This window comes from Aotus nancymaae, unplaced genomic scaffold (genome assembly GCF_030222135.1).
Source record: "Aotus nancymaae isolate 86718 unplaced genomic scaffold, 86718_ANA_hifiasm-v0.15.2.pri h1tg000016l, whole genome shotgun sequence".
Classification (NCBI taxonomy): domain Eukaryota; kingdom Metazoa; phylum Chordata; class Mammalia; order Primates; family Aotidae; genus Aotus; species Aotus nancymaae.
Window position 1 is genome coordinate 51,547,766 of NW_026988428.1, and position 72,089 is coordinate 51,619,854.

The following is a 72,089-nucleotide window of genomic DNA, read 5'->3' on the forward strand; positions in this document are numbered from 1 at the left end:
TTCCTAGGGTGTATCTCAGTGCCTTGCACTCAATATTGTTTACTGAGTAAAGGAATCAATGAGTGAAAACATGTTCTTATGACAACAATCACCTTTAAAGCCACACAAATCTCTAATCCACATTTGGTTTTCACTTCTCCATTGCAATTAAAAGCCTACCTTTATTTCCACACATATCAATCAATATCCCCTCAACAAAAAAAGAAAGTTGCATAAAAAAAAAAAAAAATAGGAAGCCTGTGACTTTCCACCATGTCCCAGAGTTTCCAAATAATACTACCATTTGGAAGCCCGTTCATAGCCCCCAGTGTACCGAAAGGCCTCGCGAAATGCTCATAGGTGAAACAGCAGGAAGCATCTAGAGCCATCTCAGAGGGAGCCTCCTGCTTCCAGGAATAAAGGCACACATTCACAGGTGCTTCCTGTTTTTTCAAACACCTTGCCCACCTTCTGCACACCAAGCGTGGATTCTGCAAAACGTAAGCCCAACAGGAAGCTGCCTGCAATTTCAGGTAGCTTTTCAGACTCTTGAAAAGATCTTGAGTATACTTTCAAAGAAATGCCAGCAAAAACTGTAGTCATTTGGGAAGGAACAATTCTGGAAGAAAGATACAGCGAACTAGCACAAAGAGGGTGAGAACATGTTTCATGAAAATGCTGTCTGTAAAGTACATTTTTAAACAAATTAATGTGTTTTCTTTAGGTTTTTAGCTCCTGTGGGTGGAATTAGGAGAACCCACTGTAAGTGGGTGGTGTTCGTCATAGCTGTGCTGTGAGGGAGGAAGAGGAAGGAGGAAGGCTGGGGTGGAGAGGAGGAAGGAGGCCCGTATGGCTGGAATGTCTCCACTGAGCTCAGGGGTATGAATTCCTCCGAGACTTTTTCTATTTCAGGAAGCTCACAAACCCTTTCTGAGATCTCAGAATAATCTGAAATGAGCATGTAGAACATTGATTAAGTCGTGAGAGTGTTCACAGTAAGTTTTGATTGAACTGTTCTAGGAAAGTTCTTCTTAACATGATCACAGGTGGACAAGTTGGGAAGAAAATGCCAGGGGTTCTGTACTCAGTTTTAAAATGAATTCAGAGAAGTTGTTCAAAGTAATGAGTGCCATGTCATATATCATAGGTCTTGGATAATTTGGGGTGATTTTTAAATGTAATTAAAACTGGTAATTGCATCATTCCTGCTGACAGTACTGGTTCTGTTCCAAATATGTACTCTTACATTTGCTTTTGTTTTGTTCTATTTTTTCCCATCCATATTGCCAAATTAAGTTAAATCGTCTAAATGATTTTGCTTATTAAGTGGACTTCTTAATGCTCTTTTTCCTGAAATGAAATTAAAAACAATATCTACAAAGTTAAGCTTCTTCAACTTAACTGTTGAAAGGGCTACACGGGAGAATGTTTCTCTGCTGAAATTCAAAGAAATGTCTTTAACCTACAATAGTCAGAACTGGTCCATATAAATCCTCCCTGAGCTCGCCCTTAGCAGTGAATTAAGGGAACAAAGTTAAGAGCGATTAACTTTGTTTTCCTTGTGGTAACAAAGATAGAAACACCTGAACATCTCATATGACCAATAGAAGCTTTCTAATCCTTTTTTAAAGGAAACTTTATATACCTAAGGGTTTGAAATACATTAACAAGTTTTTTTTAACTTTAAACTCTGTTCTACGCAAGAAATTATTTCTCTTTCACCTGCCTTGTGTAACCATGTCACCGTGTGCATATGGCTATTAAAGATACAGATTCAAACAAGTCGCTGTCCAGAAACAACCTGGTACCCTCTCAGGACGCACACATATCACAGTGAAATGATACCAGATAATGGCAAAGGTGGGGTGGAGTCTAGACTTGGTTCTATTATTTACCAGGTATCTCTAGGTTTCCATTTTCTCATCAGCAAAAGGAGGAAATTGGACTATGTGTTCCGTAAAACCTCTTCTAGCTTTAAAGTGTATTGATTCTTAGGTTTTAAGAAGACCTAAAATAAAAGACAGCACATGCTAAGTGGCAGATGAGCTGCTATAATGGTTCTGAAAAGGAAGCAACTGCATAGGCTTGGAGCATCTGGGACAGTCTCCGTGGGGCTGTGAGATGTGGCTGACTCTAAAAAATGGGCAGAACCTGAGAAGGTAGAGGTGAGGGGCAGCAGTTCACAGGGTACACTCAGGAGACCAGGGGATGCTCCACTGTGGCTAGATCCAGACAGACCCCCGGTGCACATGTGAGTGCCAGAGAAAATCTTGTTCCTTGTCACCTTAATGAATGAGGATAATAAGATCACTTGTGGGAAAGTTTTAGTAGCTGAGACTGCTGAGCCAATGAGCACAGCATCTTCAAAGAAAGGCCAGCAAGATGGACTGTGTTAAACCCAGAACTTTTGCCAAGGCTCTTTGGCTTCTCCACACCGGGAGGTCTCAGTCAGTACTCTGTACTGCAACTACGCCCTCACATGACTCCTCTCTTTTAAATAGCTGGGAGTCCCTTAAAGAGGTTCAAAAAATAAGGCTTCCTAAAAGAAAACGATACAAATTCTGCCACTCTTAGCTCTGTGACTTTGAAAACTTCGTTTTAAATGAAATAGCTCAAGGATAGAGAAAATTCTCTAGAATGAAATAGTAAGTGCCCATGTGCTTGTCATCCAGCTTTGTTATGTTATTCCTCATGTTATTTTCTCGTAGTGATTTCAGATTTTTCACAAGGAATGAAAGGTTAAAGATAAAGTTGAAGCTAATTATGTACTACCTTTCAAGCCAGTTCTCTTCCTCTCTCTCTTTTTGTCTCTCTCTTTCTCTCTCTCTCTCTCCAGGAGTAAACACATTTTGAATTTGATGCTTATCTTCCCATGATGTTTCTGTATTTACACTCCATAGACATCTACAAATAATACTGAGTAGTGTTTTGTGTCCCTAGATGTTATATGGTAACATACTTTGCATATCTTTTCACATCTTGCTTTGGTAATTCACCATTAAATTTTTGAGGTTTGTCCATGTTCATACACATAACTTTATTTTCACTGCTACATAGTATTCCACTGAATCATTATTCCAAAATGTATCAATCTATTTTCTTGTTAGTAGAATCTTGGCTTGTTTAAAAGATCTATCTTGAACAATGCTGCAACATTGCCCTTGCACGTGTTTCCTGTACACTCAGGTCAAAGCTTCCCTAGAAGCCACTGGAGGACACACAGACTGTTAGATTTAGAAGATATTATATAACTGCTCTGTGCTTTCCTAACACTGAGAGCATCCAATTCTCTACATCCTTGCCCACGTGCAATATTTTAATCCTTTCAATTTGATAGGTGTACTATTTTAATGCACATTTGCATGCTATAAAAGCCTTTTATGCTCCATTGTACAGAATATTAAAGTGAAATCTTTATTTCTCTTGCTACATACCCCAGTCTAGTTTCTTTTAGGACTAATCTAATTCCTTTCGGTTTATGGTATTTTGGCCACCAAATTAGTCACTGTTTTTCTTTGAGTAACTATATCTCAAAGCAGGTGTTGACTTTGCACAGTAACAAAGAGAGGTAAATTATTTGCCAAAGTAGAGATAATATCACTGTGCCAATTTTAAGGTTCAGAAAACATCCCTTGATTTCTTATCCAATTTTCTTTCCCTTTAGTCCTCCCACCAGTTGCTAATCACCGTGAACACTCAAAATACTGCATGCAAAATTATATTTGTGATGTTTGCAGCTTGGCTTAAGACAATGAAGTAGCTGAAAATCTGACAAATATGTTCTTTTGTCACTGTCCTGTCCTTGTGCAGTGGAGAGGGATTTCAGACACAAACTGGTCCCCATTAGGTTCGAATCGCCTTGATAAGCTCTGATAAGCATCAAGGTTCTGGGGCTTTTTACAGAAAAGAATTTCTCTTTCTTTATTTTTTAATTTCTGAATTGTATTGGACAGATCACAGTTACTCCGTTTCTTTAGAAAATCACCCTCTGTTTTTTAATGCAGTTTATGATGTACTCTTTTCTCTCACTCAGAAAGGATTTAGAAGAGCAATCTTGCATTCATCTCAGTGAAAGCATCAAAATATCTAACACTGTCAGATCATTAAATAGAACCCTATATAGTTATAAAGTACACATCCTAAACCATTTCTAAAAGGTCTTTGAGGAATCTTAAGTGATCTGAAAAATGTTCACGAGATAAGGCTCAGTCAGTGGAAATAAACTATATGTATACGTGCATATCAATAACAGTTCCATCTCTATCTTTCAATCTATTTATCATCAATCTATTTAGATAAAGGAAATATACCAAAATATTAACAGGGAGAATTTTCCAGTGAAGAGACTATGAATTATTAAACACTTAAAAATATGTTTCTGATTTTCCAATAACTCTACCATGAACGTATATTATTTTTATAACCCAAAATGATTAGCACAAAAGGTACTTCTTAATAAAAAAAGATAATGTGGCAAAACTTCTAAGAAGACATAGTCTTACAGTATGGAGACTTGATAAAGAAATTTAATGTACTCAATTATTTTTCTTTAGACTTTTCTTTTCTTTTTCTTTTTGCAAACTCTTCCTGAGTTTGACATAGGTTTGGGAAAATAATAGAACTGTAACTTTCAACATATATTTGGAAACATACATTCAGTAAATTTAAACATGTACAAGCATGTCTAAATGGTAACCTGCTGGGGTTTATTTGCATAAAGGGCAGAGGGTCTCAGTAATAACAAGTTATTATTTTCTTAAGGTTGATGGTTAGTACCACCATGTTCCCCCAAAACCCCACTCATTGTGGCATGGGGGAATACATTAACCTTCCAACCACTGGGAGGCATTTCAGTAGGGGAAAGCATTCATCATCCCAGGAGAGCTGTTGTACACAAGCTGAATTGGGGTTGTCCTAGGGCTAAAGAAGAACTCAGTTCCACCTTCATACAGTGACAACAAGCTTCCTACCCCTCCTTCAGAGAAGAGCCATGGCCCTCAGCAGAGGAAGTTATAACAGAGAATGAGTTAAGTGAATGCTTTATTAACCAGTGTTGGTGCAAATCAATTAAGTCACAGAGCACCCAGTTTCACTTGTATCCATCAGTGCATCGTGATATCTACCTGGAAGCACAGCGAGGAAGGACAGGAGGTGGATGATGTTGTGGGGATCTTCTACCCCGCTGAGTTCCAATTATATCTATTATAATCACAATCATACATTTATTTCTGGAGTAAACAAATTTGGAGATTTTTAAAATATGCTGCTTTATCTTAACTTGCTAAAACACCTATATACAATTACCTAAAACAAGGAGGAGAATTTAAACAGTTTCCTTTTTGTCTTTTCTTTTTTTTTTTTAGACAGTCTCATACTGTTGCCCGGGCTGGAGTGCAATGGCACGATCTCGGCTCACTGCAACTTCTGCCTTCTGGGTTCATGCAATTTTCGTGCCTTAGACTCTCAAGTAGCTGGGATTACAGGCACACACCACCACACACAGCTAATTTTTTGTATTTTTAGTAGAGACAGGTTTTTACTATGTTGGCCAGACTGGTCTCAAACTCCTGACCTCGTGATCCACCCACCTCGGCCTCCCAAAGTGCTGGAATTACAGGTGTGAGCTACCGCGACCAGCCTAAATACAGTTTTCAAAGCAATTAAGCAAGTATATATGAAATGGCCACACAATATGTCTGGCACTGTTTTAAACACTGTAAGGCTGAAGAAATAAGACACTCCTCCAAAAGAAGCTCTTAGGATCTTTTCTGGAAGATGAAATAGATGTACATGAAGCACACAAACAACATTACATGTTCTAGAAGGTACATTAACATGAAGCATCATGAGTGATGAAAGTGATCTACTGCAGTAGATAAAGTATGGACTCTTGAATTGGCTCCCTGAATTCTAATCTCAGTTCATTTTATTATTGGCTGTGTTTAAGGAATCTTGGGCATTACCTAACCTCTTTATGCCTCAGTTTCCCCATCCATAGAGTGGTGAAACTAGTATCTGTTTAATAAAGTAAATTATATATAATATGCTTACAAGAGTGTCTAATACACAGATGAAGCTCAAGAAACAATTACTTTTATTACTGTCAAATGTCAAGAAAACTAGTTTAGAGATTACATGTGATACTTATAAAATACTTATTGCTGGGGTTGGACCAGACTTTTGAGAGAAAGTGCCTTTTAGAAATGGCAGGGTGAGATATTCAAATAAAACTTTAAGATTGCATTTTATAAAAGACTGATGATTATTTATCCCAACAACTGCAAAATCATTCCCATAAAGACTAGAAAATATAAGTGGTAGGAAAAAATATATCAGTTGATTATTTTCTTTGAAACAAGAATCTCAGATCACGCATTTGATGTTTCTCTTCAAAGTTTGAAAGGTTTGTGACAGCTCACAGCTCATGATGGTGCCTATCTTGAGGATAGAGAAAACTCATTCCTCATGCAGGGAAGAAGAAAATATTCTAAAGAAGTGGTAAGCATATTTCATGAAATCAAGAAAGGTAGGAAACCAATATTTATTCCTTCATTCTTTCGCTCATTCAGTAAACATATATTAGTGCCTACTATGTGTTAGGCATGGTACCAGAAACTGGAATCCAAAATTAAATGAGTCCCTCCGTCCTCAAGAGTTTACAAGACAGGGTAGTAAATAAGTGATCAAAATACTGCATGATAGCAATCAGTACAAGGCATGGAACTGAGCCTGGATAGTAAAGTAGAGACTGTGTAAATGAGTTTTGTCTTTATTCACAAATGTGAATCTACTGAAAGATTTAAACAAGGAGAATGACATCATTTTCATTCTTAAAAGATAATACTGGTTGCATAATGGGTACAAATTGAATGTTCGGTGATGAGATTTTGTTATTTTTATAACTACATCTTGTATAGTTTTCTATGTCTATAAAGTACAATGAAGATCATACCCTCTTAAATCTATGTAGCTATGGGTCCACTTCAATGCTATTATTCATCCAGCAGTCTCCCTTCTGCTCCCTCCTGCTCCCTTTTCCTAAAGAAAAACTAGAAGAACTAGCCCTATCACACACTTCCCTGCAATGAGTAACAGAACTGCAAGTAGACAGAGAAAGATGGACTTAGTTTCTCTCTTTCAAATGGAAGTTAGCAGAGAAGCTCAGGAACTCACACTTTGAGGAAAGATTAATATGCAGTTGTTAATAACATAGGATATTGATTTAAAAACCAGTGTTGTCCATTGCTTATTCTGTGACCTTGGGCAAACTTGTCAATATTTCTGGTCTTGGCTGGGTGTGGTATCTCACGCCTATAATCCCAGAACTTTGGGAGGCTGAGGCAGGTGGATCATGAGGTTAAGAGATCAAGACCATCCCACCCAACATGGTGAAACCCCGTCTCTACTAAAAATACAAAAATTAGCTGGGCGTAGTGCTGCACACCTGTAGTCCCAGCTACTCGGGAGGCTGAGGAGAAGAATTGCTTGAACCCAGGAGGTGGAGGTTGCAGTGAGCCAAGATCGTGCCACTGCACTCCAGCCTGGCAACAGAGTAAGACTCCATCTCAAAAAAAAAAAAATCTGGTCTTAATATCTTTACTTTAAGATGGTAATAAAATTATGCCTATCTTTTATTTATCAGACTCAGCTAACTACTATAACAAATAAATCAAATCTCAAAGGCTTAACACAATAGAAATATATTTCTGGTTAAAGTTAAGAAAGGGTATTAACTAAAACAATAAAACAAGTTATTACAATATAAAATAGCAGGATAAAAACATTACATAGAGAACTTATTATTTTACATATATAAATAATGATTATTTAGGAGATGTAATAACAGAAAAACTCTCATTTATAGTAACAACAAAGAACATGAAATACTTTTGAATAAACTTAAAAAGAAATGTGCAAAACCTGTATGAGGAAAGCATTTCTGAAGGATATAAAAACACTGAAGAAGAGCCAAGAAAACACTTAAAAGAAAAACTAGGACAAGAGCTAGCCCTATCACACATTAAAGCATACTATAAAGTCTTCATAATTAAAAGAGTGTGGTATGTAGGTTCATGAATAGGCAAACAGACTGAGAGAATAAATTAGAAAGCCCAGAAATTGACTCAGGTACATATGGAAATTTAGTATATGATAAGTGACATCACAAAATTATTAGAGCAAGCAAATTTTAATAGCTGGTTCTGGGGCAACTGGATAGCTATTTGGAATGAAATAAGTTTAGATTCATATTTCACACCATACGTAAGCATAAATACCAATAAAAAAAGTAATATAAATGTAAAACAAAAAATAAAAAATATATACGAGAAGAAAACATGGGTAAATTTCTCTTTAACCTTCATATAGGGAAAGATTTAAAAATAAAATTTTTAGGCATGACAAAAACACCATAAACAAAATCAGACAATGAACAAACTTTGAAAAAATGCTTACACCATTGATCTTTCTATAAAGTACACATATTGCTAATATATTAAAAACTCCTAAAATTGAAAGAAAGGGGATTTTTTAAAACATTGAAATAGGTAAATAAACAAGAGTAGGAAATTTACAAAAAGGTACATAAAAAATCTTATAAGATAGCAAAAAATGTTTAATATTTATAACTAGTGAAATGCAAATTAAAACTTTATAGGTATATGATTTTTCACCTATCAGATTGGCAAAACATTTAAAATACAGCAATCAGATAAAGAGATACCCTCACACATTGCTGGTGAGAATGTCAACTGGTACAAGCTTTTTAGAGAGAAATTTGGCAGTGCTAGAGAAACTACATATACACTTATTTTCTAATTCAGCAATTGCACTTCTAGGAATTTACCCAGAAGATACACCTCCAATAAGGCAAAACTACATTTGCACAGGGTTATTAATTGTGACATTGTTTTTGCAAAATATTGGAAACAATGTGAATATCCAAACATAAGAGAGAAGTTAAACAAATTGTGTACCTCTACAGACTCTAAGAGAAAATGAAATAGAGGATTTCTGTGAACCAATTTGGATTGTTTTTCAGAACACATTAAGTAAAAAAGAAAAAAAAAGTGCAAAAGAGTATCTATTATGTGTCAACTTTTACGAAAGAGAAACCGAAAACACACACACACACACACACACACACGCAAAAGTTACCCCAGAAACTAAGATTGCTTATATATAGGGATAAGAGGAAGGAGTAGGGGTGCAGGGGATGATGGGGGTGGGAGAGAAACACTTCTCTGAGTGTAACTCTTTGTACAGTTCTGACTTTTAGAAACCATGATAATGTTTCATATACAGAAAATATAAATAAAGGACTAAAATCAAGCAGGATGAAGGGAGAACCTAAAATTCAAAACAAACAATAACAAATGAGACTAACTCAATTACAAACCACACTGAAGGGGATGAGGAAGAAAAGAATGAACTGAAGGTAACTTTGAAACCCAATGTATTATTATATACATGTATTATTAATATAATGTATGTATTATATACTGTAAGACCAAAGACAAACAGGAATGTACACAAACATTGTACACTAGTTTGCAAGTTCCCTAGCCCCAAAGAGGCATGGGTTAGTTCATGTGTATTTTAGGATTGTTCAATAAGTAAATAATCTTTGGATAACAAGAGGGAGATTTCTTACTTTTAGAGAAATGAGTAAGGAAAGGAGAAAGGCTCGAATTAACCCTGTATTATTGAACTGAAATTAAACGTATTGGTATGAGCTGTTGGTGATAGATAGAAGATAGATAGATAGATGGATGGATGGATAGATAGATAGATAGATAGATAGATAGATAGATAGATAGATAGATAGATATAAACAGGAATCAAATGTATGGACTCATGTTAACAGATAAATGATAGATAGATGGATAGATGATACAGAGATAGAGACTTAGATCACATGTATGTACACGTGTTTATTACAAACACAGATTTTCATCTACCTTTGTCTGATGAGAGGCCCAGTAGCAATGAACGCAGGATCTTGGTTTCTCAATGACATTATTTAATAAAAGAAACCAAGGATCCTTGAGAAACGACTGATCTCACGGCTGGGGCTGGGAAAGTACTGTGTAAGATTATCCTGGAAGATCTTGTGCCAGAAAGAAAAGAAGTAGTAAGAACAAAATTGTGGACACATGTTGAAAGGACACTGAAGCCAACTTGAAGGGGCCCCCAATGGTCAATTCTGAGCCAATTTGAAGAACTAAGTAAATTATGATAATAATGGATTATAGCCTATAGAATAAAATAAGTATTCATGATTGCATACTGATATACATCAGTAATGACATAACTAGCAAATGGGAGAGAAGGGAAAGCTCTTTACTGTAGAATTACAATTAATAAATGTCAAATAAATTATTAAAGTAAAAAAATCACGAGTTGGAGATGAGTGGGACAATATATAAGAACCAGGATATTTACCTAGTCCTGAAGTCTCTCTCTACAAAGCACTTATTAAATACAAAGATAAAAACAGTTTGTTTACAGTGGATCAGTCTGGCAGACACCACCTTAACCAAGTATTCAAGGCTAACATCACCAATAATAAGAAATATTCAACAAAATGGACCCTGATATATGTACTGAGAAGCCCATAATACCACTTCTATGATAGTCTTACCAAATATGTATAAGCTGAATTTAATTATCATTAACTTAATCATAACCTGGATCCTTGCTATAAAATAAGTATTAACATGATAATTGGAAAATGTTAAATAAGGTCTGGGGTTAATGGTATATTAATATTATATTAATATTAATATTAATCTCAATATTAGTTTCTTGATTTTGAAAATTATACTGTGGTTAAATAAAATATTAACACTTGAAGTAGTTCAATAAAAGGTATATGGGAATTCTGTGTACTACTGGCAATTTCAAAATAAAAAGGTAATAAAAATATTAAATTATTTCAAAATAAATAGGTAATAAAATTACCTATTTCAAAATAAAAAGGTAATATTATTATTTCAAAATAAAAAGGTAATAAAAATATTAAAAAGAAAGAAAAGGTATTTAAAAACCTTTCTACCTATGATTACAAAACTTCATTTTAGAAGAGACAACTTAACACCCTCTCAAAATATATTTTCTTCTCAAAATTAAAATGTCAGCTGTGTGCAGTGGCTCATGCCTGTAATCTCAGCATTTTGGGAGGCTAAGGTCAGAGGATGGAGAATGGCTTGAGGCCAGGAGTATCGAGACCAGCCCGGACAACATAGTGAGACCCTATCTCTACAGAAATAAAAATGTAAAACTAACCAGGCATAGTGGTGCACACCTGTACGTCCCAGCTGTTCAGAAGGCTGAGATGGGAGGATCACTTGAGCCCAGGAGTTTCAGATTGCAGTGAGCTATGATTGCACTACTGCCCTCCAGACTAGGCCACAAAAGTAGACCTTGTCTCTTAAAATGAATAAAAAGTTATATACATTCTTAAAATATACATATGGAAAAACACATTTATTCCATAAATTGTCCCCCAGATCAATATGTTCCTTCCCTCTAACTCATTGTTTTAATTTGTCTGCTATTGTTCCTATTTTCAGAGGATATGACCTGGGTGATGAAGTAATTTTTTGTAAATTAATCCTAGTTATAATTTTACTTCAGAGAATTTAAGCATCTTACTCTCTAATTTTATATACAGATATATGATTTTCTAGGCAACAGATTTAGGGAGCTTCATTTCTATTCCAAAAGCCTGGGTATAAAGTCCTGGTATCCTTACTCTATAAAGGATAGGCCCATTTTATAGACCACAGGACTCGTCACTACTCAATAGTTACCTCACATTCCTAGAGTTAAATAAACCAGAGCACATGCACACATACATAACACACATATATACTCACACATAGGTATACACACACATATATAATGTGTATATGTGTGTGTGTGTGTGTGTGTGTGTGTGTATATACACACACACATTTTCAATAACTTGCTGATCAGGATGAATACTGTCTTAACTTTTTTTTCAAACAAAAGTTCTCACATATTTATTATGGAACCAACCTAGTGCAGAGCACAGAAACAAAGATAAATATCATTTTTCAATAAAACATGTCCGACAGTACAGATAGTGGCAACATTTTCAAGTTGATATTGCAAGATGCCAGTGACCCCGACACAGCATGAATCTGAGTGCCATCTCATGTGCAAGTCCTTATTGACCCAGCTGCGTTCTTCTCCAATGTCTCCTCTTGGCATTGTACGTGTTCTTATTACGGTTTTCATCTGATTCCACTAGGGAATGGGATGATTTTGCTTTTATTTCTTGGCCAGAAATCACTTGATACTAAAAAACTTGCGAGAAGACACAGTGAGGAATGGAGTCAACTGCATACACCACAATGGCAGAGAAAGGGAGAGAGCTGACTTATTTTAATGAAATATCGTGCTCTGGAGAATTCAAAGAAAAATATAGGAGGTCACCTGATTTTACCACCAGAGGGCATAAGACATTAAGAAATAGGGCAAACAATGCCCACTTGCTTGTGAGATTTTCTGATTTCATGGTTTGAAATCTCTAGGTGGCTACTTCAAAAATGAACTCAAATCCTAACCCAAATTGGAACACACACCTAAAAACAAAGGTTCCATATACTGCTACTGAATCAGACCAGGAGGGAAAGGAGTCCGCAGCATCACTGAGGGCCAAAGAAAATGTTACCTACAAACAAGGATAGGAAAGGGGTAGGGAGGAAAAACTATCTTTTTAAAAATCCTCAACCATGTTCTCAAAAATGTAACTTACTTACATTTGTTAATTACATTTTTAATTTAGGTTAGACACTGAAATAGGTTGGCAGTGTTAAATTTGATGTTTCCTCTCCTGGTGATGTTTGAGAAAAATATTGCCTGGTTAATGCAACCTTATCTAGCAAAACAGAGATGAGCTGGTCCAGAATCAATGAGAGCAAGGTCTTGAGTCCAAGTTGTGTGTGAGTCAGTGAACTTCTCTCTAAAAAGGGGCCAAGTCTTTCTCCTAAACCAGAAAATGCACATGGTGGGTCACAGAGGGAGTAGTGAGAGAGCACACATATGCATAGCACAGATCCAGCACTGCCCTGAAGAATCGAGAATCAAACTGCACATTCTGCTGATGTGTCAATGGACTCTCCCCATAAATAGTATTTTGACCTCAGAGTCAGATAATTTAAATTTCTCCTATTTCTCTCACCACCCTCCCCTCAACTCCCACCTTTTTCATTTCTATTTTCTTCCTCACCTAAGTAAGACCTCACCCTTTTAAAAATACTTGATAGGGTGCATACCTGGAAAAGGGGATGAATTATTTATTTTAATGATTTAAAAGTTATTTCAATTCTGCCAATAGTTTACCAAAGTAGAAACAACTTGGACGGGCAGGAGATATTCATCTTAGACATAGATCTAACTTGTCTATCTCTGTTCTCTGCGTGCGATGGCCCCTTACCCATTACAAGGATATCATTTCCCGCCTACCCGACTTGCTTAAAAATCTCTGGAGCTTATTTCATAGATGAAGACTTTTGAGGGAAACCGCATCTTATTTGGAATTAACATGATATTACTATATCCAAAGGAGCCCTCCTGGGTTTGAGGATAATCATGACCGATGCTGCATTTGTGCAGAAGAAAGTATCAGTGAGACACATGTTTTCATGTTCTGCATTCAAGTCTCTGTAAGTAGGTAAAAGTAAACTGGAGAACTGAAATAATCATCTTGACAATTTAGTCAAAATACTCTATATTTATTCTAGATTTAAGGACTAAGGGGGGAAAGGTGGGTATGTGTTTTTAGTATGCTACTTTACATTCTTCTAAAATACTTGAGATACTTGCAATGTTTCTTTTTCACTGTTTTATAATAGTACTTGACATAATTGCATTATATAAATACTCTGTTATCTTAAAATTATCAGAGTCCATTTCTTACTAAAATATCTCATTATTTCATTTCCACTTCCTCGCCTCCAGCTTTTTAATCAGGCTTTTATTGTCAGATGTCATTTTCCTCTTCAGAAATGGGTGGCATGGGGAATCTGATCAGGAAGGGAAGGTGACGGGGTACACTTAGGGGGCACACAGGAGATGAGAAGGTCACCTCTCGGTGTCACTTCTAGTGTGGACTCACAGGGGTTAATCAGGTGCTTAATGCAAAAATAAGAAAGAAAGAAGTAGGATCAGCTTCTACGAACTCACACAGAGCAGGTCGTGGGTGGCTTTTCCTCTGGGACAAAGGAAAAGCAGCAGAAAGTATCAGTGAGACAACGTGTTTTCATGTTCTGCATTCAGGTCTCTCTAAGTAGGTAAAAGTAAACTGGAGAAATGAAATAATCATCTTGACAATTTAGTCAAAATACTCTATCTTTATTCTAGACATAAGGACTAAGGGTGGGAAAGGTGGGTATATGTTTTTAGTGTGTGGGTGGGCTTTTCCTCTGGGACAAAGTCCCCCGCTGTGTTTAACGGGCATATGAAAACCATGTTTCGAATCTTTCAATCCAGACTGTTCTTATTGCTGTGATATCTTTGGGAACACAAATGGAGTTGAGTGGGTCCCAGAGGAAAAGCCCACCCACAGCCTGCTCTGTGTGAGTTCATAGAAGCTGATCCTCTTTCTTTTTTTCTTTTTGCATTGAGCACCTGATTAACCTCCGTGAGTCCACACTAGAAGTGACACCGAGAAAGAGTTCACCTTCTCATCTCCCATGTGCCCCTCAAGTGTCCCCCATCACCTTCCTTTCCTGAACTCAAGTCAGACAGATTTCCTCCATTCCCCAACTTGAATGCCTCCCTTGCTCTAATTCTTACAGAATCCATATTAATTTGGGCAATATCCGAGGCTATCTTGGTTTATATGTGGGAACAGTTTGTAAGCTTTGCTGACATTCAAAAACAGGAGGCTTAGGTATACGGGAAAAAGCCCTGCCCTAGGGATCTGGATTGAGATTGAAGTCACACCCCCTCACACCTGGGCGGGCTAGGTATGCTCTCAGGTAGTAGGGATAAAAACTTCAAATACTACTTCAAATATTAGAAGCAAATGCAGCTTCTTTGTTTTCTATATTAGATCTACTCTTCCTCAGTAACATCTACCTCACTGGATACCAGTGCATGGACAGCACTCTTATACTTGTCAATATTCAGTATTAAAGCCTCTTTTCTTTTAAATGGGCTCCCTCCCCCATGATGCATTTATTTTTGTGTCTTTTCAGCTTTCTCTCTCTCCCCAAAGGATATTCCCAGCTTCTTCTGGATCTTCCCAGATTCCACTCTTCCCCGATGCTGGATCTTCCCAGCTTCCCCTCTCTCCCCAGAGGCTGAGGCTGATGTAATCAGGTGGCAGCAAGGGAAAGGCATGCCAGAGCCCTCTGGATCCTCTGTGCATGGCTTGGTCCTCCTCCCAGCTGAGGTGTCACTTGGTCCATGTGGGTCTTTGGAGCATTTTTCTGGCACACCCTCTGGTCCTGACCATTTGCCCCTGTTTGTGCCTTTCGTCTCTCTACAGCCTCTGTGCATCTTCAGACCTTTACCAATTCCCTGGTCTTCTTAGCACCAATACATCTGCTTGTTGAGTCTCAAGGAAGTTTTCAGAACCCATAGGATCAGAACCCATAGGACCGTCACTACTGTCTCACCTCACATACTTACAATATGGTCTTTTTCCCCCCAGTGCTCCAAACAGTGATAGGGAAAAATTGGACTCTTCTTTGGACTTTTCTTAGCAGGATGCATATATTAAAAACCTGCCTCTCCAATTCTCTTTTCTGTCTCCTTTTTTTTTGCAGTCCACTGGTGTGGAAGGATAAACATCCCACTTCTTTCTCACACCTGTAAAGGACTTCTTTTTATATCCTATTTACACATTCTCTTTTCATATCCTTTCTGAGGTGGTATTTGTAGTCTCCTAAAGCCATCATGGTGGACAAGCTGCAGAGACAGAAATCTAGTTCACTCACAAAGATGCATCTGGAGGAATTCCAAAAATATTATCCCTCTCGCACCTAATTTTTCTCTCAGTTTCCTCAGAAAACTTAAAACGGGGGAGGCAGTAATAATGCCCAAGCCTACTCTCCAGAGGGAAGATCTCTGCATCCCTCTTGAAATCAATCTGGGTTAAAACTGCAGGAAGTGGAATTTCTCCAGATGCATTTATTCCTTAGAGGGTTTACATCCTCAGAGGGCCTACACTGACAGACAATCCTGCCTGCTGACTTAGCCATGACACAGCATGCAAAAACATGCATACACATGCATGTACACAGGTGCACACACACACACAGAGCCATTCTCCCCTTGTACCCTCCTCTTTGGAAATGTCCTCCATTCTGTGTTAGGCTCAAAGAGTAAATAATAATAATAATAATTACAAGTCCAATTGCTAAGTTTTCTTAAATGAGCCAAAAATCCTATGAACAGACCCCAATAAATTGTCCTGGATGCTTGAATACCTCAGTAATCAAAATAGATCCTTATACTTGACAGGATGGAAAAGAGTGGGAAGAAAGGAGGCAGATAATAATCAATACACTAAATAAATAAGTAAATAATATTGTACCTTAGAAGCAGAGAAATGGAATAATGGAAAAACAGAATACACAGGATGAAAACACTTATTTTTATACCTTTGCTTTTCCTATTTAAAGTAATTTACTTACTCATATTTCTCTAATTAGTTTATATCTTCCCAGGGTTAAAATAACCTTTAACTTCTAAGGAAAGGAATATTATCTCAGACCAGCTAAGACTGCAGATTATGATTTACTAATCAATGAATTCCTAGGGCCTGGGGCCTGCTTGAAACTTCTGGAGAGATTCAAACTTAATCCAGTAACCATTTCTCTGCCTTCTTTTCCTCCTTCGCTTCTTCCTATCCACTTTTTAGAGCAAAATGCTGGAGGAGAAGTCAGTGGCAAGCAGCTAAGACAACATGATACGTTTGGTTAGTGCATAAGGGATTTGGTTTGTCACACACTAAGGAATTTGATTTTTACCCAACAGGTGATCAAAGGACAAAAGTGACAAGGTGGTTTTAAGAACTGTCTCAGGAAACTAATCAGCAGAGTAAATTTACAAGATAATTTTCAAAAAATTTCCTAATTTATTTATGCCACAAACCTTGTATAAAGAGGTCTAGAAAAAAAGTTAAAGAAGGAAATTTTTATGTATAAAACGTTGAAAAACAAATCCCAGACAGTTTTTATAAGCTGAGATTAATGAGTCAGATTCTAATGAAACCATCAGTATTTAGCCATCTCCCTCACTCATAGAAGAAGGGATCAGACATACTCACCCTGCTATTGTCTGGGAAGAATTGTAAGGTAGCCCAATGATCTCTGCCCAGGTGTTCCATCCATAATTTGATTACATTATAGGTGAAAGTGAAGGGATTTGGAAAATATAATTAAGATTCCAAATCGGTTGAAAGGTTCATCAAAAAGGAAGATTATACTTGGTGGACCTGACTTAATTAGTTGGAAGCCTTTTTAAAGAGGGTTTGGACTTCGCTGAGTCAGAAAGATTCTCCTGCTGGCATTGAAGGAACAAGCTGCCATTGGTTCTGCAGCTGCAATGAAATGAGTTTTGCCATTAAGCATATGTGCTTGGAAGAAGACTTTGAAACTCAGATGAGACACTAGTCCCAGCTGATCCCTTGACTTCAGCTTTGTGAGACCCTGAACTGAGGACCCAGTTAGGCCAAGCCTGGACTCCTGATCCATGGAAACTGTAAAATAATAACAGCATGTTGTTTCAAGATTCTAAAATAGTGATAATTTGTTACAAACCAATAGAAAACAAATATACCCTTTTAAAAATCACATGGAACAGTGCTTATCTATAAAAACAGTCAGTGAGCATAACAGTTAAAGGCACAGAGCCTAAAGCCAGGCTACATGGGTTCATGTCCCAACACCACTCCTACTTGTGTGACTTTGGGCATGTTCCCGTGTGCTTCTGTGCCTCAAATTCCACATTGTGAAATGAAAATAAACACAGGACTTCACTCATAGGATTATTTTGAGAAATAAAGGACTTAAGTTATGCAAAGTCCCTAGAAGGGCAGCTGGCACACAGTAAGCACTCTGTAAATCATTAACTATCCTTATATGATGCTGCTCTACTAATTATCAGTGGATCTAGACATATCAGAGACTTTCTTTATATACCCCTTGACAAATAAGAATGTCATCCTATTACAAACACTCAAGGCATTTGAGGAGATCAAATTTATCACTTCGCTGAGTTTCGATAATCTATTTTAGTCAGAAAAAATAAATAATGGATGAAATGATGCAAGAAATACAATCTCAATTTTAAACTGAGAAAAATAGCAGGTGGAGACCTAACCACACCTGAGAATCTCTTAATGTCCTCTCTCTCCTAAGATTTATATATCAGTCACAGTTTCAAAGTAATCACTATAATACATGAACAGCTGATGAAACTCATGTTGTAATTGCCACATGTTATCTCCAAGGAATTGCACAATGCAAAAGGTATATATTTATAGAATAAAATAGAAGGAACATACTTTGGAGAAGGCTACATAGCCATGATAGATAAAAAAGACAGAAGAATAGGCAGGCAGAGATAGAGAAAGAGAGAGGGGGAAGAGATGGAAGAAAGAAGGAAATAGATGACTTGGTGCCCTCATGATGAGATGACACATCTTGAATCCCCTGGGTCAAATGAATTGAATCTTTTTTTCTGAGGCTGAATTTCACTCTCGTTGCACAGGCTGGAATGCAATGGCACAATCTTGGCTCGCTGTAACCTCCATCTCCCAGGTTCAAGTGATTCTCCTGCCTCAGCCTCCTGAGTAGCTGGGATTACACGCCTGGCAATTTTTTTGTATTTTTAGTAGAGACGGGGTTTCTCCATGTTGGTCAGGCTGGCCTCAAATTCCTAACCTTAGGTGATCTGGGCACCTTGGACTCCCATAGTGCTGTGATTACAGGCGTGAGCCACCACGCTGGCCCTGGATTGTCTTTAAAAACAATAACTGAAGCTTCTTCTAAAGCAATAGAAATTGTTAAGCTACAGCATTTTTTTAAAAATCAGGCAAACTAAAAATGGAAAAACATTTTCTTAAGATATCTAACTAGAAGAATTTATCTAGGAAAAGGAAAAAGTCAGTTGTGAAATGAAGTGCAGCATTGCTAAAGACTAGCTATCTCTGAATTGCATGGGTGAGCTTTTAAAAATTAGAGATACATCGTCTTTATCCCAGAGATTCTGACCTAGGAGGTCTGGAGTGCAGACCAGGAAATATATTTTTAAAAAGCTTTTTATTTATTAGTTAAGGTAAAATAAGTTAGAGAAACAATCAGATTCCAAAGTGTCAGTAGATTAGCACAATAGAAATTAATGTCTTGCTCATAGCATGGTTCAGGGTGACGTTGGTAGGAACCTTCTCCACAAGCAGTCATTGAGTGACCCAGACCTTTTCCATCAGTGGCTTTCTGATATCCTAGGTTTGATGGTCATCTGCCTCCACCAGGTAGAAGGGGAAATAGCATTCAGGAGCACTATGGGAAGTTGTAATGAACGAAACTGATGAATTTTCCTTTTTCCTCTCATTCTGTTAAGGAGATCTCAGTCACAGGGTGACAGCTCCCTATAAGGGAGGAAGGGAAATACCAGCCAGCCGGTGTTCCAATAACAAGAGGCAGTAGATTTCAGTGAACAGGAAGCAGTCTCTGTTACAAGCACTCAACGTGATTTTATGTACAACTGGTGCATGATTGAAAGTTCACCACTGAAAATACAACTTTTGAGTCCAAATAATCTAAATTCCAAACTTGGCCATTTGACAGCTATGTGATCTTAGGCAAAATAGCTCCCTTTCTTGTGCCTTGGTTTCTTCAGTTATTCATCTTTCAAGTAAAGATTAAAACCATCCTACATCTTAAGGATCTTGTGAGGCTGAAATAAGACAATATGTTTAAAATAACTAGAACCATAACTGGCACTTAATAGTAACACATATTTTATTTTAACTGTGCTGTTTAGGAATCAAGGTGTTCTGCTATTTGAGATAAGAACTCAGATGTATCAGTATCAGAATATATATTTTGTTCCAGCTGAATTATTAGATTGGAATGGTTTTTAAAGGTAGAATTTTAAAACACTAGAAGTTGGTTTCTTGCACTTATAAAAGTTCATGGGCAAGTGGGCAGCTCTCCTCCATGCAGTCATTCAGTGATCTTGTCTTTTCCCGTCTAGTGGCTCCCCCATCACTAGGCTTTATCATCATCTCATCCAGTGTGTAGAGATACACCAGGGAAGCAGTATTCGCTGTGGTCAGAGCTAGGAATCTGGTGCTGCAGTATTAAAATATTTGCCCACTGAAAGCAAAATTGCAGTGATTTAAAAATAAAATAGGCCAGGCACAGTGGCTCACGCCTGTAATCCCAGCACTTTGAAAGGCTGAGGTAGGAGGATCACCTGAGGTTAGGAGCTTGAGATCAGCCTGGCCAACATGTTGAAATTCTTTCTCTACTAAAAATACAAAAATTAGCCAGGCGTGATGGTGGGCGCCTGTAATCCTAGTTACTCAGGAGGCTGAGGCAGGAGAATCGCTTGAACTCGGGAAGCAGAGGCTGCAGTGAGCTGAGATTGCTGCCGCTGTACTCCAGCCTGGGCAACAAGAGTAAAGCTCCATCTCAATCAATCAATAAAGCAACTTCCAAAATTAAGAAATTGAAAGCATTGATAGTTGATATCTCAAGGTGATAGTTGCAATAATCTGATAATTTTAATTCAGAGTATATCATATATTTTTAGATTTAACTTTTCCTACATATGAATGTTTACCACTACACCCAAGGGGCTCCATGAACACTTCTGGAAAAGACCTAAGGTATATGGTGCTAATCATTTGAAGCAAGTAAAACCATCACTGATGAGCTAGAAGCTATATCCTTGATAGGATTAATTTACAGAGTAGTTCTGAAGTCTAGACCACTGTGAAGGCACTGGCCAATCAGTGAAGTTACCTATTTGAAGTAGAGATGACCTTTGTTCAGCATTTTTCAAAGCTGAATATTGTATAAGTCTCTTTAAAGAAAAATAGTTTTTACTAAGCCACATGAATATATCCATGGTTTTCTGGTCTTCAGACCCCAATTTGAGGAATACATCCTTAGTCAAAATAATTCACAGCAAAATAACTCTCTGCATGACTCATCTTCTTGCTTTCTCCATCATTTTCCCAATTTCAATCCTTACTTCCCCCACCCCTTGCCATACTCACACACTTTTTACGCTGTCCTCCCCAGTAAGCATCTCAGAACACGATGCCTTCTCTATGACTTTCCTGATTCCATTCAAATTTACCTGTTAGGTCTTATTCTTGTTTAATGCTGACCATAAAGCTGGTCAGAGCCTGGCTCTCCATGGCCTCAATTTACAATACGGTAGTCAATGCTCTGAACACAAGAACACAACCTCCTTCTATGTTCTTGCCTTGGGCTGAACCACATACTAGGGAAGTGAGAAGAAATAAATGTTTGGGATGCCCTTCATGTGCCAGACCTCATAGAATCATTTCATTTTTTTACCCTCATGCCCTTGGGAAATCACTCAAGCATTTCGGCTTCCTTTTACTCCTATGCAAAAGGAGCATGGTGGCAATTTCCTAGGTTCAAATAATAGTTACTCTTTAGTTCATTACTGTGTTCCTGGTTCTCTGTCAGGGGTTAGATGTATTACCTCACTGAACCTTCAGGCATTGCTATGAGGTAGGTTTCTAGATGAGAAAACTGAGGCCAGAAAATGTTTTGTAAATATTTGGGCACAGTCCTCGGAGTTTTGGAGTTTTTAGGTGATACTGGCTCAGCCGATACACTTGCTTCCTAAGGCACAGTAACAACAGGAAACTGTCAGGAGTAGAGGCATATATAAAATAAATAACTGTCTCATCACGCTCTCAGTTTAGCAGCACTTGTTTGGTGGTTCTTTGCCACATCAGCCCAGTTTACAAGTAGTCAACTAATGTAAACTTAAATTTGACCTAGTTTAATCAAACTGTGGGTTGTGGTTCAATTATTCAACAATTGATTACTAAGAATTTAAACAGTTTTAACAACCACTATAAGTGCAGTTTTTCTTTTGTGGTCTCTCTCAGAAGCTAATGTGGCTATTTCTGACCACCAGTATATACTGTAACTCCTCCAAAATAACCTGAAAATGTGAAAGGAACTACATTTTCACAGACACTATATTTCAAAGAGCATGAATTGAAAGAAACACCATGGACCTGATCTTGAGATGACGTTCCAGCTAAGTCAAGCTCCAAATATCACCCTTGATTTTGCTCAATAATAACCTATATTGTTTACTTCCCACTTAATGAGCAAACTCAAGTGGAGACTGAACTTGGAAGTAGTGATGTCGAGAGAACCATCAGACCACAGCATGCTAGACCAATTGGGGTCCACTATTAATACCATGGAGCCAAAGTGAGAGGATCAGCAAGGGCCAAAATCAATAGCGTTGAGGCCTCACTGAGGCAGCCAAACCTTATGAGAGCCAAAAGTCACCCTGCTCAGCCTACAAGGCAGCAGGCACGTCTAATAGAGAAAGATCAGAGAGAACTGAGAAGCTTCTCTAGCAGATTCCAATGCTGTTTCCTTCCAGTTTCCTGTTTGGGTTTCCCAGGCCTCCTTCAGTTACCCTGGAATGTCAGAACAAGCAATCTGCTTTGGGTTTGGAAAGGTTTAATGTTCCTTTATGAGGGGGTGTTAAGTTCATCATAAAGAGAAAAAACAGCCTGCCTCCTGCGCTCTGTAGTGTGGCGTGGAAATGTAGCACATCCTACTCTGATGTTTCTTTTCTGCCTCCCTTAGCCCTAGTTGTTAGATTGCGGTTTATAGGTTGTTTTGTTTTTTCTTTCCTTTTAATTGGTTTTACTCTTCATGCCAAGTTGCTTTAATTAAGAATCTAATTTTTTTTTTAAGTAATAGGGAAAGCTTTTATCTGCCACCTGCCAGGACTGGAGAGATGAGTTTGCAAATGTTCCACCTTTATGTTTTGCCCCACGTAAGACTCTCTTCTATCCCACTTGCATTCAGGGGGCTTACTCTGACTTTGGTCCATGACAGCCACTGGCTAGGAAAGGAAACAGGGACATGCAGATATGCTAGCCTCAACACAGAAATTGTTGTTGAAGGCAGGAATAGACTATGCTCGACCAGAGGAATGCTGCCTTCACTTCTTCTCCCTAAAATAAGGAGAGGGAAGGAATGAGAGGAGAATGTGCAACCAGCTTCCTTCTCCCAAGCACTTTTCACAAGAAGTCACGTCAAAGCCACAGACATAACCTGGGCCAGTGGTTTGAGGGGGTGGAGAATCTGGATTCCCCCAGTTGATTTAACCTCTATGAACTCAATTCAATTCAACAGGCTTAAGTTTATAGATCACTAATAATGCCTATTATCATCACTTTACAGGCATACCATAGTTCCAGCCTGTGGGCACTTTAATTAAGGAAAGACGACTAGCGATGCATAGAGTACAGGATGAGAAGGCCTTTGCATCAAGTGCAGAGAGAGAACGGCATCCATTCTACAAAAACAATAACAACGTTGCTCTTTCTGTGGTATACCTCCTTATGGTTTTGTTTAGAGATCCCTTGGGGATATAGAGGAAGCATGAAGTGGCAAAAGAGAGAGGTTAAATGGCATGGGGCAGAGAAATGAAGACAAAAGGGGAAGGAGCCATCAAGGGAGCAGATAGAGCTGGAAAGACCAAGCATCGTCCAGGGCGTCTCAGATCACTACAATACAGAAGTTTAACCATTTTGCCTGGGATTTATTTAAAAGCCTGTGAACCACTGAATATAAAATCATTATCCTATCTTATTGAATTAATTCACAGCACATATTTTTGGCACTTAGAAAAACATCTCTGCGCAATTTAGATCTGAAAGTCAGGGTTTAGGATTGGGGATTTATAGGAGAACAACCCTAGCCCCACATCCTCTCAATGCATTGGTGGAGGTTGGGGCTGCAAGGTGAAGGACCACATAATACAAGTTGCCCTGCCTTCCTCTGGCAGCAGTTACACAGAGCCAAGCAGTTTTCTTGACCTCAGGAATTCTCAGTCTTTGACAGATGAATGTGCAATATGGCACTTCAAGAAGGAGGTATAGTAGGTTGCATGTCACAAATATATTTAACCTTTGAATTCCTCCCCTTTAATTTCACCTACCAACCTATTAATACCATCTACAGAGTCCAATTTGAAAACACTAAATGGGATGGTTAATTTTATGTGTCTCCCTTGGCTGGACCGTAATGGCAGATATTTGGTCAAACATTATTCTGGATGTTTCTGTAAAGGAGTTTTTGAATAAGATTTGCAATTAAATCGGTGGACTTTGAGTAAAGTAGACTGCCCTCTATTTCATAGGTGGGCCTCATTCAATTGGTTGAAGCCTTAATTAGAACCAAAGGCTCATTGTCCCCAAGTAAAAAGGAATTCTGCTATCAGATAGCTTTTTCCCCCATAGGTTATTGGGGTACAGGTGGTGTTTGGTCACATAAGTTAGTTCTTTAGTGGTGATTTGTGAGATTTTGGTGCACCCATCACCCGAGCAGTATATACTGCACCATATTTGTAGTCTTTTACCCCTCGTCCCCTCCCACTCTTCCTCCCAAGTCCCCAGAGTCCATTGTATCATTCTTATGCCTTTGCACCCTCATAGCTTAGCCCCCATGTAGCAGTGAGAACATATGATGTCTGGTTTTCCATTTCTCAGTTACTTCACTTAGAATAATAGTCTCCAATCCCATGCAGGTCACTGTGAATGTTATTAATTTATTCCTTTTAATGGCTGAGTAGCATTCCATCATGTATACACACCATGGTTTCTTTATCCACTTGTTGATTGATGGGCATTTGGGTGGGTTCCATGATTTTGCAATTACGAATTGTGCTGCTATAACCATGCGTGTGCAAGTATCTTTTTCATATAATGACTTCTCTTCCTCTGGATAAACTCCTACTAGTGGGATTGCTAGATCAAATGGTAGTTTTACTTTTAGTTCTTAAGGAGTCTCCACACTGTTTACCATAGTGACTGTACTAGTTTACATTCCCACCAGCAGTGTAGAAGTGTTCCCTGATCACTACATTTATGCTAACATCTACTGGTTTTTAATATTTTTTTAAATTATGGCCATTCTTGCAGGGATAAGGTGTATAATATCGTGGTTTTGATATTGCATTTCCCTGATCATTAATGATGTTGAGAATTTTTTCATATGTTTTTTGGCCATTTGTATATCTTCTTTTGAGAATTGAGCAGATGGCTTTTGAACTTCATTTACAACATCAGCTCTTCCTGGTTTGTCAGCAGAATGCCTTTGGACTTGAACTGCAACTCTTTCCTGAGTCTTAAGTCTGCCAATCTTCTCCATTAGAGTTTGAATTTGCCAAGCCTTCACAATCACATACACCAGTTCCTTGAAATAAATGTCTTACACACACACACACACACACACACACACACACCCATTGGTTCTATTTCTTTGGCGAACCCTAATACATTAAGTTAATGTAAATTGGGAAAATAGAATGGAGTCTATTTTCAGATGGTCAGATTAATTGTAATTCTTGGTGAAAAGAGCAATGCACATTTCTAATGTACTATACAAACAGATTTTGAGATAAAGAGCAATTAAAAACCTAGGCGCCAAGATCAAATATACAACGTGTCAGAACAAACACAATTTTTGAGAAAAGCAAAAGCACCTGCAGAATAAGGAAGGGCTCAAAACATCAATCAAAAACACAGTAAGACTTCGTACTGAGGTCTTATCTAAGGCAAGCCAGATGGACACACAACTTTTAGCTGACAATGCAGGCAGGGGCTTGAACTCAGGGCTGGATTATGGGTTTCATATTCCAAAAGTAAGGCCACAGAAATAGGGATGTGGGGTCATGTGCTTCTCCATGATAAAGGCACAGCCATAGGAAAGCTGCAAACAAGCCACCCCTAAAGGAGAGAGTCCTTGTAAGGTTTGGAAGGGAAGGGCCGAGACAAGATCCCAGGACACTTTCTGATCTTTTCACCCAGGGTAAGATAAGGTGTCAGGAGCAAGCAGTCCCACCCCTCTGGCAGAGGCTTCACCTTCTCATCTCCTCACATGTGCTACTTTGAAGCCTCCAAAGTCCTTGCAGCTTCTACTAGAGATTTCCAGTTTCCAAGTATCCTAACCATTGCAATTTTCCTTAACTGTGCTTATGATCTACCCACTACCTCATATATTGACTACATTTATTTGATTTTAATACTACATAGTCTCCTAAAAATACTTGATGGTTATAGTAAAAATATAACCAAATATATTATAGAAAAGTCAAGACCAAAATCAACAAATAAAGGGGAAAGGAAAGGTTTTAAGAACAAAGAAAGAAAGATCAGCTGAGTTTGAAATTCAACAAATGTTGACTGCAAATGTCTTTCCAAATCTAACTTGCCCACCAACATAGCATAGAGGTTAAGAGGGCTTCCACTTACTAGCTATGACCTGAGGCCAAGTTACTTCATTGCTTAGTGCCTCCACTTTCCTATGTGAAAACTAGAGATAGGAAAAAAAAAAACCCTTCCCAGAAACTGACACCACTTCAAATTATCTCTCTCTCTCATTTCTAACCTAGTAAAAGTTCTTGAAAGAGAAGTCCAGGAGAGGGGAAAGAAACCAATCTATATTGTGTACCTGCTGTATATTAACTCTATAAATTACGTCATTTAGTCATCATAAACTTGTGAGAAAACATTTTTATCAATTATATAGACAAAATGGAGTCTTGGAGGCTCCAAGGCTTAGTTCAGAAGCTGAAAGTGACCTAAGATCTCCTCTCTCATGATGCATACCATGGAGTGACGCTCCACAAAGTGGGACCCCTGGGCTCCCTACCTCAAAATCACTCAAAACCAATCACTTGTTAAAACCAGTGATTCCTAGGCCCTCACCCAGGCCTATTTAATTACAATTGCTTGAGGGTAGTGGTTTTAATAAGCCACCCACCACCATGATTCCCCTGCACACTCAAGAGTAGTTGGCTCAGTGGTTAGGAGCTTGGACTCTGAAGGTGGGCCTGGGCCTGGTGTCACTTTGTTTGAGGTATGTGACATTGGGCACATCAGTCAACCTCTCTAAGACTCTTTACTTCATTCCAAACATGGAGATTGAAGAACATCCTGCTTATGGTTGCTGCAGTGATGAAATAATGAATGTCAGGTGCCAAGTTCAGAGTCTGGCATGTAGTAACTATGATCATTTGCTTCACATAAGAATAACTTAATTTCCTCTTTGCTTTAACTTCACAGTTCACTGTGTTTGCATTTTTCTCCACCATTTCAGTGAAATCAGCTGAGCAAATATGACCTCCTTGCCAAATCAATCACCTCTTTTCTGATCTTACGTAGTTTTGTATCTACTCTGTCCATTACTTATTCATTAGAAACATATTGTGCCTCTGCTCTGGGCCATGCCCTGGGCTAGGGATAAGGAATGCCATGGTAAATGCAGCAGGCATAATCCCTATCCTTATGGAACTTTCAAGCTTGTGTTGGGGACATGGATCTCAATAAGTAACCACATATAAGCATAACAAGTTTTGCTATGGAAGAAAAGAACAGAGTGCCCCACAAGCGAATGACAGAAAGGACCTTTTGTCAGAGGATCAGGGAGGGTCTGAGACCTGAGAAAGAGCCAAGTATGAAACAGGTCATTCACACAGAAGGAACAGCAGCAGGTAGGAAGACCCTCAGGTGGAAAAGAGCTTGTCACACTGGAGGAAGAGAAAGAACATCCATATGGCAGGACAAGAGGAAGGGTGGTATGAAATGAACCCATAAATAGGCATGGGCTTAGCTGTGCAGAGCCTCGTAAACCACAGTGATGGTTTGGATTGAATTCCAAGGGCAACTGGAAGGCCATGGGAAGACTCTGAGCCAGAGTATGATCCCATCACTGTAGCAGTGATTTGGAGAAAGGGTTAGAAGGGGGGTAGAAGGGAAGCTGAGAGATCATTTGGTTTGCAGAGACTTGGATTTGAGTACTGGAAGCTGAGGTGGGAAGAAGTGAGAGCATTGGAAATAAATTTTTGGTGGAGAATTGAAAAAATTTGAAGGTGAACTGGATGTAGAAGATAAAGAAGGAAGAGGTACCAGGAATTACTCTCAGGGCTCAGTTTTGAACAATGAGCTGTTTACCACTTAGTGGAGCCATTTACCAAGGGGAGGCACTAAATCCCTCTCAGGGGAATAAAATCTTTACATTTCTAGAAATCTCCCAAATGACTCTGATGGCTAACCCTAGTTGAGAAGGCTCAGTCTAGAGAGGTGGCGTAGAGAATAATGGTTAAATTTAATGACTAATCATTGTATCTTTCTTTGGAGGTAGCTTGTCTTGTTCAAACATAGTGATGAACTGCCTATATCACTGGGAAAGTTAGTTTGGTCATCTATAAAATGGAAATAACTGGCTCATGTGGCTACTGTAAGGTGGTAATCTTATGAAACATTTAGAATACTTCCAAGCTACTATTTTCAGATCATTCACTTAAATAAGCCAGGTGTTTTCACATCTGTAAGCTTTAGCTCGTTCCCTACCTTTTGCTTGATGTGTTCATCTCCCCTTGTTCTATGTGATAATTTTCTATTTCTTATCCAGAGATAGCTCTTCTCTGACTGGTACCTCAAACCACCACCTGCCCTAACCAGTCATCTGGGCCATTTCTCCTGCTTGCATGGGCTCGCAGTTTTCCATGCATTCTTCCACTATAGAACTTAACACATGGGTTAGAGTTATTTATTTGCTTGTTTGTTTGTTTGTTTTTTGTCTCCTGGACAAGACTTAGAATTTTGGGGGGCTGCTAACCTTGCCTTATACAAATTTATATCCACAGAACCTAGTCTGTTGCCATAGCTTGAGGCCCAGAATGAATTTGATGGATTTAATTGAATTTAACTAAATTAAAAGCATGATACCCTCAGGGAACTCATCTCACAATCTAAGCCTCTTGCTTAATTAAAGTAGCCTATGAATGCAGACACAGCAAGCTACAGCCAACGTATAGAAAACATTCACCCTACGTGGCTATTTAGGCCCAAACTTAAGCCTAAACCAGTCATGCCAGACATAACACCTTTCTTATCTGTCTCTCACCTCTGCTTTGCTCTTCCTGAGCAATGTGGGGCCTATGCCTTTCTGAGGAACAGAGGAAGGAGGAAGGTGAGGTGGGGAGGAAGAAATACTCCTACAACTTTACAAAACCTTTCTTCACCCCTCAATGGGGGAAGGAAGGTAGAGAGGGTGGCTGTATGTGCTGTATTAACAGGCATGCTCAGGCTGGTTTGAATCCTTTCTAACCAGGTGGCTTTGTGTGAAAGGTCCAAACACCAGTAGGCAAACCCCAGTAATGTTAAAAGCACAGTGAACCTTCCTAGAGCAACTTTTGTAAGAGGATCCATGGTTTTTACCATGCCTTTGTATGAAAACAGAGTTTGAACTCTCTCATTCTAATTCTTGTGGAGATTTCAACCTCCATAAAGTGCGCAGGAGGTACTGGTCATACATTTTAAACTAAAACAATTTGATTAAGGGCTTGGGTCTCTGAGAGAAAAGTTGAAGAGGACTCTTCATTCTATTCTTTAATCTCAAGGCAAATGGACACAGCAGGAGGTAGGCTGACATGTACAAATGAAAACCTTTAGAGCCAAACAAATCTGGGTCTAAATCCTGACTCATTTCCTCTTTAGTTCTGTGTTTATTAACGTTAATAATGTGACAATGATGATAATCGCCAACACTTAGATGTACTTACTATATGGTAGGCTCTGTTCTAAGTGCTTTGCATGTATCAACTTATTGAAGATACTACCATCACATTTTATAGCAAAGGAATCTTAGGCACAGAAAGGTTTTGTAATAGATACAAGTTACTGAAGAGCTGAGCAGGAATTCAAACCCAGGGAGCTGGGCTGCAGACATCCCTGCTAGCATCCACTGTGCTTCCCTGCCTCCCACGTGCCTCTGGAGCACAGCATCTGGCTTTCAGATTCTGAGTTTTTCCTTCCCTGTAAAGTGCATATGATGAGGCCAACCTTGGTGAGATAATGTACATAGAACCCTAGACACCAGAGGGGCACCCACACTAGAGCAGGTGTCTCTAATTTCAACTGGTATACCCACAATGTCCTATCAGATTTCTAAGTAAACTCTAATAAAATTCTAAGGTATCTAGAGTGCCCAAGAACAGCAAATGTGTGGGTGGACTGAAGAAACTGGAGGTTTTAAAATTTGCTGTTTAGAACCTTCCATGGATCCAGAAGGCAGTCATAGTCTGTGATGCCCACTAACTCAATGTTTCTAAATTAACTATGGCTTTTGTTGCAGGCTAGAAACCCACCAACTGCTAACAACCAGCTGGAGGGTAAGTCAAAAGCTATGAGACCCTAGAAGAAGAACAATTATTTAGAGCAGCCGGGAAAGTCTCTGAAGGGTCATAAAATGGTCCAAAAGGAAAGAGGAAAAGTCATTCTACTAAGAGGAGTTTGTGTAATCAAAGCAACCAAGCCCTAAGAACTCACACAAGATTAGAAAAGGGTGAAGGATGCTTGGAAAGCTGGACTAGGAAAAGGCTGTGAAGGGCCCTGAATGTCACATGTCACATGTTGCCTACAGCATGCAGAATCAAAACATGTTGAGTCATGTCTTGAATCATGACATATGAATCATGACACATGAATCATGACATGTGACATGTTGAATGTCATATATCACATGTGGTAGGCAGCCATCAAAAGTATTTGAAAGGAAAGTATATAATCGGGCCTGTGCTTTAATAAGATAATTTATATAGTATTCAGTGTGGATTAAAAGGGAGAACATAGGTACTAGTTTTGACATTGACAGGATAGGAAACCATTTAGGTTTCTCATACACCAAAATATTAAAACATACACCCAAACACAACAATACATTAAAATCTTGAGCGAGAAGGGCCAAAAGTTATTTGTCACTGGACTAAAAGTGGAAATAAATGTTTACAACCTCTGATGTAGACTAGAAGAGTTGTTAGCAAAACTGCCACAAAAAATTTCAGATATGCAAAGAAATGTAATTGTAGACTTATGCACATATTTCCACAAAAGAATAGAGTCTGGGCAGAGTGGGTGAAGTAAAAAATGTGTTCAAGGCTTAGGAACTGCCTTGCTCTTCACCAAGAAGGGCCAACAGCATTTTCTTTGAATCAACTCTCATATTCCCTTAAAGAGAAGTTGATAGTGTTGTGGAAAACTCACCTATTGAAGTGACAACAAAAACAGCAACCCAATATGAGTAAACTGATATTATGATTAAAGGGACAAGTAACTGCACTTTTCACACATACCCTCTAAAAGGTTGGGTGGGAGTGTTTCAAAGAATCAAGTCTGAGTAATAGAAAAGAGTATACCACTTCCCCTTCATATATTTTTGAGCATGGGGGAGCTGGGGGCTGGGTAATTGACTGCAGTTGTCCACACGGGACATTCTCCCACCATACACCATTTCTTTGGGATCTCTCCCAAAATTCTTCTTCTAAGTGACACATCCCTTTATTGATCATCTTTCCCCATACTGACCTTCCTCAGCAATCATGTGAGTTATTAGTCTTAGTATTTGTTTTTCTCAAATATGGTCTTTAACCACTCCTTAAATATTTTGTGTAAACATAGTTTGTTTTCACAATTTAACTGGAAGCATTTTTCAAAATGGGAATCTGTGTGTATATTTCTGTAATTTTTTCTTCATGCCTTATGTGGTATATAAAAATCAACAGCAATAAAACAACAACAGTAATAATACCTAAGAATTTTTGAATGCTAACCATATATTCAGCGTTATTTCAATACCTTTAGATGTACCAACTGATTTAATTATTACAACAACTGCATGAAGTGGATATAGTGTTGTCATCAGTTTATACTTGAGGAAACTGAGTTATGGGGAGGTAAATTATCTTTACCATAGTAACAGAGTCATTAAATGTATGAGCTGAGACAGTCTGACATCTGAGCTATGCTTCACTGTACCTGTTAAGATATTCTTTTTCTCGAATTCAAATTCTAAAAGGAAAACAGAGTTGAAATTTATAAATTCAATGCTATCCCCATCAAGCTCCAATGACTTTCCTCACAGAATTGGAAAAAAACACCTTAAACTTCATATGGAACCAAAAAAGAGCCTGCACAGTCAAAACAAACCTAAGTAAAAAAAAAAAAAAAAAAAAAAGCTTGAGGCATCATGCTACCTGACTTCAAACTATATTACAAGGCTATTGTAATTAAAACAGCATGATGCCGGTACCAAAACAGAGATATAGATCAATGGAACAGAACAGAGGTCTCAGAAAGAACTCCACACAACTACAACCATCTAATCTTTGACAAACCTAACAAAAACAAGCAATGGGGAAAGGATTCTCTATTTAATAAATGGTGTGGGAAAACTGGCTAGTCATATGCAGAAAGCTGAAACTGGATCCCTTCCTTACACCTTATACAAAACTTAACTCTAGATGGATTGAAGATTTAAACATGAGGTCTAACACCATAAAAACTCTAGAAGAAAACCTAGACAATACCATTCAGGACACAGGAATAGGCAAGGACTTCATGACTAAAACACCAAAAACAATGGCAACAAAAACCAAAATAGACAAAAGGGATCTAATTAAACTTAAGAGCTTCTGCACAGCAAAAGAAACTATCAATAGAGGGAATTGGCAACCAACAGAATGGAAAAAAAATGTTTGCAATCTACCCATCTGACAAAGGGCTAATATCCAGAATCTACAAAGAACTAAAACAGATTTACAAGAAAAAAACAACCCCATCAAAAAGTGGGTAAAGGATATGAACAGACACTTCTCAAAAGAAGGTATTTATGCAGCCAACAAACATATGAAAAAAAATTCATCATCACTGGTCATTAGAGAAATGCAAATCAAAACCACATTGAGATACTACCTCACTCCAGTTAGAATGGCTATCATTAAAAACTCAGAGGACAACAGATGCTGGAGAGGATGTGGAGAAATAGGAATGCTTTTACACTGTTGGTGGGACTGTAAATTAATTCAACCAACGTGGAAGACAGTGTGGCGATTCCTCAAGGATCTAGAAATAGAAATTCCATTTGACCCAGCAATCCCATTACTGGGTATATACCCAAAGGATTATAAATCATTCTATTAGAAAGACACATGCACACGTACATTTATTGCAGCACTGTTTACAATAGCAAAGACTTGGAACCAACACAAATGCCCATCAATGATAAAATGGATAAAGAAAATGTGGCATATATACACCATGTAATACTATGCAGCCATAAAAAATGATGAGTTCATATCCTTTGCAGGGACATGGATGAAGCTGGAAACCATCACTCTCAGCAAAGTGACACTAGAACAGAAAACCAAACACTGCATGTTCTCACTCATAAGTGGATGTTGAACAATGAGAACCATCATGGCACATGTATACCTATGTAACAAACCTGCACAATCTGCACATGTGTAGGGTTCAGCCCTACAGGGTTCTATGAGTCCCTCCCGGATGAGAAATTGTAGAAATAAAAGACACAAGACACAGAGATAGAGAACAGAGAGGTTGGGCCCTGGAGTACACTGCTATCCAAATCGTGGAGACCAGCAGTGGCCCTGAATGCCTGGACGCTCTCACTTTAATTGAATTGCAAATCTGGGGGCAGGGTAGGTAGGGCATGGTCTTGGTGTTCGGAGACTGAGGGCAGGGTAGATAGGGCATGGCAGTGATAGGGTCAAGTACCTCATGTCTCATTCAGGTAGGGGCTCAGGAATTTCTGGCACCTGAAGTGAAGTAAGGATCATAATGTATCAGCACTTTTTTCCATACTTATCAAGAAAGAACAAAAACATTAAGATTTATATTACTACTACTGATTATCTTTTCCAAGAAAAATGGAACCAGGTGCAGAAGCAGAGCATGAGAGTAGACATGGAACGTGACCACTGAAGCACAGCATCACACAGAGACAATTAAGTCCCCGGATGTCTGCAGGCCTGCCTGACAGCCATCAGACCTTACCACAAGAGCTTGGAGAAACGGAGTTTTCTCCAAACTCCTCCAGGGAAGGAGACATCTCAGCTATTTTGGATGTCTCCTTTCCTAGCTGGCTAAACAGCAGGTGCTTTCCCAGCGCTGGCATTGCTGCACAGCCAAGGTGCCCTCCAGCAGCCCTTATGTGGGCGTGACAGAGAGCTTAAAGCATCTTGCCTTAGTGTCATTTCTTTCACAATGTCACCCCAGGTTGACACTTCCGACCTGAGAGGCATTAGTAAAAGAATTAAGATCACCTATGAATAACTAAGATCACATATGAATAACAAATAACTACTACAGTTATATTTCTAGCTACTTTCTTCTTCCTTATTTATATGGAAATAGGCTGAGGTTTTTTGCTCCTGCCTTGGCACTTATGGGATCTCCCCTCTACACATATGTACCCCAGAACTTAAAGTATACTAAATAAAATTTTTTAAATAAAAAATTAAAAAAAAAAATAAGTTCACACATTAAAAAAAGAAAAGAAAAGAAAATCAGAGGCCCTGGTTAATAAAGGAAAATTTTGCTTTAAAAACATTAAGAAACAATCTTCCTAAGGTCTCTGGAAGATTCTGTGGCCCATCACAGAACAGGGTCATCTTTGACTTCTACACCAAGGAAAATGTGGCTTTTGGATTCTTGGACACCTACTGCATGGCCTCTATCTTCATGCGCCCTTGCTGGGATCTGAAGATAAATGTGAATAAAGTAGATACGGTGGAAGTGAGTAGAAAAAACATCCTGAACAAAAAACACTTGGTCCCCTTGGCCAGCTACTCATATTCTCATCAAGGGAGAATTTGACCAGAGGTAATATCACATCAGAGTGCAAACTCTGGACCAACTTGTACCTTTACTCATTCCTACCTTTAACACACACATAGCATAATAGGTACAATTCTCATTCTGGGCATAGTTGATGGTAGGAAGATTTTTATATATTTGAGATCCTATTTGGTGAGCATATGGTAACAACATAAGAAATGTGCCATCAGACTACTGTTCAACAGTTGACAAAGATGGCTACAACAATTCTTATGATTCTTTTGCATGATTCTTTGCCATGCAACAATTGTCACCCCTTCCCATCAAGATATAGAGTCTATTTCTTTTTCCCTTTTATTTAGTCTGGCTCTGTGACTTGCCTAAAACCAACAGAAGTCTGCAGAAGGGACATCATATGACTTGAGTCTCAGCAGCAAAAGGCCTTTCAGCTTCTGAAAAACTGTTGTTGCTGTGAGACAGGAAGCCTGGCCAGTTTCCATGAGAATGGGAGACCACGCCTGGTCAACAGGGAGAGCCAGCCTTCACCATGTGAGTGAGACCATCCAGCCTCACTTAAGCTGCCAGATGACTGAAGCCAGATAAGTGACCCCAGGCAAGACCAGCAAAAGAACCAACTGGCTGAGCCCAGCCCAAATTGCTAAGGCATAGCAATTTACGAAAAGATAAATTTTCATGTTTTAAATTAGGATTTGTTATGGAGAAATAGATAACTGATAAAGCTCCAAATCCTAATTGAGACAAGAAAATCAACATCTTTTATGTTACCATGATACAAACTATTTTCTTAATAGTCATCGTTAAAGCTTTATATGTCTAACTGCCCTTCCTCTACTATGAGGACTACTGTGCTGGTGCATTTAAGTGTGTGCATACACACAAAGACATATTCTCCAGTTTCCCAACTAGTTACTCATATACTCTTTTGGGATTTCATTTCCAAATATTGCTATATTTCCAGTTCAGTCCATTTAACTACCTTCATTCCCATATATCCAGCTCTTCCTGTCTGTGAAGAGTGGCTTACCATTACTTATTATGTGCCAGGAACTATTTCTCAGTATCACTTTATCAGGCAGATAACCATTACTCTGCTCATTTTATATACAAGGTAACTGAGGTTCAGTAGATGGCCATTCTATCAATTTCATATTCCCTCCTTTAAGTCAGCCTGCAAGAGGTTTTAAAGCAAATGACTATCTCTACCTTTCTTAAAATATGTCCTTCACTTGGTTTCCAGCCATCACACTTGCCTGGTTTTCCTCTAACCTTGATTTCTCAGTCCCTTTGATGACTTTTATTCAAGCTCATTTAATGTTAGAATGCCCTAAGTTTTTACATTTGATCCTATTATTTTCTCTATCAATAGCTACTGGACAGGTGACTTCATCTAGTCAACCATGACATTCAGAATCAATTGCAAAATAGAGATAGGAGTCAAAGAGAAGAGATAAATATATTACCCTTATTACTTATTTTAAAAATATTTATATTGGAAAATATGATTGGGACACCTACTAACCCATACAAACACAAGAACATTTGGGCAACCACAGGCCTCCTCCAATGCAAATTAGTGTGTGGAAAAACTCACAGTATGGAGGATTAAAAAATGTATATTCTCTGAAGGCAGACATGCCCTTCCAGATACAAGAAAGTGAATGAACCATTAATACTGAGTTCTTTCTCCCAAGCTGACCAATCAGTAATGTCGATTAATCTCCCCTAGGAAAGAGTCACTCTTGAGAAGTCACAATTGTAACACTGATGGAGGTCCCCTATAGAAACATAAATATTTGGAAATATATGTTTCCCTTATAACAAATATTGTCCTTATCCTGTGACTTTCCATTATGTCTCCAGTCTCAATATCTTCCCTGAGCCTCAGAACTATATGTACACCTGTCTATTCAGTCTCTGCTTGAAAGCCTAAAGAGCATTTCAAACTCAACATGTCAAAGAGGGTACTTTTTTTCTTTCTTTCTTTTTTTTTTTTTTTTTTTACTATCTCTTTACTCCTGTTTAGTTTGATAGGGTTGCCAAAAGAAAATAAGTCTGTGAAGCTTAAACAGCAGAATTTGTATCCTCTCACAGTTCTAGAGGCTGGGAGTCCAAGATCAAGGAGCTAGCAGTGTTGGTTTCTCCTGGTGTCTTTCTCCTTGGATGCCTTCTTACTATGTCCTCACATGGCATTTTCTTTGCACACACACATCTCTGGTGTCTCTCCCTTCTTATAAGGGATCAACCACATTGAATTAGAGACCCACCCTTATTATCTCATTTAACCTTAATTACCTCCTTAAAGCTCCTATCTCCAAATATAGTCACATTAGAGGTTAGAGCTTCAATACAGGAGTTTTAGGGGTAGGGCATAATTCAGTTCCTTAAAACCCCTCTCACAATCTTCCCTATTTTAGGAAATGGCACCTCCATTGACTAATTGCTTAGGCTAAACTTCAGGAATCATCTAAGATTCCTCTTCCCCCCATCCAGTCCATTAGGAAGTTACATAGGAGATGGTGGGATATGGAATTATCCCACCATCTCCACATGGACTCCAGGTTTTGCCGTCTTGTTCTGCCTGCTGTACTGTAACAATCTCTTAACTGCTTATACCGGTTCCTTTCCTGCCCTACTACAGTCTATTTCTCATACATCCACCAGAGTCATCCTGAAAGTAAGTCAGATACCATTGCTCCCCTACTCTGCATTCTCTAGTGACTTCTCATTACACTTAGAATAAAACCCAACTTCAGTTTATAACCCATTTTCATCTACCCTTGCCCACCTCACCATCCTTAGTACACATCACTCTTCCCCATCATTCACTCAACTCCAGTCACTTTGGCCACCTTGACTTTCTTCAAGCATGCAAACTCATTTCTGTGTCACAACCATTGCATGGGTTCATCCTTGTCCATCCACCTGAAACTCTCTGGAATTGTCTCCCCGCTTTTCATTTCACCGATATCTCTACTCAAATATAACTTTCTTAATAGAGTTTTCCTAAGTCTGTTTTAAACATACCTCATGACTTTCAACTCCTTTATTTACTTCAACGCATTTACAACTGCTTGAAATTACATTGTATTTTTATTTGATTGTTTATTGTCTAGTCTTCTCCACTAGGTTATAAGCATCCTGAGGCATTTTGTTTTTTGCTGTACTTGCAGCACTGAGAAGGATCCTTGAAACAAACTGGACCTAGACCCTCAACATACATACATTGAATGAAAATAATCTATGCAATCTAAATCGTTCTGATTTGGAAATCTGATCATGCTGCTTCTTGTCTTAAGCCCTCCAATGACGTCTCGTTGCTCTGTGGGTAGACTCAAAGCATTTAACATCGTGTACAAGAGCTTCCTGCTTTTCAGTTTTACCTCTAGCTACTCCCACCACACAGCTGGAGCTCCAGCCCTCCCTAACCTTTATGAAAACTAGAACTGGGCTGCTTCATCTTGTATCCCTGGATTCTAGCATAATGCCTGCCACAAAATGATGATGAAGCAGCTGGCATTAAGTGGCAGGAATTATGCTATAAAACAGAGAGTGTACAGAGTCTTGATTTTACATTTCATTACCTGGTTACTATGTTGACAAAATGGTGACAATAATATCAGCCCTAGTTATTTCTCACAGGTGATTTAAAAATCAAATTTATATAAAAAATATTTATGGAGCACCTACTATGTGCTTGACATGTCCTATGTGCTGAGGGTACATTAATGAATGAAATAGACTGATTTCTGCATTCATGGAACATATGTTCTAGTAACTAAAAGACTACACACACACACACACACACACACACATGTACACACACAGGTAATAAGGGAAATAGAACTAATTCAGGGAAGGAGAGTGGGGAGTGCCTGGTGCAGTGCATATGCACATTTTATACTCGGTGGTCAGGTTAGGCCTCATAGAGATGACGACATTTGAATAGAGACTCAAAGGGATTGAGGGACTGAACCATGTAAACATTTGGGGAAATAATATTCCAGTCAGAGGGAACAACAAATGCAAAAGCTCTGAGGCAAGAATTTGTCTATAGTGTTCAAGAACGTATATTCCGGGTCATAAAATAAATCTCAATAGTTAAAAGAATTCACACAATATATAGTGTGCCCTCAGATCACAACAGAATTAAATGAAGCTCAATTTAATAAATAGAAATAAATAACAGAAAGCATCTCTGGATAATCTACAAATATTTGGAAACTAAATAACACACCTCTGAACACCTCATGAATCACAGAACAAATCAAAAGAGAATGAATGGAATGAAATTGAAAACCAAAAATACTGAAATTTATAAGATACATCTAAATTTATGAAACTAAAACACCCATATCAAAAAAGAAGAAAGGTTTGAAATTAACAACCTCAGCTTCTGCTTTAAGAAATTAGAAAAAGAACAGAAAATAAAACCCAACCCAAGTAGAAGAAAGAAAATGATAAAGATCAGAGTGGGAAACAATGAAATAGAAAATAGAAAATGATAGAGAAAATCAATAAAATTAAAAACTTGTTGTTGAGAAAATCAAAACCGATACACCTTTCATAAGACAGATCAGAAAAAGAGAAAGAGAAGACACCAACTACCCATATCAGGAATGAGAGAAGTAACATTACAGATTTGACCAACAAAGGAAAATAAAGAAATACTATGAACAACTTTATGCCAATAAACTTGACAACTTTGATGAAAATGTACACATATCTTGAAGAGTATGAGGTATTGTTATGGCTTTTGACCCACGTCCCCAGTCCCCATCCAAATCTCAAGTTCAACTGTAATCTCCAATGTTGGAAGAAGGGCCTGATGGGAGGTGATTGGATCACGGGGGTGGGTCCTTCATGGACCCACCTTTTAGTGCTGTTCTTGTGACAGTGAGTGAGTTCTCATGAGTTCTGGTTGTTTAAAACTGTGTAGCACCTCCCACTTCACTACATCTTGCTGCTCCAGTCATGTGACCTGCCTGCTCCCTCTTCACCTTCCACCATGATTCTATTTCCAGAGGCCTCCCTAGAAGCTGAGCAGATGCTAGTACCATAACTCCAGTACAGCCTGTGGAACTGTGAGCCAATTAAACCTTATATTTATTTATTTGTTTGTTTTTTAAATTTTTTAATTTATTTATAAATTACCCAGTCTCAGGTTTTCCTTTATAGCAATGTGAGAACTGACTAATACAGCTATCATAGTGCATTCAAGAAGGAACAAACAGATATTAAATAGCCCTGCACCTATTAAGAAAATTAAGTTTATTTTTTAAATTCAATTTATAAAGAAGTATATGAATGAAAATACTTTTCATGAAGTAAATCCTAGGCCTGAATTATTTTATCAGTGCTAAAAAAATTATTTCATCAGTGCTAAAAAAAAATTGAATTATTTCATCAATGCTAAAAAAACACTTAAGCCATGATATAATATTCATTCTATGTGGACTCTTCTAGGAAATTGAAGAGGAGTGAATACTCTTAGACCACAGTGCAATTAAATTAGAACTCAGAATTCAGAAACAAACTCAGAACTGCACAGCTTCATGGAAACTGAACAACTGGCTCTTGAATGTTGACTGGATAAACAATAAAATGAAGGCAGAAATAAAGATGTTCTTCGAAACTAACAAGAACGAAGACACAACATACCAGAATCTCTGGGACACATTTAAAGTAGTGTCTAGAGGAAAATACATAGCAATAAATGCCCACATGAGAAGCAAGAAAAGCTCTAAAATCAACACCCTATTGTCAAAATTAAAAGAACTAGAGGAGCAAGATCAAAAAAACTCAAAACCTCTGGCCATGCAGATGAGAACAGTGGACAGTTTTGTGCCTGAACGCACAGAGTGTGGGCTCCCCACTGGCCCACTCCGCAGGCTTCCCTATTATTCCCTCAAAAACCAAGGAACACTAGGAGAAAAAATGGAAAACCCTTCCACTAATTAAAAGAAAAAGGAAGAAACCACAGAAAGAAAACAAAAAACTCAAAAGCTAGCAGAAGACAAGAAATAACTAAGATCAGACCAGAACTGAAGGAGATAGAAACACAAAAACCCTTTAAAAAATCAATAAATCCTGGAGCCTGTTTTTTGAAAAGATCAACAAAATAGACAGACTACTGGCCAGATTAATAAAAAAGAAAAGAGAGAAGAATCAAATAGATGCAATAAAAAACGATAAAGGGGATATCACCACAGATTCCACAGAAATTCAAACCATCATCAGAGATTATTACAAACAATTCTATGCACATAAACTAGAAAACCTGGAAGAAATGGATAAATTCCTGGACACTTGCATCCTCCCAAGCCTAAACCAGGAAGAAGTCGAAACCCTGAATAGACCAATAACAAGGGCTGAAGTTGAGGCAGCAATTAATAGCCTACCAACCAAAAAAAAGCCCAGGTCCAGATGGGTTCGCAGCCGAATTCTACCAGACATACAAAGAGAAGCTGGTACTACTCCTTCTGAAACTATTCCAAACAACCCAAAAAGAGGGAATACTTCCCAACTCATTCCATGACGCTAGCATTACTCTGATACCAAAATCAAAGACGTTATAAGTAATGAAAACCACAGACCGATTTCCCTTGTGAGCACAGATGAAAAATTCTTCACCAAATTTTAGCAAGTAGACTGTGACAATATATAAAAAATGACCAAGTGGAGTTTATTCCAAGAGTGCAGCGTTGGAGGAAAAACAGAGGACAGTGTGGCTAGGCTGGAATGAGCCAGGGAAGTGAGATGAGATTTGAGAACTAATGAGAACCAGACCATGTGGGCCAGAGAATATGTTCCAAATCATCATGATCCTGAACTCAAACAATTCATACTAGTAGTGTGAATTTTAGGCTTCTCTATAGACACACGGGGAAAATTAAGGGGTTGTGGGGACTGGTAAATATCACAGAGAAATATCAGCCTCATTGCAAGGACTTGATTGTTAATCTGAGTGAGATACAGAAAAACCATTGAAGAGTTTTGAGCAGAGGAGCGACATCATCATTTGACCGCATTTTAACAATCTGTCTTACTGAGGACATATTTTAGTAGAGTGAGATTGGAATCAGGAAGACCAAATAATAATATGTAAGTCAAAGTATTCAGCAAATTATAAACAATTCACATACTAATAATTACTCAAATATTGCAATAACTTCATCATTCTCTGTCATAGTTTAGTGCACCATTTCTGACAAGCGGCTTTATATATACTTACTTTTTTACAGACAACAGTCTTCTGATAAAATACATTTTGCTGGAGAGCACTCTCAGAAGAACATGGGAAACTCTGCTTGGTTATAGGTTGATCATTGAAGCACAATGGAATTTTGCTCAACCCTTTTATTACACATCCCTCAGTTTTATTGTCAGAAATAAAATGTAATGCAGAATGGTGAGAGCCTAAAATAAGGCAGCATTGCTTGATGCAATGTACTTAGTCCCAACTCGATTGTGATGCCAGAAATACACAATATTTAACCTTTTCCCAAGGAGCTGGTCTCCCTTGAACCACGCCCGTGCAGTCATTGTTCTCCTGACTGATGTTATCAGAGATCCTGTGCAGGATCTAAGTCCTATTCATGCCACAGCAAGCCAGAAGAAGCTCTACCAACTCCTGGGAGCTACAAACTAATAGGTTCCCAGAGCCTAAAACTACTGGAAATGTTTGTCTAAAATCATTTTTTTTAAGCTTCCAGGAAGTGGAGAACCAGAAAAACTGAGAAAAAAGAGCCAAAGCACACAAGGTCAAGGGAGCTGAGAATCAAATACTGTGATCACAGGCAAGGCTGGGGCTATGGAGTGCACATGAGAGTTCTGTTTTGTAAGGGATTGGTGATGTGCTTAGGGTAGGGTGGCTATTTGCACTGTGGTTCAAAAAACGTACAAAGTCCAACCCATGCCTTAATTAGTGTTGTAGCTCATAGTGATTTAATTTGTTTTGCCACACTTGAAAGAGCAATACGATAGTGAGAGTATTAGGTCTCTTTGAAGGCAGGTAGGGAAGATTTTTTTGGAGGAAGTGAACACCATGTAAAGAATTGTCAACCTCATCCACACTTCAAGTCAATTCTGCTGACGTGTAAATGTTTTTCACAGGTCGACTGTGCAGTTTCCATTTAGCACACACGCCTTCCACCTGGGAAAGTCCAGCTTGGCAGTGGCATTTCCATTCATCTCACCAGGTTACCTATCCACTGCTGTGTGCTTTTAGCGTGATGTTTATACAGCTGATCATTATTTAGAAAACTACGTATGTTCATCTGTACCAAAGCAACAGTGATAGATCAACTACCTCACACACGTCATCTCGAAATCTCAGGAGGAAATTACTGCCTACGACACATACACACACAACCAGCTTTTAGAGTTTTGAGGTTTCACCGAGTTCTATTAAATGGCTTTGGAATGTTTGAAATGTACAAAACATTTCCTAGGAATTTTTATTTCAATGTTTTTCCTACAGAAATGTCTGTGAACTAGAATTGTTTTCTTCTATTCTCTATACATTCATCTGGTAAACATGTATTCAAGTCTATCCTTGATACTAAGCATTCAGATATTTATAACAATGAAAAACTGAAGTCCCTGTGCCCAAGGACTTCTATTTAGTGAGGGAAAGAAGCATATGCAAGTAGTTACAATTCAAGATCAGAGAAGTACAAATAAAGCACTAGGAGTTAAAGAGAAGGAAGTCACTAACTGCCAGGGTCTTTAGAGACCAACAGAGAAAATTATACGTGATCTGGATCTTGATGGACTGAAAGGAAGTTATGATGGGGAAAAGCAGAAAGAGTAACATCTTAGGCAGAGGGAATAAAGCCTGGAAGTATATAATAATGCTAAGGCTTATATGCTGTATTAGTCCATTTTCATGCTGCTGCTAAAGGCATACCAGAGACTGGGAAGAAAAAAAGGTTTAATTGGACTTACAGTTCCACATGACTGGGAAGGCTTCAGAATCATGGCAGGAGGTGAAAGGCACTTCTTACATGGCGGTGGCAAGAGAAAATGAGGAAGCAGCAAAAGCGGAAACCCCTGATAAACCCATCAGATCTCATGAGACTTATTCACTATCACAAGAATAGCACAGGAAAGACCGGCTTTCGTGATTCAGTTAACCCCCCATGTCCCTCCCACAACACATGGGAATTCTGAGAGATACAATTCAAGTTGAGATTTGGGTAGTGACACATCCAAACCATATCATAGGCCATATTGAGGAAGTCTGCTTTTGATAGTCTCAATGTCAAGCACCTAGCTAATGATTAATTTGGCCTATTCTTTGTGGGTGAAAATGATGGGATCAGTTTATGTTTATGAAATTGACGGTGATAATAATGATTAAAATAGGATCTTTCTATGGAATGTGGCCAAGATGTCCATGTGGCTGTGCTACCAATTATTTACTATTTTATCAACCTGCTTGCATTTTCCTATTTCTAAACCCCTTCAGTACACTTTGAGAAAGTTCTATCATACATCATGACTGTTACTAGAGCCTAGAAGATTAAAGATTTTCTCCTTTGACTGTTCTAAATACAACAGTTCTTCTGAAATCAATATATATATTCAACTTAATTCCTGCCAAAATTTCAGTGATACACACACAAACACACACACATAGGACGAAATTGTTTTAAAATAAATTCAGAAAATAATAGAGAAGAGAAAATGATGAAAACTAGTACATATACTAACATGTGACTAACACTAACAGATATATTCCAAATGTTATATAGCCTCTAAGATAAAAACAATTTGTTCCTAGGCTAAAAATAAAATTTGTGGCTCAGAAGTAGAATGTATTACACACAGCACGATAGGTTCATAAAGGAGATACCATTGATCAATCAGAAACCTGAAGATTTAGTTAATCCATGCTCTATGAGGGATCAATTAGCAATTTGCAAAGAAAAATTAATTTAGAGCCTCATCCCATTTCATAGACAAAATATATTTTAGATAATTAAGGGAGTAAACATGAAAAATTAAACAACAGAAACTAGTAAAAAAAAAAGCAAAATAAATATTTATCAAAAGTCTAGAGAATAAAGGACTTAGCTTAGAAATGATAAGACTTAAGAGGGAAAAATAAAGATTGAACCATATACGAATTTAAAACTTTAATACCTAAACTCTAAAAATCATAAGACAAGTATCATATTGTGAAAATGGCTACAGAAGATACTAAAAACATTAATAACTTTATTGTATTATGAACTTGTATTAACTGACCAAAAAAACTCTATAAGACAAAAGGGTGAAATACAAATAAATACAAAATTAAGTAACTACAAAGGGAAATTAAAAATAATTGTAGTTTTTTTATTATGTAACTAATCAACAAACATACAAAATCTATTCATTCTCAGTTGTAATGGAAATGCAAAATAAAATAACATCAAGGTATAATTGTTTTGCTGGTATAAATAGTATTTTTCTTATTTATAATATTCAATGTAAATGCAAAGACAGTACAATGTAGTTTGTGTTTGGATAACTGGGTGGTCATTACTTTTGTCTTCTTGATTTTTAAAAATGTCTTTAATGGTGTTTCTTTTACTTTTATAATTGAAAAAAATTAAAAGTGACAACATATATGTATAGTAATTAAGAAAAATATCTTCCCAAATTGGGGTGAATTTGTAATCCTATATATTGGGCCAACTGGCATCAGAACTTCCACTGACTGTTGTTAAAGAATCTGCTCAAAAACGGTGAGTTTTTCAGTGAAGAGCATTATTTCCATCTATCAGCATCTGCTGAGGCAGCAGAACAGAGAAATATCTGTTGTCAGTCAGCTCAAAACACTTAATAACAAAATAGGTGTTAAACAGCCATCATGAGTCAAAGGCAGAATTTTTAATAGGCAAGAACACATTAATGATTGAAACATGCATATTCAGCAGAGATTTACTCCATAGAATTCTAGGCAGCAGAATTAAAAAAAAAAAAAAACAGTGTTGCTAAATTACTAAAGGCCTAAAGGTGAATCGTGTGTGTGATAAGTGCTTCAGAAAATGTTGTCATCTATTTTTCTTGTCTTTACACAGAAACTCCCTGACTTACAATGGTTTGACTTAATGATTTTTCAACTTTACCATGAGGTTAACGGGCCATAACCCCATTGTAGGTTGAGGAGCATCTGTACTTGTAAAACATCTCCATCTCTACACAATTTGTTAGTGGTGGTAGTTGTGGTGGGGGCATATTATGGGGGTGATTCTTGACAGTTCACTGAAATCTATATGAAGGGATGGATGGAATGATAAATGGTAAGTATGATGTACTGATGGGACAAAGGGCCAAGAAGTTCAGCAGAGGGGTTGGGAAGAAAAGTGCCATGAAAGTGACAGAAAACTCCACATGCTAGCTTATTCCTTGGGCTAAAAATCATTAATGACTTTCCCTCTGTCTTCTCAGCTTATATAAAACACATAAGAAATAAAATCAAGTTCCCTCTTTTGAAATTATTTCGCAAAACCATTGAGCCAGCAACACTGCATGAATTTACATCTCTACTTTTGCAAGAGCTATTTATTTAGAGAGCAATGTTCTGTGAAGATGTTTTGTGGGATGTATGATCATCAAGATCAAGTCACTGTAATCCTGGTGATTACCAGAGTCAGGAGTATGAAAGCGGGAAGGCCGGCCTCTAGGTGTATTCTGACTGCTCAAATCAGTCCTGTAAAATTGAAACAAACCTACCTGAGCCAGCTCCTATCCACCTGATAGGATACAAAGAAGACTCACAGGCCTGTGGGTTCTAACGTACAAGCTGCTGTTTTTTCCCCTCTATCGATCATGGGAATTTCCATCTCCGGAGTTGTGTTAGCATGCTGTCCTGGACAAAGTGAGAGCAGGAGGACCTGGTCACACACATGTTTATGTATTACTTTCCTTTCTCCCATTAGAGGTTGGAAAGGTGCTTATGGAATCACAAAAATAAAGAATAAGAGTGAAACTAATTTGACCTTGGTTGTAAGAGGGTTTGTCATTTACTATATCCTTCCTTTATCTAACTCAGAGTTAAAAGAAACCACAACATTTTCCCCAAAAACTGATGAAGACTAAATAAAACACTAAACAGGAAAAATAATCAGAACAAATAAGAGTTCATTAAGTGGCTTCATACAAAATAAATAAAAATTGATACTTTTCCTTTATACTAGCAATAGCCAGTTAGAAAACAAATACAGAAATAGCCTATTCCCCCCCAAATAGGAGGGGGAGTATTGAAAACCTATGAGAAGAAGATTATACTGAGATAAAGTAAGTAGAAAGACACTTTTATAAAATGTCACTCCTCCCTCAAATTAATCAATATTTAATTCAATTTAAATCCTATACAAATGTGTCTGTTTTTTTTTTTTTTTTTCAAACAGACTGAAGTTGTAAGATTAATATAAAAATTGGTATGGAAGATTGCCTGGAAACTTTTATAAAAAAATAAAATTGAGCAAGGTAGAGTTGGGTACTTGCTATGTAGCTCTTAAAACAGTCTGTAAAGGTACCATGTTCAGATAATTATGATGTTACTAAAAGAAGAGACAAATCAATAGCATTCAGAAAAAGATCCATTTGTCTATGGCAACTGAATATATAGCAAAATTAACATGTTCAATTTAGTGGAGTAAAATTCACACTATTTCATAAATGATGTTAAGATTGTTGATCCACCTAGAAAAAAGCAAAATTAATTCCTGCCTCACAACTAAATGAAAAATTTCAACTGGGTTTAGGGTGGGTGTGTGTGTGTGTGTGTGTGTATGTGTATGTGTTATATAATTTGTTTTTTCTTGTATCTTGGTTTTTTAAATAAGTCTATATACCTCTATCTCCTTGTTTAATGGAATTTGTATGTAACAAAATTTGAATGCAACTACTTATTTAACTATTTTTTGATGGACATCTGTCCTGGCTCCAGTTTTTTAAGGATGCATTCATGAAAGTACAATTGCTTGGATAAAAAAAAATTTGAGCATTTAAAATATTACCAGTTGTTGCTATATTCCTGGCACAAAATTCTAGAAGAAATCTCTCATGTGGTTTCTTTACTAAGGGGTTATTCTCAGTTGATACATGGATGTCTTAACTTGCTCACTACTGTGCTTGATCAGGATAGCAAGTATTAACTAGGCACTTTCTTTGCTCCAGACAGTGAGCAAAGATCAGGAACAGGAAGCCTAGGAATGGTAGATGGGTACAATAGAAACTCCTTACCCTTATGCGCTTTCAAAAAAAAGAAAGAAAAGTGCAGATTTATAAGTACTACATTGAGTGATAGTGCTTTAAAAACACAATTACATGTGCTTTAAAAAAAACAGAGATTAAAAAGATAAAAGATTTTTACAAGATAGAATTTGGCTATTTTCTACAATTGTATTCCGTCAAAATGATTATGACTCCAAGTCCATTTGGAATGTAATATTTGTGGTGATTATTATGAATATTAATGTCCCTGGTAATTAACTGGATAAACTAAATTCTTCTGCACCATCAGAAAATTCAAAATACATGAATGATCCTGGGACAAAGCTAAGAGAAGGAAGAAACGTAACCAACACTTGTTTATTATGTACTTGTACCACGTGCTAGGTGCTTTGATCACATCCTCTTCTATTTTGTCCACCTCTGGCATGACTTGGAAGGAGGATGCATTGCCAGGAATTCTCCAGAATGAAGGACAGCTTTTCAGGCAGGAGATTTTTTTTTAAAGAGCTAGCATCTATAGAGTTCCTGCTATGTGCCAATCCTGTGCCAGAATCTTGAAGCACACCACTTCTGTTTCATACATGCTCAATCCTCTAACGTGAGCTCAAAGATGCTCTAACCATATACCACAGTAAGAAGTCCTAAGGAGAAAATAAAGTCCTCAGGCACACAGTCTTAAGGGTTGAAAGTTTTTAAGTGAGGAGCAGAAGTTAAAAGTGTGTGAGAATGGAAGATGGGAAAAAGCAGCACAAAAAAGATGAAAGAAAAAAAAAAGTATGCGAGAATGAACCTTGGCTGACAGAAGCCACCTCACTCAGATATGCCCAGGAGATCACCCTCCCACCAGCACAACCACCACCTGCTCCACCACTTCCCAACAGTCAGTGGCTGACTCAGGAATACAGAAGTTGAGGCTGCTTCAAATCATGATAACTCCACTGTGCTATTTATGCTCCAGAGTCCCCCATTGATGAGGCCAAGGCTGGACTTCATTAGATGATATCCTCAATTGGTAATCTGCTCTTTCCTATGTCACCTCTCTTTTTCTGTTTTCTGTTTAGCCTGAAGAACACTGCCTCAATAAGTCCCCTGTCCTCAGCTTCTGATTCAGGCTCTGCTTCTGGAGAACCCAACCTAAAATGAAGGAAATTTGGGTTACTGGCCATGTTTCTGTTTATCACACTTAATGATTTCTGACCTTCACAATGACTCTTTGAGGTAGGGATTATTAATCCCATTTTATGAATTATTATATTAAGGTAGGTACGCTGAGCCAGATTCAGCAAAAAGGCAGGTCCCAGAAAGATAGTTCAGTTAGATTCTGAACTGCTTCAGTAGTTCCTAAGGAAGAACTATCAAGGCTGCCTTTAGTAGGAAGGTACTTGGCAGCCCAACTCCGGGGCCCTAGATTCTAACTTCCCACAAACCCATTTCTTCAGAAGGAAGGCAGAGGTGAGAGGACCAGCTGTATATTTTTTCAATCTGTGTTATAAGATCACTCTTCCAAATCTTTGAAAATTAATTTTACTCATTTCTGGTGCCTGGCAGGTGGAATATGTTAAACATTTTTCAAATTAGCATATACCTAAGGAGTTCAGGAACTAGATCGCAGCATAATTTCTCTTGGTTTGGAGTCTTCTTTATTTGTCCATTGTCCCAGAATTAGGGTTTGTCCCTGTACTGAGCCTTTTGACTGCAACTGATAGCATTCCCCTACCACACCTTCCGATGAGGTGGTTCAGGACCAACAGTAGATTCACAAATACACAGGCCTGGACATCTGAATGAGTTGGGACTTTCTGGATCAATCATCCAGCCTTGAGATAAGCTTTTAAGTGACTAACAAACATAGCAAGCATGTGCTGCATGAGAACCTACTGACCAGACTGAGGAAAACGTTAATTGAACACAGAGTCAGTTTTCAAAGTTTAGAATATGGTGTATTGAGATACGTTTGTGAGCTTACTGCTTTCTGCGAGGGGACGCTGTTGAGGAAGCACTGTTAAAGTCTCTCTTCCCACTGCTGTCATGTCTGAGTCGGAGTCTCCTAAAGAGCTTGAATGGCTGTGGAAGCTCCTCTTTGGAGGGCTGAGATTTGAAACAATCAATGAGAGCCTGAGGAGCCGTTTTGAGCAATGGGGTACGTTCGTGGACTATGTGGCAATGAGACCCAACCACCAAGCACTTTGGAGTTGTCACATATGCCCCTGTGGAGGAGGTGATGTAGCCATGTGTGCAAGGCCACACAGGGCAGAGGGAGGAGTCTTACAACCAAAGAGAGCTGTCTCAAGAGGAGATTCTCAGAGATCAGGTGCCCACTGAGCTATGAAAAAGGTATTTGTTGGTTGCATTAAAGAAGACACTGAAGAACGTCGCCTAAGGGATTATTTTGAACAGCACGGGAAAATTGAAGTGATTGAAATTATGACTGACTGAGGCAGTAGCAAGAAAAGGGGCTTTGCCTTTGTCACCTTTGACGGCCATGGCTCCATGGATAAGATTGTCATTCAGAAGTACCACACTGGGAATGGCCACAACTGTGAGGTTAGGAAAGCCCTGTCAGAGCAACAGGTGGCTAGTGCTTCATCCAGCCACAGAGGCCAGAATGGCTCTGGAAACGTTCGTGGTGGTCATGGAGGCAGTATTGGTGGGATAGACAACTTTGGTCATGGAGGAAACGTCAGTGGTCATGGTGGCTTTGGTGGCAGCTATGATAGTAGTGGATATGGTGGCAGTGGGGGTGACTATAATGGATTTGGTAATGATAGTGGTTATGGAGGAGGTGGCCCCGGTTACTCTGGAGGCAGCAGAGGCTATGGAAGTGGTGGAGAGGGTTGTAGAAACCAGGGCACTGGCTTCTGTGACAGCTGTAACAATGGAGCAGAGGCAGCTTTGGCAGTGGCAGTGGAAGCAATTGCACAACTAGTAGATACAATGATTTTGGCAACTACAACAGTCAGTCTTCAGATTTTTAACCCATGGAGGCAGGAAACTTTGAAGGCAGAAGCTCTGACCCCTATGGTGGTGGAGGCCAATACTTTGCCAAACCACGAAACCAAAATGGCTGTGGTGGTTCCAGTAGTAACAGTAGCTACAGCAGTAGCAGAAGATAGATATATATAATTTTTTTTTTTTTTTTTGAGATGGTCTCTTGCACTGTCACCCAAGCTGGAGTGCAATGGCATGACCTCTGCTCACTACAACCTCCGCCTCCCAGGTTCTTGTAATTCTCATGCCTCAGCCTCCTGAGTAGCTGGGATTACAGGCGCACACCACCACACCCATTTATTTTTTGTATTTTTAGTAGAGACAAGGTTTCACTATGGTAGCCAGACTGATCTTGAACTCCTGACTTCATGATCCACCCACCTTGGCCTCCCAAAGTGCTGGGATTATAGGCATGAGCCACCGCGCCCGGCCAGAAGATTTTAATTCCTGCCAGAGGACAAAGCTTTGCAGGAGAGGACAGCTGGAGACGTGACAAGGAAGCTACAAGTTATAACAGATTTTTTAACTCAGCCAAGCACAGTGGTCGCAAGACCTAGCTACTACAAAGAGAACATGTTTTCAGTATTATTCATGTGCATGGGCAAAAATCTCAAGGACTGTAGATGGGACCAGTTGTACAACAGTTTATTTCAGTTCCTGTTCTGTAGAAAGTGTAAGGCATGCCTATAAAGGGTTTTAATGTCTATTTTTTTTGGCACCGATGCTGTTGATTGCTAAATGTAATAGTCTGAACATAACGCTAAATGAATGTGTCCTTTAAAAAAAATACGATGTGTTGTCATACACTGGTTTGCTGACATTAATGAAAAGATCTACCTATTAACATTGATAACTAAACCAGGACTTCTCTCTATAGAGCTACCCAGTTGGGTCCTACTGGCTGAACTTCACATGCTTCAGTGGCTCCTTAACAAATGACTGCTTCTAAATTAAACTAACTGCCTTAGAACCCTGTGGTCTAGAGAAATGAAGTGAAATGTAGTAGCTGCGAGAAACAGGACATTATACGTCAAAGAGAAGAACTAAATTTCAAGGTAAACTAGCACCCCACCCTAGCCCAGCCTCATGGCTGACTCTCAGAGCATCATACTTTCCACTGTTGGGCTGAAGATTCATAAATGTAGTAAAACACTGAAAACAATTGCTTCATAAGACTTCTTTAGAAAATTCCTCATGGTAATATGTTTACAATGTAGAGGTCTTGTCTTCAGCTCCCTCACCGTCTCAAAGTTTTTGACACGTTCAATACTTGCCTGTTACATCTTTAATCCCAGAACATGTGTATTTTCCCCATCCAAATGATTTCTTTGCAGATGTCACAATGGAGAAGAGCTGTCAGAGGTGGAAGTAATTATGCTGTCACAAAGATATTACTTTTTTCTTCCAGTGCTGGAAGGCAGTCAGGAACAAGCCATGTATTAGTCTAAAAGATATGAGATTTATAACTCCAGGGTTTTAAAGCTCATAGTAGGAAATGAAGAAGGGGCAATGGCACAGAGGGGGCTATGCTATGGGGGTGAATGCATTTGAGGTGTATTAGAGACCAAGCAAGAATCAATCACTTATATCTGTCAGACCAGGTGGATCTGGACACAGTTCAGTCCTCAGGGCCAATGTGGTATGTTGTGATATGTGCTATGTCACAGTAATATGTTTTACTCACAGGTTTCAAGCCTATGTTTTTTCAAGAGAACATTTTTTAAAAACTTGAACAGAAGACAAGTGGCCAATATTATAAGATTAATACAGAAAATAATGGTAATAGTATTTAATAAATTTCAATTTATCCAATAAACCTGTATGTCAGTGTTTCTTGCTTTAGGCCTGTTTGGATCAGAATTATCCTGGAGGCTTAAAACAATGAAAATGAGCACACAAACATCTATATAATCATAAGGGAATCTTCACCTAAAATAATCTCCCCCTGGGATGTAGATTCACACTGAAGTTGAGTATAATTTTGCTCTCAGCTAAATGAACTGGAAAGAGAGGAGCTTTGTGATACGTCATTTTGATCTAAGAAAACTTAATGGCTTTCTTGCTGCTTCTTTGGACTCTTTTTGCCTATCTCTGGTAAGTGAGCAGGTGCACAGCTCGGATAGCCAGGAAAGAACCCCCGACCCCGCTACCACTGCCTCACAGCAAATAATCAACCGTCACCTCATTTCCATCCCACTCCCTACTCCCAGTCACCAAGAAAGAAAGCTTAAACCTAGTAAAGTCTCCGAGTGCTCAACATGAAATGGAAAACCCAGAAGAACATGGTTGGAAATCGTGGTTGGGAAGTCCCCAGTTCTCTAGTTCCTCCTGGAAGAGGGCATGAAGGTGGCTTTGTGTAAAGAATGACACTTTTATTTGTGTTTGATGTGCCATAGAAAACTGGAGAGTCCAGAGATAAATAAAGGAACTGAGAATGTTGGAGTCCAACAATATTGACTATCAGTTTGGGACTGGCAGCTTCTCTCTTCCCCATCTTTAGCACCAGTTATAGTGCTGTTCCTTTAGATGCACACATGCTTTACAATAACGTTTTTGAAGCTGAGCCCTAGAGATTTCTTGGATATGCTTCCTATGTCTTTCTAGAGGCCCAAGCACATACCTCCCTCATTTATTGCCTCTTTATTCAACTCGCACAGCTTTTATGTGGTTTACATATTAAGCTTCTGTTTAAGATTCTATTTACAGGGTTCCACTGCACATCTCATCCAGGTTTTGAAAAATATTTCAATTTTTAAGAGTTGCATTCTACTCTAAGTAACAACTCCAACCCTGCACCACATTTATTCGGTAACTTTAGGCCACAGTTCTGTTTTATACAGTAAGATATCTTCTTATGAAACAGAGAAGATATGCTTACTTCCTTGCAGGATGAATAATGTGATCCTGACTAAGATAAAGCTAAAGTTACTAATAGCCAAACACTGCATATTAAGTGTTATAACCACACATCAGAAGACCATTTTAGATTGTGGTTTCAGGGTTCTAGGATATTTGAACGCTGTTTGCTTAGCTGACTAATCTAACTTTTTGGTAAGGCTGGTTATATTTTGTTCTGTATAGAGAAGAGGTGATGAGAGAAAGTATTCTTTACTTCACTCATTCACAATTTTTTCAAAGATCACTCTGATTACTGCATGGAGAACAGATCCGGTGGGGAAAGACCAGCAATGGGGAGGCCATTTAGGCAGCTGCTGCCATCATCAAGACAAAAGGGAAAAACCTAAGTTGAAAAGCAAATTTATCTTTACCAGTTGTAGATGTAAACAAGTCTCATATGCATGCCTCATAGATCTACTTTGTCCTGCCAAAGGAGAAGGAGGATAGTGCAGACATAGACTCTAGAACAAGACTGCCTTGGTTCAAATTCCAGCTTTGTCATTGTAGGGTCTTGCTTGGACAAATTACTTAATTTTTTTATCTCTGTTGTCTCATCTTTAAAAGGAAGATAATAGGGCCGGGCGCGGTGGCTCATGCCTGTAATCCCAGAACTTTGGGAGGCCGAGGCGGACAGATCACAAGGTCAAGAGATCGAGACCATACTGGTCAACATGGTGAAACCCCGTCTCTACTAAAAATACAAAAAATTAGCTGGGCATGGTGGCGCGTGCCTGTAATCCCAGCTACTCAGGAGGCTGAGGCAGGAGAATTGCCTGAACCCAGGAGGCGGAGGTTGCGGTGAGCCGAGATCGTGCCATTGCACTCCAGCCTGGGTAACAAGAGCGAAACTCCGTCTCAAAAAAAAAAAAAAAAAAAAAATTAGCTGGGTGTGGTGGCACACGCCTGTAGTCCCAGCTACCCGGGAGGCTGAGGCAGGAGAATTGCTTGAACCCAGGAGGTGGAGGTTGTGGTGAGCAGAGATCGTGCCATTGCACTCCAGCCTGGGTAACAACAGCTAGACTTCGTCTCAAAAAAAAAAAAAAAAAAAAAAGGAGGATAATAGTAGTACCTGCCTTATAGGATTGTCAAGAATAAAGGAGTAAGTATATTTGAAGTGTTTAGAATACTTTCTTCCAGTCAATCAATGGTAACTTTTTTTTTTTTTTTTTTTTTTTTTGGCCAACGCATAAAGGATCTAAATGGAGCAATGTGGCTAATGGCCCCTAGAGGGCAGCAGAGGAATAAGAACAGAAGTGGACGACAGGTTCACAGAAAGATGTCCTGTCTGATGGAAAAACAGGGAGAAGGGCACTGTGAATCATCCAAAATGAAGACTGAGCTCAGGGCCATTTATATACTGGCTTGGGGACTTTTTTTTAATAGTTCAAAACACTTTGTCGACAAAATCAAGGAGTGGAATAAGTGTAGTAATGAGAAGGATCCAGGCATTCATCTGAGAGCATGCTTCCAAGAAGCCTCGTTCAAAAGCTAGCAAGGAAATCATGGCTGTTGGCAGGAAGCGCAGCTGAGGACTGAAGCCTGGGTTCCTTTCCACTTGGGCCTTTCCTTGCGACCTGGACTTCGTCACAGCACAGTATCTGGGTTACAGCATAAGCGTCCTAGTGAAATCAGGAAGAAGTGGCATCACTTTTTATTGATGCAAAAGTGACATGAATCACTTCTGACACATTTTAATAGTTAAAAGTCTAGCAAAGGCCCTCTTAGATCCAAGGGGATAGGACACAGACTCCATCTCTTGATGAAGGAGTGGCAAGTTTCTGGAAAAGTGTATGAACAGGAAATACTGTAGCCATTTCTGTAAAATACAATCAATCACAAAGTGCTTTCCTAGAAATTCATACTGAATTCTTTCTGCCTCTCATTTTCACATGCAAATCCTAACAGATCTGGCTGCAAAATATATCCCAAACCTGATCTGATCTTAGCTCCTCCACTGCTCCCACCCTCATCCAACCCAACATGTTTCTCTGCCTGGATCACACAAAGCCTACTGAGGGGTTTCTCACCTCCAATTTAAAACCCCATAATCTACTATTTATACGGCAGCCGGTGAGAACTTTTAAAAACTGTAAGTCAAATTCTATCACCACTGCTCATCTTAGAACCATCCAATGGTTTTCAATTATGCTTAGAATAAAAGCCAAACTCCTAATGGTGGCCCACAAGACCCTCCCTATTTTGGCCCTATTTATCTGTCTCATTTCATCTTCAGGCTTCTTTTCACTACTCACTCTGATCTTCTTCCTCTCACTTCAACTCCTGGGTACATTTTCATCTCAGGCACCTCTGATCCCAAATCTCTTCATATTCCATGATTCAAATCTGTTCAAACATCACCTTCCAAGACCACCCAATATAAACGAGCATCCGTCCCATCACCATTTCTTAACCCCCTTTATTTTCCTTATTGTGCTTATCACAGTCTGAGACTACACTGTGTCTGCATTTGAGTCCTTGTTCGTGGTCTGCGTCTCCCTCTAGAATATTAACCCTTTGTGGGCAGGGCTTTGTTTACTGCTTTATTAACAGTGCTTAGATCCATTCAATAGTTAAGTTGAATATTGAATAAAGAATAAAAGAAAAAACAAAACAAACAGTATAGCCTTTCAGATCAGTAGTGGTGTAAACTAAGATCTATTTTCACTGTAATGCAAAGATGTTCGTGTTCCGTATTAGATCTGGGCTATGCTTTCTAGTGTCCTGTGGTTGCATGGACTAGTTTAGGAATGGTCATTGTTTCTAATGTGCAGCACTTTAGAAAATTTCAGCTTGAGACTAAGTGTTTCCAGTGCTAAGGTGCAGTCGTGTCTGGGCATGTTTGGTGAGTTTGTGGTGACAGGCCTCAAATAATTCAATTTTAGTGAACTATTTGGCTTTAAATGGATGAGAAGGAAGGAGGCTGTGGCTTTGGTGTGGATATAGTTGGGGGTCGGTATAGAGGAGAGGAAGAGAACCCGGGGGCAGCAACGGTCAAGTGAACATGTTATCACTCATCTGGGCCTCTCAACATGATTGAACATATTTCCTATATCTGGAGAATTCCCCACCTCCTCTGCAGTCAGTATACTGGTCTGTGACACAGGCCCAGACAATCACATGCATCTCAGCAAGTTTTCTAATCACAAGGATGTGTTGCAAAGAAACAAGTGCCACCTAGAGCCCACTTTGGTGAGAATGACAGCTGGTAAATTCAGTTTCCAGAGGGTGGGATGGACGAGGTCACACCGGGACCCAGCACCAGCAAAAATCTGTCCCTGGTGGAGGCAGCAGAGTTATTCCCACCTGGTCAGTTCTTTACTGTGACTCTGAGCATTGATCCTGGCTGAGAAGCTCCCAGCCTGCTCTCCAGCCTCCTGAGAAATCTTACATTCTTTAATAAATTCCTTTTCTCCTACTACTAGGTTTTAATTGGTGGCAACTGAGAACTCTGACAGAAAAACATGGGGTGTTTAATTCCAGTCTTCTTCACTGATAAGGCCTGACACCTAGGGAGAAAAGATGTAGAAGTCAAAAACGTCAGGAATTATTTCAATGAGCAATTCTGTACGACTTGGAGTTTGAACAGCAGTACTTTGCTCCCCAGGCAACGAAGTTCTGCATCAAGCAAAAAAATGAACACTTGCCCACTTTTCCTTGAAACACAGCAGGGTCCTGGCTCCATAGAAGCTCTGATGAAATTGTCTTCAAACATCTTTTAGCAGGCCGAATACTTTTCCACTGATACCCAACACAGGACCCTTTATTAAACAGACACAAGTGGACTGCTTTGGTCAACGTGACACTTAGAGCCCCTAAAGCCAGGATGACCTCATAAACCCCTCAGTGGTGAGGCTCAGTGGCAGTTCCTGGCTGTGGGCTTTCCGAGTCTGTGACACCCAGCAGGAGAGGGACAGTCTCCTGAGATGACACCCGAGAGATGCATGCCAGGAAGGTAGCAGGTGCCACGTGAGCAGATTTATCTCTGAGCGTATGCCCTGATGGCTCCAAAAAGGCTGGCAGGGAGGCAACTTTGCCAGGACTCTGGGCTTTGTTTCAGGAATGAAGACAACCACAAGGATTTGAATGTTCTGTAATTAGTGTCTTTTCTAATCCAATCTAGTGAAGCCTGGGGAAATTATAGTTTCAAACCTCTTTACTCAGCTATGTCTTAGCGGTGGCATATTATGCATATTCAAGTCATTGAAGTTGCCTAAACTTCAGCAAACTTGCTCATTAATTTCTGCTGTATCCCCAGCCTTGTGGGAGCACAGCTAAAGTTAATCATCACCACCTCGCCACCTGGCTCTCCAGTGCCTATCCCCCACCCTTCATGGATCTCTCAACACCTCCCAGAGAGCAATGGGCATCTCTGACATAACATTCTGATCCAAAATTTGCCTATTGGACTTCACATCCTCACATCATTTTAGCTGCCTTTGTTAACCAAATTCCCACAGGTATTTTATATATAAAGGGCATGAGCTTTGGGAGATAAGTGAGAATCTAATGCCTGATGATCACATTGTCTCCTATCACTCCCAGATGGGACCATCTAGTTGCAGGAAAACAAGCTCAGGACGCCAGGCGCAGTGGCTCAGGCCTGTAATCCCAGCACTTTGGGAGGCTGAGGTGGGCTTATCACTTGAGGTCAGGGGTTTGAGACCAGCCTGGCCAACATGGTGAAACCCCATCTCTACCAAAAATACAAAAATTAGCTGTGCGTGGCGACTACTCAGGAGGCTGAGGCGGGAGAACTGCTTGAACCTGGGAGGCGGAGGTTGTAGTGAGCTGAGATTGTGCCACTGCACTGCAGCCTGGGCAGCAGAGCAAGACTCCCTCTCAAAAAGCAAACAACAACAACAACAACAAAACCAACCTCAGGGTCCCCACTGATTCTAAATTACAAGTTGTATAATTATTTCATTATATATTGCAATGTAGTAATAATGGAATAAAGTGCACAATAAATGTAATGTGCTTGAATCATCCCAAAACCACCCCCACTGCAGAGTCCATGGAAAAATTGTCTTCCATGAAACCAGTCACTGGTGCCAAAATGGTTGGAGATCACTGAGTTAAAAAAGGCTATAAGCTAGACAAAGTCTTGAAACGAGACAAAGATGTGAGATCAGCCCAGGGTATGCTATACTATAAGTACAGACATTAAAAATGAAGCAATTTGTGCCTTGGCCAGGAAGACTTTTATATGATTCCTTCAGTAGTAGAAAGAGGTAAGCTGATGAGCCACATTTCAAAAGCAAATGAACCGGGAGACACTTAAGAAGTGAGTGTGGGGACAGAGCCAGAACTCTGATGGCTCCCCACTGCCTTATCACAATGCCCAAACTCTGCAGTAAGGCATGATCCAGCTCCTGCCTACTGTTTCAATATTCCTTTAAAAACGAAATATCTCAATTACCCTGATTTGATCATTATGCATGATACGAATGTATCAAAACAGCACATGTACCCTCCCAAATGTGTACATCTATTATGTATAAATAATAAAATAAAATGTTTCTTACATGTAACCAGGTACTGGCCACACACACACATTAAAAAAAAAAAAAAAAAAAACAAATTCAGTCTCTCAATTCCAGCAGGCTCATTGCTCATCCTTGTGTTTCCATAATTTGTATTCTTAATTCGTAGAGACCTTTTCTACGATTTCTTCTCCTGGATAACTCCTGCTTTTCAAAATTGGGATGCTCAGACATTCCTGTCCTCCCTAAGTTCTCCATCAGACTAGATAAGGTGACCTTGTCTGCACCTCTAAGCACCCGTCCTGCGATTCCCCATCATCATGCTGGTGAGACAGTGCTGTAGCTATCAGTAGCTTGATTGTTTCTCTTTTAATTGTAAGATTCTTGAAGACAGGGTCTCTGTGTTTCATCTTTATGTTCTCATTGCTTAACATATGCTATGCTTGACATGTAGTCAGTTCTCAATATATTTTTATTATTTGAATAAATGATTTTGGCTCAGGCTAAATGTGCTGGAGTGATTTCTAACTTTCCAGCCCACTCAATAACCAAATACAATGACCAAAATAATTGATCAACCAAGCTCACTCCTTATCCTCCAAATTAGGATTTTAATTCAAATCTGAACTACTCCAACAGCCTCCTTATTGGATTTCCCAATTTTACTCTCTACTCCTTCAAATCTATCATGCATATAAATATCAGATTTCTATTCCACAAATGCCATTTTTTTCTGAGTCATTTCACTGCTCACAACCCTTAAAGAAGACTCAAAGTCTTATAAACTGTAGTGGGATAATAAAATTGTAACATCCACATTGAAAAACTATTTTGCATTATCTCATAAAGGTGAATAGCCACATACCCCATGACCTAGCAATCCACTCCTAGATGTATAACTTAGAGAAACTCTTATGAAGGGCATGAAGAGGGAAATACAAGAAGGCATATAGAAACATTTTTGCCATGTGAAGAATATCAACAAATTTGAATGTGCTTCAATAGAACAGAAAATAAAAGGCGCTATAGTCACAAAAGGATATATCATACAATGGCAAAAATATACCCCAGTGACACAGACATACATATGTCTTAGAAAAGTAATACAAAACAAGCAAATTCCAAAACCCTACAAACAATATGACATCATTTTAGTAAAGCTCAAGACAAGCAAAATTTCATGGTTATATATGCATGTGTGCTAAAATTATCTAGTAAAAGATGGAGGGGAATAATAACCCCAACTTACAGAATAATAGTTCCCTCTTAGGAGAGGCAGAATTAGAAAAACATATAATACAAGCAAAGCATAGGTAATATGTCATTTCTCATCATTCATCATTCATTGATCATGGTGCTTTTTTCCAAGGATTGTCTCATGATCCTTCTCAAAACATTCCTGACAGCCATCGTCCATTGGGTTGGCACAGGAACTAAAATCTATTGTTTGTAACTCTGGACTAACAAGATTACAGTCCTGTCATAAAGGCCTTCCAAAATCTGACCAAAAATTACCCTAACTCCCTCGGCTCCATTTGGAGTAGTGTACTCACTGGTCCTGAAATTTTCCATACTATTCCCACATTCTCGTCTCTCTGAGCTCATTCAAGCAGCCCCTACCCATGCACACACACTCACCTACACGCACCAGCCTGAAATGTCCTTTCTTTGTTTCTCTCTCCTGCTTCAATCCAACCATTTTCATAAAGCTCCCCTGACTTCCCTGAACTGCCACTTCCCTCTTCTGAAAGCCTGATATTTACATGTCCTTTGGCATTCACAGTCTTGCATGAGTAGTTCTATTTTTAAGTATTTCTGTGTTATAATTTATGTGGTATTTAAGCTTCTTGAGGACAGGGCTACACTTCTTTGGAGTCTCTATAAAATTAGCATGGTTTTTCATACTGTAGATGTCCATTGATTTTTCCTGTACTTAATACCCAGCCTAAAACATTAAAAAAGCATTAATTATAAGAAAGTCCCATGTAGTCCTCTGCTACAAAAAGAACAGAAAAGAGTAAGTGAATAAAGTAGAACAGTTCAGGATATGTATGTTCTAATTGCATTTTTAATTGAATTTTTCATTAGTAAATTACTGTTGGTGTTGGGAGAGGGTGTGGTGGGTACCAAGTTTATTAAAGCAAGCAAAAGGATTCATGGATGAAGTCCCAGAAAATTTTTGCATAATTTCCCCATTTTCTCCCCTACCTATAATATATTTTGAGTGAAAACATCAGGATGAATCAGATTAGAGGAATTAATGATTATTCTTTTGTATTGACAAAGATTTGTTATCTTTATAATGCTCATTACAGAAAATTCAAAAAATACAGAAAAAAATAAAGGGAAAAGAAAAGGAGTCCTTAAAAATCTTATTACCCAAAGATACCCACAGTTTGGCATATATCCTTCCATTCTTTCCTAAATGCATGTATGTATCCACAATACATCTATTGATATTTTATATAACAGGGTCATGTTTATTTACAGCTTGCTTTTCTACCCAGGAAATCTATCGTAGAGACTTTTCTGTCAGTGGATATTGCTATGCAATATCCTCTCTAATACCTAGACTGTATTCTTTGTATGTGCATTTGGTTTCAAGTGATTGAACCCCAGTACAAATGAACTTTAACAAAAAAGGAGGCAAGTCAGATTGTGGAATCCAAGGAAAGGTTGAATAATTGAGGAAAAGCTGGAATGCAGTGGAATTTCAGGAAGAACCAGAACCAGGGACCCAAACAACAATCTCTGTTCTCCTCACCTGTGTCTTTCCTTGGATCCACCTCAAGTTCTTTCACTACAGCGTGGCTCTCTCTACACAGCAGGAAAATTTGCTCTGAATGCACTGACTGTAGTTTTAGGGATACAGTGTTTATAACTTCAGAACACAGGCTCATGGCTTAATTCCCACCCCATGCCAATTAACTGTTAAAGTATGGTGACTCTTATAGTACATGTGACTGAGCAAAGGCAGTTCCTATGCAAACATAGCTACTGGGTAGATAAAACTATAGCTGTTCACCATGATTTGCTTAATTCATATCCTACTAATGGACATAAAGAAGGCTTAAAATTTTTATTACTGAGAAGGTTTTCCTTTCACTATTAATGCATAATAAATATTTGAAGGATGCTATGAACATTCTTATACATTTAATTGTTAGCATGCATCTGATAATATTCTTATTATGTATTCCTAAAGTGGATTCATAATCAAAAAATTTAATCAATTTTTTAAGTATCTACAATATACCAGGTTCTACTCTAGGCACTAGGAATACAGCCATGAATAAAATAGAGAAACCTCTACCTTTTCAGAGTTTACGTTCTAGTATGTGAAAACAGACAATAAACTAAAATACCCTGGGGAGGGGCAAGGATTGCTATTTTTAATAGATTCCAAGAAAGAGCAGCACTAAAAAGAGGCATCTGACCTGTGCACTGAGGGACATAAGGGTGAGCCCTGTGATTTTCTGAGGATAATTCATCCCAGGCAGAGGAAACTGCAAGTTCACAGCTGTGAGGTGAGGAGATGCTTGGCCTGTTCAGGAAAGAGGAGAAGCCAGAGAAGAGCTCAACAAGGTGAGGGGAGGACATGCCATGGAGAGCCTTCCCGGCCCCTGCAAGGCCTTTAACATACTGTGCAGGGTGGAGAAGCCACTGGGAAGTCTGAGGATGGAACTGACAAGATCAGATCCAACCTAGCACTGCCCAAAATGTGGTGTGTCTATGCCAGTCCGTGAGCAGTTTGTTACAGGTTCCAGACAAAACAAGTAGAGAAACTATGAACAAGCATTTAGAACTTGTTCTAGAAATGTATTTAGGTTCCTTTTCATCATTTAAATGTAATTTTCTACCTGTTGAACCTGATAATAAAATGTCTTGTATTTTGCATGTATTTTCAAATTTAAGTTTTCTAGTAATTTGTTTTGTACCATATCTTAAAAAGGCTTCAATCCATGACGGAATAGAAATTATTAAAATCGTTCTTTATCACACATAAATTTGAGAAGTACTGCCTTAACTTGCATTTTATAAGGATCGTTCTGGTTTGCCCTGTTGAGACCAAGCAGAGATGGAAGTAAGGAGAATAATAAGAAATTGTAAGTTTGGGTGGATGGTAAGGGAAGATGTTGTGGAGGAGGAGGAGGGGAAGATGTTGTGGAGGAGGAGGAGGAGAAGAAAGAAGAAGAAAGAAAGAAGAAGGAGGAGGAGGAGGAGGAAGAGGAGGTGGGGAGGAAGGGAGGAAGAGGAGGAGGAGGAGGAGGAAGAGAAGTTAGCAGATGCTGGGTATATTTTGAAGATAGAGCTTTCAGGATTTGTGAAGGAGTTGAACATTGTGTATGAGAGCAAGAAGAGAATCAGAGCTCAAGGGTATTTGGCTTGAGTCATGGGGAAGACCCAGAGAGGAGCAAGTTAGAGGAGTTCTGTTTTGGAGAAGTTAAATTTGAAAAACATGTTACATTCCCAAATGGAGCTTAAATTCAGGGGAGGATTCAATGCATGGAGGCTTGGAGATTGGGGCAACACAGAAGATCCAGCCACAGAGCCTGAGATGGCAACAGGAGAGTGATGCCTTCTAGGAAAGTTAAAAAAAAAATCAAGAAGCAAAGATAAACCAATTATGTTAAATGCTAATGATAAATAGAATGAGTATGGAGAGATGACCATTGGATTTAGAGAAACTGGCAGTTCTTGGTGAACTTGGGAAAAGCAATTTCTGTGGCATTGGGTGGAAGGAAACCCCCATTAGAATAGGTTCAAGAAGGAATGGGAAGAAAAGAATTGGGACAAGGAGCATAAACAACTCCACTAGGTTTTGATTCCAAGGTGAATAAAGAATTGGGGCCAGTGGTAAAGGGAGAAAGGTAGTTGAGAATTTTTTTTAAGATGGTAAAAATGAAATGCTTGCATGCTAATGAATAATCCATTATTGAGGAAAAATTGATAATGAAGGAGGATGAAACAATCACTGGAGCATATCCTTGAGTAGGCAAGAGGGGAAAGGGTTCAGACCACAAGTTGAGTATATGGGCACAAAGTTAGATGAATGGGTAGACAGGTGTGGGAGCAAATAGAAGTTAACTTCTGATGCTTCAGCTTCCATGGTGAAATAGCAAGCAAATTCATGGTTGAAAGTGGTGTTCAAGGATGAGGTGTTGGAGACAGGTGAAGAAAGGAGAATGTGTACACTAATCATCTAAGAGAGTATGAGAATTAATGGACTAGACAAGCATAGTATGACTGCCAGACAATACTAAGATCCTTTAAGATTTGTGATCATGTACTTCAAGTAAGCTCAGCCAGCCAGGTTGTTTTTCTCCAGCAATGTTCAGCTGTGCTGGTGAAGAATAGGGAAGGATGCCCTATTCAATAAATGCTTCTGAGAAAATTGACTGACTCTATGCAGAAGAAAGGTGTATGGCTTTATTTATGGGTTCTCTATTCTGTTCCATTGGTCTATCTGTTTCTTTTTGTCTGAGTACCATGCTGTTTTGATTACTGCAGCCTTGTAGTATAGTTTGAAGTTGGATAATGTAATGCATCTGACTACTCTTTTTGCTTAGGATGGCTTTGGGTATTCAAGCTCTTCTTTTGGTTCCACATGCATTCTAGAATAGATTTTTCTTATTCTATGAAAAATGACATTGGTAATTTGATAGGAATAGCCTTGATCTATAGATTGCTTTAGGCAGCATGGATATTTTAACAGTATTAATTCTTCCAATCCATAAGCATAGAATGCGTTTCCATTTGTCTGCATCATGTATGATTTCTTTCAGCATTGTTTTGTAGTTCTCCTTGTAGAAATCTTTCACCTCCTTGGTTAGATGTATTTTTAGACATTGTATTTTTTGTGTGGCTATTGTAAATGGAACTGTGTTCTTGATTGGGTTCTCTGCTTGCATGTCAGTGGTGTATAGAACTGTTACTGATTTTTCTACACATGAATTTTGATCCTGAAACTTTACTAAAGTCTTTTATTAGGTCTAGAAGCCTTTGGAGGAATTTTTAGGGGTTTCTAGGTATAGGATTATATTGTCAGTGAATAGAGATAATTTGACATCCTCTTTTCCTATTTGGATGCCTTTTATTTCTTTCTCTTGCCTGATTGCTCTGGCTAGGATTTCCAGTATTATGTTGTATTAGTCCATTTTCATGCTGCTGAGAAAGACATACATGAGACTGGGAAATTTACAAAAGAAAGAGGTTTATTGGACTTACAGTTCCACATGTCTGGGGAATGCCTCACAGTTGTGGTAGAAGGCAAAGAGGAGCAAGTTGTGGTTAAGGCAAAGAGGAGTTGATTCCATGTCTTTGTATTGTGAATAGTGCTGTAATAAACATACATGTGCATGTATCTTTATAATAGAATGATTTCTATTCCTTTGGTTATATACCTAATAATGGAATTGCTGGGTCAAATGGTATTTCTGGTTCTAGATCCTTGAGGAATCACTACCCTCATTTCCACAATGGTTGAACAAGTTTACATTCCCACCAACAGTTTAAAAGTGTTCCTACTGCTCCATGGCCTTGCCACCATCTGTTGTTTCTTGACTTTTTAATAATTGCCATTCTGACTGGTGTGAGATGGTATCTCATTGTGGTTTTGATTTGCATTTCTCTAATTATCAGTGATGTTGAGCTTTTTACATATTTTGCTGGCCGCATAAATGTCTTCTTTTGAGAAGTGTCTGTTCATATCCTTTGGCCACTTTTTGATGGAGTTGTCTCTTTTTTTCTTGTAAATATGTGTATCCTTGTAGATTCTGGATCTTAGACCTTTGTCAGATGAGTAGATTACAAAAATTTTCTCCCATTCTGTAGGTTGCCTATTTGCTCTGATGCTAGTTTCTTTTGCTGTGAAGAAGCTCTTTAGTTTAACTAGATTCCATTTGTCAATGTTTGTTTTTGTTGCAATTCCTTTTGGCGATTCCATCATACAATCTTTGCCTATGATGTCCTGAATGATATTGCCTAGATTTTTTTCTAGGGTTTTTATGGTTTTGGGTTTTACATTTAAGTCTTTAATCCATCTTGAATTAATTTTTATAGAAGGTGTAAGGAAGGGGTCCAGTTTCAGTTTTCTGCATATGGCTAGCCAGTTTTCCCAGCACCATTTATTAACTAGGGAATCCTTTTCCCACTGCTTGCTTTTGTCAGGTTTGTCAAAGATCATATGGTTGCAGATGTGTGGTTTTATTTCTGATGTCTCTATTCTGTTCCATTAGTCTATGTTTTGGTACCAGTACCATGCTGTTTTGGTTACTGTAGCCTTGTAGTATAGTTTGTAGTCTGATAGCATGATGCCTCCAGCTTTGTACTTTTGGCTTAGGATTGTCTTGACTATATGAGCTCTTTTTTGGTTTCATATGAATTTTAAAGTAGTTTTTTCTAATTATGTGAAGAATGTCAAAGGTAGTTTAATGGGAACAGCATTGAATCTATAAATTACTTTGGGCAGTATGGCCATTTTGATGATATTGATTATTCCTATTCACAAGCATGGAATCTTTTTCCATTTGTTTATGTCTTTTATTTACTTGAGCAGTGGTTTGTAGTTCTCCATAAAGAGGTCCTTCACATCCATTGTTAGCTGTATTCCTACATATTTTATTCTCTTTGTAGCAATTGAGAATGGGAGTTCATTCATGATTTGGCTGTCTGCCTGTCTGTTGTTGGTTTATAGGAATGCTTGTGATTTTTGCATGTTGATTTTGTATCCTGAGACTTTGCTGAAGTTGCTCATCAGCTTAAGGAGCTTTTGGGCCAAGACAATGGGGTTTTCTAGATATAGGATCATGTCATCTGCAGAGAAAATTTGACTTCCTCTCTTCCTATTTGAATGCCCTTTATTTCTTCTCTTGCCTGATTGCCCTGACCAGAACTTTCACTACTATGTCAAATAGGAGTGGTGAGAGCAGGCATCCTTGTCTTGTGCTGGTTTTCAAAGGGAATGCTCCCAGCTTTTGCCCATTCGTTATGATATTGGCTGTGGGTTTGTCATAAATGGCCCTTATTATTTTGATATGTTCCATCAATACCTAGTTTATTGAGAGTTTTTAACATGAAGGTATGTTGAATTTTATCGAAAGCCTTTTCTGCATCTATTGAGATAATCATGTAGTTTTTGTCATTAGTTCTGTTTATGTGATGAATTACATTTACTGATTTATGTATGTTGAACCAGACTTGCATCAGAGGGATGAAGCCAACTTGATTGTGGTAGATAAGCTTTTTGATGTGCTGCTGGATCTGGTTTGCCGGTATTTTATTGAGGACTTTCACACTTATGTCCATCAGGATATTGGCCTAAAGTTCTCTTTTCCGGTAGTGTTTCTTACAGGTTTTGGCATCAGGATGACACTAGCCTCATAAATGAGTTAGGAAGAAGGCATTCCTTTTCAATTGTTTGGAATAGTTTTAGAAGGAATGGTAACAGCTCTTCTTTGTATCTCTGGTAGAATCTGAGTGTAAATCTGTCTGGGCTTTTTTTTTTTTTTTTTTTTTTGATTGATAAACTATTAATTATTGCCTCAATTCCAGAACTTGTTATTGGTCTGTTCAAGGATTCCACTTTTTCCTGGTTTAGTCTTGGGAGGGTGTATGTGTCCAGAAATGTATCAATTTCTTCTATATTTTCTACTTTATTTGCATAGAGGTATTTACAGTATTATCTAATGGTTGGTTGTATTTCTTTGAGATCAGTGGTGATATCCTCTTTATCATTTTTTATTGTGTCTATTTGAGTCTTCTCTCTTTTCTTATTTATTCTAGTTAGCAGTCTATCTGATTTATTCATATTTTCAGAAAACCAGATCCTGGATTCATTTATTTTTTTGAAGAATTTTTCATGTCTCTATCTCCCTCAGTTCCACTCTGATCTTAGTTATTTCTTGTCTTCTGCTAGTTTTTGGATTTGTTTGCTCTTGCTTCTCTAGTTCTTTGAGTTGTGATGTTAGGGTGTCAATCTGAGATCTTTCTAGGTTTCTGATGCGGGCACTTAGTGCTATAAATTTTCCTCTTAACACTGCTTTAGCTGTGTCCCAGAGGTTCTGGAACATTGTCTCTTTTTTCTCATTGTTTTCAAAGAACTTCTTGAATTCTGCCTTAATTTCATTATTTACCCAGGAGTCGTTCAGAAGCAGGTTGTTTAATTTCCATGTAGTTGTGTGGTTTTGAGTGAGTTTCTTATCTTGAGTTTTAATTTGATTGCTCTGTGGTCTGAGAGACTTTTTGTTATTGTTTCAGTTATTTTGCATTTGCTGATGTGTCTTTTACTTCCAATTATATGATTCATTTTAGAGTAAGTGCCACGTGGCACTGAGAAGAATGTATATTCTGTTGTTTTGGGGTGGAGAGTTCTGTGGAGATTATCAGGTCCACTTGATCCAGTCCTGAATATTCTTGTTAATTTTCTGTCTAGATGATCTGTCTAATACTGAAAGTGGGGTATTAAATTCTCCACTATTATTGTGTGGGAGTCTAAGTCTCTTTGTAGATCTCAAAGAACTTGTTTTATGAATCTGGGTGCTCCTGTATTAGATGCATATATATTTAGTATTGTTAGCTCTTCTTGTTGAATTGATTCCTTTGCCATTATGTAAGTCCCTTCTTTGTCTTTTTTTTAATCTTTGTTGGCTTAAAGTCTGTTTTGTCAGAGACTAGGATTGCAACCCCTGGTTTTTTCTTCTTCCCATTTGCTTGGTAAATTTTCCTCTATGCCTTTATTTTGGGCCTATGTGTGTCTTTTCACATGGGATGGGTCTCTTGAATACAGCACACTGATGGGTCTTGACTCTTTATTCAATTTGCCAGTCTGTGTCTTTTAATTGGGGCATTTAGCCCATTTACAGTTAAGGTTACTATTGTTATGTGTGAATTTGATTTTTTCATCATAATGGTAGTTGGTTATTTTACACACTAGGTGATACAGTTTCTTCATAGTGTCATTGGTGTTTATATTTTGGTGTGTTTTTGCAATGGCTGTTACCAGTTTTTTCTTTTCATATTTAGTGCTTTCCTCAAGTGCTCTTGCAAGGCAGGCCTGGTGGAGAAAAATTCCCTCAGCATTTGCTTGTCTGTAAAGGATTTATTTCTCCTTCACTTATGAAGCTTAGTTTGGTCAGATATGAAATTCTAGGTCAGAAATTATTTTAAGAATGTTGAATATTGGTCCCCACTCTTTTGGCTTGTAAAGTTTCTGCTGAGAGGTCCATTGTTAGTCTGTGGGCTTCCCTTTGTAGGTGACCTGCTTTCTCTCTGGCTGCCCTTAACATTTTTTCCTTCATTTTGACCTTGGAGAATCTGATGATTATGTGTCTTGGAGTTGATCTTCTCATGGAGTATTTTACTGGGGTTCTCTGGGTTTCCTGAATTTGAATCTTGGCCTGTCTTGCTAGGTTGAGGAGGTACTCCAGGATGATATCCTGAAATGTGTTTTCCAACTTGGTTCCATTCTCCCCATCTCTTTCAGGTACTCCAGTCAACCATAGGTTTTGTCTTTTTATATAAAGCTGTATTTCTTGGAGGTTTTGTTAATTCTTTTTCATTCTTTTTTCTCTAATCTTGTCTGCTTGCCTTATTTCAGCAAGATAGTCTTCAAGCTTTATTATTCTTTCTTCTGCTTGATCTATTCAGCTATAGACACTTGTGTTTGCATCACAAAGTACTTGTGCTGTTTTTCAGCTCCATCAGGTCATTTATGTTCCTCTCTAAACTGGTTATCCTAGTTAGCAGCTCCTGTAACTTTTTTTCATGGTTCTTAGCATCTTTGCATTGTGCTAATACATGCTCCTTTAGCTCAGTGAAGTTTGTTATTACCCACCTTCTGAAGCATGTTTCTGTCAGTTTGTCCATCTCAGCCTTCACCCAGTTCTGTGCCCTTCCTGGAGAGGTGTTGCCATCATTTGGAGGAGACAAGTCACTCTGGCCTTGTGAGTTTTCAGTGTTTTTTTTTAATTGATTCTTTCTCATCTTCATGAGTTTGTCTAGTTTCAATCTTTGAGGCTCCTGATCTATGGATGGATTTTAGTGAGAACTTTTTTGTTGATATTGTTGTTGCTTTCTGTTGGTCTGTTTTCCTTTCAACAGTCAGGTCCCTCTTCTGTAGGGCTACCACAGTTTTCTGGGGGTTCACTTCAGGCCCTATTCACCTGGGTTCCTCCTGCACCTTGAGGTGTCACCTGAGGAGGCTGAAGATCAGCAAAGATGGGTGCCTACTCCTTACTCTGGGATCTCTGTCCTCCAGGGCACCAACCTGTTGCCAGTATGAACACTCCTGTATAAGGTGTCTGGCGACCGGGGGTCTCACCCAGTCAGGGGACACAGGGTCCAGGACTCACTTAATGAAGCACACTGGCTGCCCCTTGGTGAAGCAGGTGTGCTGTGCTGGGGGGAACCCAATCATCTGGGCTGCCCAGATTTCTCAGAGCTAGCAGGGAAAAGACTAAGTCTGCTGATTCATGGAGATCATGTCCAACATCCATCCCTCCCCCTAGGGTCTCAGGCTCAGGGAGATCAGAGTTCTGTCCCTAAGCCCCTGGCTGGAGTTGCTGGAGTTCCTCCATAGAGGCCCTGCCCAGTGAGGAGAGAATGGGTCAGAGTCCAGCCTAAAGAGGCAGTCTGGCCACAATCTGCCACAGCTGGTGTGCAGTGTTGAGGGGAATACAACTCAGGACCAAGCGATCCAGTCTCCTCAACACCAGCAGGGGAACAACAATGGCCTGGATCTGTAGTGATGGCTGCTGTTCTTCCCCCAGAGAACTCAGACAGCTTAGGCAGCAGGCAGCTGCAGTGGTGATGGCCACCCATGCCCTCAGGAACTTGGTAGTTTGGGGTAGACTACAGCCTAGTGGCTGTGGAGAATTTGTGCAGTACTGTGGTTGGGACCCAAGGCCCTGGTGGCATGGGCTCATGAGTGGGTTCTCCTCATCTGCAGGTTGGACAAATCTGTGAAAAAAACATGATTTCTCAGGCTGGGTAGCATGCTCACTCACTGCCTTCCTTGGCTGGAGGGGGGTTTCCCCTTTCCCTGTGTGGCTCTCAGGTGGGCTGATACACCATCCTGCTTTTCCTTGTTCTCTGTGGGTCACACCAACTACCTAGTCAGTCTTGATGATAGAAGAACCTTGATACCTCTATTGCTGGTGCAGAATTTGCATGCTGTTTTTGTTCTCAGTGGGACTCTCTGACCGCAGCTGCTTTGAGTCCTGAATTAACTTTTTAATGTGCTACTGGATTTGATTTGCTAGAATTTTGTTAAGGATTTTGGGGTCTGTGTTCATAGGGGAAATTAGCCTGTAGATTTTGTTTTCTGTTGTGACTTTGCCAGATTATTGTATCAGGATGACACTGGTTTTGTAGAATCAGTTATTCTCATTCTCATTGTATCAGATATAATAACCTTTAAATGAGTTAAGGAGGAGTCCCTCCTCCTTGATTTTTTGAAATAGTTTCAGTGGGATTGGTAGCAGAATTTGGCTATGAATCCAGATAGTCCACAGCTTGTGTGTGTGTGTGTGCATGCATGTGTGTGTGCGTGCATGTGTGCGCAT

The 72,089-nt window shown here is 38.8% G+C and overlaps 1 long non-coding RNA gene across 1 annotated transcript; it reads left to right on the forward strand.

Annotated features, from left to right (window-relative positions):
* The first annotated feature begins 502 nt into the window (after positions 1 to 502).
* Positions 503 to 31,858, forward strand: LOC135275277 (uncharacterized). The gene is made up of 3 exons (XR_010342921.1): positions 503 to 633; positions 16,880 to 16,936; positions 30,408 to 31,858. It is a non-coding gene; the product is annotated as an uncharacterized LOC135275277 (long non-coding RNA).
* Positions 31,859 to 72,089: the final 40,231 nt, after the last annotated feature.